This window comes from Lutra lutra, chromosome 4 (assembly GCF_902655055.1).
Source record: "Lutra lutra chromosome 4, mLutLut1.2, whole genome shotgun sequence".
In the NCBI taxonomy this organism is placed as follows: domain Eukaryota; kingdom Metazoa; phylum Chordata; class Mammalia; order Carnivora; family Mustelidae; genus Lutra; species Lutra lutra.
Genome location: NC_062281.1, coordinates 88484669 through 88556757, shown reverse-complemented (window position 1 = coordinate 88556757; position 72089 = coordinate 88484669). Strand labels below are relative to the sequence as shown.

Here is a 72089-nt window from a genome sequence, read left to right as displayed (position 1 = left end):
CCCTGTGGAAGGTGGCAGGAAGGAGCAGCCAGTTACCACCTGTCACAGGAACATGTGGGTGACAGGAGGTAGAAGTCCTGTCATGCCCAGGTCCTGTCTCACAGGCTGAGGGCAAAACCCAAGGCCAGGAAAAAGGGCCTCCAGGTCAGAACACCTCCATACCCTCCTCTCCTGAGGTACTGACAGACCCAGTGCTGCCTGTGCACCAGTAAGTGTCCCTTGGGACTAAGAGTAGAGCCTTCCACAGAGGGAGCTCAGACCACAGCAAAGGGAAGGTGGGGCAGAGCCTTGAGCAGGGTAGATAGAGAGGGACAGAAAGTCTAGAAATTCTGAAGAAGGGAGTTGAGCTATGAGACAGGAGAGATAGACAACAGGATGATTAGTGTGTCTGTGCTTTAAATAAAATCAGTTCTATATCTTTTTAAATTTCTCAGGTTTTTTGGTAAGTTAAAAGTTTCTTCCTTTCAGAAGGAAGAGTTTACTTTGTTGAAATCAACCGTGTCCCTTGCGCAAAGCTTCTACTGGAGTCACAGTGACTCTCAAACAGTAGAACAGAGGAAGCATAAATCTAGACATGCATGGATCTTACCCCCAGCACATGTCACTAGCAAGTCAGGAGGGGTGTCTGGGCACCTGCACCAGAAGCCCCAAAGTTGGATAGTGAAAAACAAATTGAAATTTATGGTGCTAAGGTGTGGAAAACAAAGGAGGCTGTGTGCTGTAAAGGGTACATAGCATATCCCAAACTTCCCACAGTCAGGTCTTGCTACTTCTACATTTCTAGAATGATGTTGGGTAGCCTGTTTTATATATATGTATATATGCCAAGGATCCTCATACAAGCTGGTTAACCCAAAATAAATGTATGTATATGTATTGTATGAATTATGGTATAGGTAATTTATATGATATTATACATAGTATATAATATATGATAATAATATATATCTGTTGAAAAGCCAGCTGCAAAGTTCCTCCAAAAGGGAACCCTTATTTCTTGCTCAGCAAAGAGCACTGTCACTCTGACCTGGCTCCAAGGTGGGGTATTTTCAGAATTTGGCGGTGTGCAGAGCATGGACTCAAGTCACAATTTGTGAACGCACGTTTTGCTTTCCCCACTTAAAGGCACTGATTTTGGATGACTTTGTTGATATAGTCGTCCTCTGTGCTTTATTTAGAGAAGGTCACCATGTCTGTTTTATGAAAAGTTACTAAGCTTCAAATGAGATAATGTGAGAGCATTGACAGACTATTTTAGAGATAATTACCCCATGGCTTATCTTGGACATGCTTTTTAAAATGTAGGTTAAAGAAATGGTAAAACAAGGGAGAACTGTGTCCTGGATCTGACTTGCTTTGTGACTTTCCCTCAGCTCCTGAACCTGTGTGCCAAGATGTCCTGCCAGCAGAATCAGCAACAGTGCCAGCCCCCTCCCAAGTGCCCCTCCAATCGCCCCACCCCCAAGTGCCTCCCAAAGTGTCCCACAAAGTGCCCTCCAGTTTCTTCTTGATACAGTGTCAGTTCTGGGGGCTGTTGCAGCTCCAGCTCCGGGGGTTGCAGCTGCTGTAGCTCTGTGGGTGGCAGCTACTGCACGAGCCACCACAGGCGACACAGGTTCCACCATCGTAGACACGAGAGCTCTGGCTGCTGCAGCCAGCCCTCAGAAGGTTCGGGATGCTGCAGCCAGCCCTTGGGGGCTGTGGCTGCTGTGGAGGGGGCAGCAGTCAGTCCTCTGGAGGCTGCTGCTAAGGACTCTGGGCCAAGGAGAGCACAGTTGTGGACAGCAAATGACCAAACTTTTTCTCCAGCTCCTGGTCCTCCTGGACCTGTCAATATAACTGAGTTGTCTCAGTGAAGGTTTTGACCTCTGGGCTGGGAGGTCCCTCTGCCTTGGGACTCAGAAGCCTGAATCCTCTCCCCTAATTCCACCTCCTGACATCTGACACCAACTGAGTTGCCTGCTCTGGGATCTCCAAACCAGAGTAATCCACTCCCCAATTACTCTCCTTGCCATCTGCTCCTCCAATGAAAAACTAAAATAAAAAATTTGCTCACCGTCCCATTCTAGACTCTTCCTTGCTTGCTTGCATCCCAGTATTTTTTTTTCCACCACTATTCATTCTCTTGTTGCCTAGAGATCTTGGAAATCAAATTCATGCTAGTCACATGGTTGGTGATAGGAGGAGGGGGAAGAAAACGGCTCTGCCTCATACTCTGACACCATTTCTCAGACAAATCCTATATAGCTCTGCTGGAACTTGAACTTAGACTTTCTTTGGGGTCCAGACAAGTTACCAGGGCAATGCATATTCCATCTCTCCATTGGTCTCGTTCTCCTTTTCCCTGTGACATTGCCCCAACTCACCCTCAAATTTCTTTCTCCTTCAGGCAAAAACTTTTAGAAAATTATACCTGAACTTTCTACCAATAGCTCATGAATCTTGGTTAATTCTTTTTTTTTTTAACTTTATTATGTTGTGTTAGTCACCATACAGTACATCATTAGTTTTTGATGTAGTATTCCATGATTCATTTGCATGTAATACCCAGTGCTCCATGCGATATGTAGCCTCCTTAGTACCCATCACTGAGCTAACCTATCTCCTAACTTTCTTCCCTTCTAAATCCCTCAGTTTGTTTCCTGTAGTCTATTGTCTCTCATGGTTTTTCTCTCCTCTAATTCCTCACTCTTCATTTTCCCCTTCCTTCTCCTAATGCCCTCCATGCTCTTCCTTATGTTCCACATATGAGTGAAACCATATGATAATTGTCTCTCTCCACTTGGTTTATTTCACTTAGCATAATCCCCTCCAGCTCCAAACATGTTGATGTAAATGGTGGGTATTCATCTTTTCTGATGACTAAATGATATTCCATTGCATATATGGACCACATCTTCTTTATTCATTCATCTGTTGAAGGGCGTCTTGGCTCCTTCCACAGTTTAGCTACTGTGGACATTCCTGCTATGAACATTAGGGTACATGTGCCCCTTCTTTTCACTACGGCTGTATCTTTGCAGTAAATACCTAGTAGTGCAATTGCTGGGTCATAGGGTAACTCTATTTTTAACATCTTGAGGAGATTCCATACTTTTTTCCTAAGTGGCTATACCAGCTTGCATTCCCACCAACAGTGTAAGAGGGTTCCCCTTTCTCCACATCCTCTCCAACATTTGTTGTTTCCTTTCTTGTTAATTTTGGCCATTCTAACTGATGTAAGATGGTATCTCATTGTGTTTTGAGTTGTATTTCCCTGATGGCTAGTGATGTTGAACATTTTTCAATATCATGTGAAATGTTTCAAACACGTGAGTTTATCTTTGTGTATGGTATAAGAGAATGGTCCACTTTCTTTCTTCTGCATGTGGCTGTCCAATTTTCTCAGCACCATTTATTGAAGAGACTCTCTTTTTTCCATTGGATATTCTTTCCTGCTTTGTTGAAGATTAGTTGGCCATAGAGTTAAAGGATCATTTCTGGGCTCTGTATTTTTTCCATTGACCTATGTGTCTATTTTTGTGCCAATATTATTCTGTCTTGATGATCACAGATTTGTAATATTGCTTGAAGTCTGGCATTGTGATACCCCTAGTTTTGGTTTTCTTTTTCAACAATCCCCTGATGATTCTGGGTCTTTTTGGTTCCATACAAATTTTAGGATTGTCTGTTACAGCTCTGTGAAAAATGTTGATGGTATTTTGAAAGGGATTGCACTGAAAGTATAAATTGCTCTGGGCAGCACAGACATTTTAATGTTTTTTCTTCTAGTCCATGAGCATGGAAAGTTTTCCTTTTCTTTGTGTCTTCCTCAACTTCTTTCATAAGTGTTCTGTAGTTTCTAGACTATAGATCCTTTAGCTCTTTGGTTAGGTTTATTCCTAGGTATCTTATGGTTTTTAGTGCTATCATAAATGGGATCAATTCTTCAAATTTTCTTTCTTCAGTCACATTGATAGTATATAGAAATGCAACTGATTACTGTGTATTGATTTTTTTATCCTTTCATGTTGCTGAATTGCTGTATGAGTTCTAGAAATTTGGAGGTGGAGTCTTTTGGGTTTTCCACATAATATATCATGTCATTTACAAAGAGAGAGAGTTTGACTTCCTCTTTGCAAATTGAATGCCTTTTATTTCTTTTTGTTGTCTGATTGCTGAGGCTAAGACTGTTGAACAGTAGTGGTGACGGTGGACATCCCTGTCACATTCCTGACCTTAAGGGAAAAGCTCTCCATCTTTTCCCCATTGAGAATGATATTCGCTATGGGCTTCTCATAGATGGCTTTACAAGAAATATTAAAGGGAATTCAATAAAAGAAGAAAGACCTCAAGACTAAAATAGACCAGAAATTTACAGAAACAATATATAGAAACAGGGACTTTACATGTACTAAAGTAATGAGTAATGATGCACTTAAATTTATTTATTTATTTATTTATTTATTTATTTATTTATTTATTTATGTTAGTTACCATATAGTACATCATTACTTTTGGATGTAGTATTCCAAGATTCATTTTTAAAGATAAACTTGAAATGGATAAAAGATCTCAATTGGAGGCAGAAATCTATCAAATCCTAGAGGAGAACATAGGAAATAACCTCTTCAACATCGACCACAGAAATTTCTTTCAAGGCATGTCTCCAAAGGCAAAGGAAAGAAAAAAAGTAAAAATGAATTTTTGGGGCTTGGTCAAGATAAAATGTTTCTGCACAACAAAGGAAACAGTCAACAAAACATATCTTTCAATAGTTACTCTCAATGTGAACAAGATGAATGCTCCCATAAAAGGGAACACAGTTTTAGATTGGATAAAAAAAAAAGCAGGACCCATCCATATGCTGTCTAGAAGAGACCAATTTTGAACGTAAAGCCACTTCCAGATTGAAAGTGAGGGGATGGAGAACAATTTATCATGCTAATAGACCTCAAAAGAAAGTTGGAGTAGCAATTCCTGTTCAGAGAAATTAGATTTTAAACCAAAGATTGTAGTAGGAGATGTAAAGGGACACTATATCATAATTAAAGTGTCTATCCAACAAGAAAAACTAACAACTGTAAATATCTATGACCCCAACATTGGAACAGCAAACTACAATGTGGTAGACAGTGTGGTCTCAGGACCCACGGGGTCACAGAAGGATTGGGGGTGTCTGAGTATCACAGAGCTCACAGGTATTAGAGCAGGGAAGCTGGCTACAGAGAAGGAGCTGAGGAGTGAGCTCTCAACTCAGGGTTATCTTAAACTGTGATTCGTAGCACAGTTAGGAAACTGCTCTTTGAGCAGGGACCCCACAAGTGACAGATCTGGGGAGACCCCCCTGGAAGAGCAGCAGGGACCTGCTGGGTTTGGAGACTCCAAATGGGGCTGTGTGCCAGAGACAGAGATGCTCATCACAGGCTGGGTGAGCTCAGAGCGCAGCCAGAAGGCAGGGAGATGGGAGTGATTGAGCGCTTTCTCCAAGACCGCACTGAAGAGTGGGGCCCTGAGCTCTCGGCTCCTCCGGGCCAGAGATTGGGAGGCTGCCATTTTCATTCCCATCCTCCATAAATCTAAGGAAATCATTCAGGGAACAAAAGCTCCTGAGAGCAAACCGGATCAGATTACTTAGCCTGGCCCCTGGCAAGGGCAGTACAATTCCACCTCGGGCAAAGACACTTGAGAATCACTGAAACAGTCTCCTCCCCCAGAAGATCAATAAGAAATCCAGCCAAGACCAAGCTCATTTATCAGGGAGAACAGTGGAATTCCAGAGGAGGGGAAAGAAAAGCATGGAATTCATGGCTTCCCCCCCCCCCCCATGATTCTTTAGTCTTGCAAAGTTAATTAATTTTTTTAACTTTATTTTTTTCTTATTCTAATTTTTTTTAACTTTTACTCTTTCCTCTTTTAACTTTTTTTTAAACTAGTTAACTTAACAATACTTTTCATTTAAAAAAATCTTTTTGAATCTTCATTATTATAGTCATATTTTATCCTTGATTGTATCTAACTTGATTTTTTGTATACACAAAGGGATTTTTCTTCTAAGAATTTTGGGATACAACTTCTAATAGATCAAAATATACCCTAAATCTAGCACAAGGCATTGTTCTACTCTCCATCCTGAGCAAATTCTCTCCACTTTCTTTTTCTTTCTTTTCCCAACCAATTTGTCAACTCCTTTTTTAGAAATTTTTTTTAAAAATTTTCATCTTTATAGTCATATTCCTACCCTTCATCATGTTTACCCTTATTTTTGTATAAATATGTGAAGGTTTTCTTTCCTTAAAATTTTGGGAGGTAGTTTCTTCTAAGAGACCAAAATACTCCCAAAATTAAGTGGGTGGCTCTGTTCAATGCACCAGTCAAATATATATTTTTTCTTTTTTTTTTTAATTTTTTAACTTCTTTTACCACCTTTCTCTCCCCCCCCCAATTTGGGGTGTCTTCTGATTTGGTTAAAGCACTTTTTTTCTGGGGTCTTTGCCACCCTATTAGTATTCCATTTCCTTGTTCATATATTCTTATCTGGATAAAATGACAAGGCAGAAAATCTCACCACAAAAAAAGAACAGGCAGTACCTAAGGCTAGGGACCTAATCAATATGGACATTGGTAATATGTCAGATCTAGAATTCAGAATGATTCTCAAGGTGCTAACTGGTTTCAAAAAAGGGATGGAAGATATTAGTGAAATCCTGTCTGGAAAAATAAAAGCACTTTCTGGAGAAATAAAAGAACTAAAATTTAACCAAGCTGATATAAAAAAAGCTATTAATGAAGTGCAATAAAAAATGGAGGCTCATACTGTTAGGATAAATGAGGCAGAATAGAGAATTAGTGATACAGACCAAATGACGGAGAATAAAGAAGCTGAGCAAAAGAGAGACAAACAACTACTGGACCACAAGGGGAGAATTTGAGAGATAAGTGATACCATAAGAAGAAACAACATTAGAATAATTGGGATTCCAGAAAAAGGAGAAAGAGAGAAGGGGGTAGAAGGTATATTGGAGTGAGTTATTGCAGAGAATTTCCCTAATATGGCAAAGGGAGCAAGCATCAAAATCCAGGAGGTGCAGAGAACCCCCCTCAAAATCAATAAGAATAGGTCACACCCCATCATCTAATAGTAAAATTACAAGTCTTAGTGACAAAGAGAAAATCCTAAAATCAGCCCAGGACAAGAATCTGTAACATTCAATGGTAAAAATATTAGATTGGCAGCAGACTTATCTACAGAGACCTGGCAGGCCAGAAAGAACTGACATGACATATTCAGAGCACTAAATGAGAAAAACATGTAGCCAAGAATAATATATCCAGCTAGGTTATCATTGAAAATAGAAGGAGAGGTAAAAAGCTTCCAGGACAAACAAAAACTAAAAGAGTTTGGAAACACCAAACCAGCTCTACAGGAAATATTGAAAGGGGTCCTCTAAGCAAAGAGAGAGCCTAAAAATAGTATATCAGAAAGGAACAGAGACAATATACAGTAATAGTCATCTTACAGGCCATACAATGGCACTAAATTCATATCTCTCAATAGTTACCCTGAATGTAAATGGGTTAAATGCCCCAATCAAAAGACACAGGGTATCAGAATGGATTAAAAAAAAAAAAAAAAAAACAAATCCCATCAATATGTTGTCTACAAGAAATTGATTTTAGACCCAAATACACCTCCAGATTTAAAGTGGGGGTGGGTGGGTAGTAATTTACCATGCTAATGGACATCAAAAAAAGCTGTGGTGGCAATCCTTGTATCAGATCAATTAGATTTTAAGCCAAAACTATACTAGAAGATGAGGAAGGACACTATATCATACTCAAAGGGTCTGTCCAAAAAGAAGATCTAACAATTTTAAATATGTATGCCCCAAATATGGGAGCAGCCAAATATATAAACCAATTAATAACAAAATCAAAGAAACAAATTGACCATATACAATAATAGCAGGGGACTTTAACACCGCCCTCACTGAGATGGACAGATCATCCAAGCAAAAGATCAAAAGGAAATAAAGGCCTTAAATGACACACGGGGCCAGATGGACATCAAAGGTATATTCAGAACATTCCATCCCAAAGCAACAGAATAAACACATTGTTCCCTAGGACACATGGAACATTCTCCAGAATAGATCCCATCCTGGGCCACAAATCAGGGCTCAACTGGTACCAAAAGATTGGGATCATTCCCTGCTTATTTTCAGACCACAATGCTCTGAAGTTACAACTCAATCACAAGAGGATATTTGAAAAGAACCCAAATACATAGAGGCAAAAGAGCATCCTTCTAAAGAATGAATGGGTCAACCAGGAAATTAAAGAAGAATTGAAAAAATTCATGGAAACAAATGATAATGAAAACACAACAGTTCAAAATCTGCGGGACACAGCAAAGGCAGTACTGAGAGGAAATATATAGTAATACAAGCCTTTCTCAAGAAGCAAAAAAAGGTCTCAATACACAACCTAACCCTACACCCAAAGGAGCTGGAGAAAGAACAAGAAAGAAACCCTAAACCCAGCAGGAGAATAGAAATAATAAAGATAGAGCAGAAATCAATGAAATGGAAACCCAAAAAACAATAGAACAAATCAACAAAACTAGGAGCTGGTTTTTGGAAGAATAAATAAGTTTCATCAACCCCTGGCCAGACTTATCAAAAAGAAAAGAGAAAGGACCCAAATAAATAAAATCATGAATGAAAGAGGAGAGATCACAACCAACACCAAAGAAATACAAATAATTATAAGAACATATTCTGAGCAACTATACACCAGCCAATTTGACAATCTGGAAGAAATGGATGCAATCCTAGAGACATATAAACTACCACAACTAAACCAGGAAGAAATAGAAAACCTGAACATACCCATAACCCATAAGGAGATTGAAACAGTCATCAAAAATCTCCCAACAAATAAGAGCCCAGGGCCAGAGAGCTTTCCCAGGGAATTCTACCAAACATTTAAAGAAGAATTAATTCCTATTCTCCTGAAACTGTTCCAAAAAAAATGGAAATGGAAAGAAAACTTCCAAAATCATTTTATGAGGCCAGCATCACCTTGATCCCAAAGTCAGACAAGGATCCCATCAAAAAAGAGAACTATAGACCAATATCCTTGATGAACACAGATGCGAAAATTCTCACCAAAATATGAGCCAATAGGATCCAACGGTACATTAAAAGGATTATTCTCCATCACCAAGTGGGATTTATTCCAGGGCTGCAAGATTGGTTCAACATCTGCAAATCAATCAATGTGATACAATACATTAATAAAAGAAAGAACAAGAACCATGTGATACTCTCAATAGATGCTGAAAAAGCATTTGACAAAGTACAGCATCCTTTCTTGATCAAAACTTTTCAAATTGTAGGGATAAAGGGCACATACCTCAATACCATCAAAGCCATCTATGAAAAACCCACCACAAATATCCTTCTCAATGGAGAAAAACAGAGCTTTTCTGCTAAGCTCAGGAACATGGCAGGGATGTCCATTATCACCACTGCTATTCAACATAGTACTAGAAGTCCTAGTCTCAGCAATCAGACAACAAAAAGAAATTAAAGGCATCTAAGTTGGCAAAGAAGTCAAACTATCACTCTTTGCAGATGACATGATACTATATGTGGAAAACCCAAAAGACTGCACTCCAAATCTGCTAGAACTTGTACAGGAATTCAGTGAAGTGTCAGGATATAAAAATCAATGCACAGAAATCAGTTGCATTTCTTTACACCAACAACAAGACAGAAGAATGAGAAATTAAGGAGTCAATCCCACTTACAATTGCATCCCAAACCATAAGATACCTAGGAATAAACCTAACCAAAGAGGCAAAGAATCTATACTCAGAAAACTATGAAGTACTCATGAAAGAAATTGAGAAAGACACAAAGAAATGGAAAATTTTTCCATGCTCCTGGATTGGAAGAACAAATATTGTGAAAATGTCTATGCTACCTAGAGCAATCTACATGTTTAATGCAATTCCTTTCAAAATACCATAATTTTGCAAAGAAATGGAACAAATAATCCTAAGATTTATATGGAAACAGAAAAGACCTCAAATAGCCAGAGGAATATTAAAAAAGAAAGCCAAAGTTGGTGGCATCACAATTCTGGACTTCAAGCTCTATTACAAAGCTTTCATTATCAAGACACTATGGTACTGGCACAAAAACAGACACATAGATCAATGGAACAGAATAGAGAGCCCAGAAACTCTATGGCCAACTAATTTTCAACAAAGCAGGAACGAATGTCCAATGGAAAAAACAGTCTATTCAACAAATGGTGGTGGGAAAATTGGACAACCACATGCAGAAATATGAAACTGGACCATTTCCTTACACCACACATGAGAACAAACTCAAAATGGATGAAAGACCTCAGTGTGAGAAAGAAAAACATCAAAATCCTTGAGGAGAACATAGGCAGCAACCTCTTTGACCTCAGCTGCAGCAATTTCTTGAAACATCGCCAAAGGCAAGGTAAACAAGGGCAAAAATGAACTATTGTGACTTCATCAAGATCAAAAGCTTCTGCACAGCAAAGGAAACAGTTAACAAAACCAAAAGACAACTGACAGAATGGGAGAAGATATTTGCAAACGACATATCAGATAAAGGGTTAGTGTCCAAAATCTATAAAGAACTTATCAAACTCAACACCTAAAGAACGAATAATCCAATCAAGAAATGGGCAGAGGACATGAACAGACATTTCTGCAAGGAAGACATCCAGATGGCCAACAGACACATGAAAAAGTGCTCTACATCACTCAGCATCAGGGAAATACAAATCAAAACCACAATGAGATATCACCTCACACCAGTCAGAATGGTTAAAATTAACAAGTCAGGGAATGACAGACGCTGGTGAGGATGCAGAGAAAGGGGAACCTTCCTGCACTGTTGGTGGGAGTGCAAGATGGTGCAACCACTCTTTAAAACAGCAGGGATGTTCTTCAAAAGGTTGAAAACAGAGCTACCCTATGACCCAGCAGTCGCACTACTAGGTATTTACCCTAAAGATACAAATGTAGTGATTCGAAGGGGCACGTGCACCCAAATGTTTATAGCAGCAATGTCCACAGAAGCCAAACTATGGAAAGATCCTAGATGTCCATCAACAGATGAATGGATAAAGAAGAAGTGGTATATATATACAATAGAATACTATGCAGCCATCAAAAGAAATGAAATCTTGACATTTGTGACGATGTGGATGGAACTAGAGGGTATTATGCTTAGTGAAATAAGTTAATCAGAGAAAGACAATTATCATATTTTCTCCCTGATATGAGGAAGTTGAGAGGTATCAAGGGGGTTTGGGGGTTAGGATAGGAAAAAATGAAACAAGATGGAATCAGGAGGGAGAGAAACCATAAGAGACTCTTAATCTCACAAAACAAGCTGAGAGTGGCTGGGTGGAGGGGGTAGGGAGAAGGTGGTTAGGTTTTGGACATTGGGGAAGGTATGCTTGATGGTGAGTAATGTGAAGTGTGTAAACCTGACAATTCACAGACCTGTACCCCTGGGGCTAATAATACATTGTATGTTAATTTAAAAAAATAAAAAATTAAAAAAAAACTTAGAAAAATCCCAAATGCACAAGCTAACCTTAAACCTAAATAAAGGATCTGGAGAAAGAACAGCAAATAAAGCCTAAATCAAGCAGGAGAAGAGAAATAATAAATATTAGAGCAGAAATCAATGAAATAGAAACAAGAAGAACAGTAGAACAGATCAACAATACTGGAAGCTGGTTCATTGAAAGAATTAATACAATCAATAAAACTCTGGCCAGACTTATGCAAAAGTAAAGAGAAAGGACCCAAATTAATAAAATCATGAATGAAAGGGAAGAAATCACGACCAATATCAAGGAACTAGAAACACTTATTAGAACTTATTACCACAGCTATATGCCAACAAATTAGGCAATCTGGAAGAAATAGATGCATTCCTGGCACTTATAAACTACCAAGACTGAAACAGGAAGAAACAGACAATCTGAACAGACCAATAATCAGCAAAAAATTGAAAGAGTATTCAAAAACCTCCCAAAAATCCAGAGCCCAGGGTGAGATATTTTTCCAAGGGAATTCTACCAAACATTTTAAAAAAGAAATTATATCCATTCTACTGAAATTGTTCCCAAAAAGTTGAAATGGAAGGCAAATTTCCAAACTCCTTCTATGATACCAGCATTACTCTGATCCCAAAACCAGACAAAGAGCCCCTCGAAAAGGAGAATTATAGACCAATATCCCTGATGAATATGGATGCCAAAACACTTAACAAGATACTAGCCAATAGGATTCAACAGTACGTTAAAAGGATTATTCACCATGACCAGGTGGGGTTCATTCCTGGGATGAAAGGATGGTTCAACATTTGCAAATCAATCAACATGATGGATCACATTAACAAAAGAAGAGACAAGAACCATATGATCCTCTTAATTGTTGGAGAAACAAGCATTTGACAAAATACAGCATCCTTTGCTGATTAAAACTCTTCAGGGTGCCTGGGTGGCTCAGTTGGTTGAGCGACTGCCTTAGGCTCAGGTCATGATTCCGGACTTCCAGGATCGAGTCCTGCATCAGGCTCCCAGCTCCTTGGGGAGTCTGCTTCTCCCTCTGACCTTCTCCTCTCTCATGCTCTCTCTCACTCATTCTCTCTCAAATAAATAAAATCTTTAAAAAAAAACTCTTCAAAATACAGGGATAGAGGCAACATACCTCAATATCATAAAAGCCATCTACTGCAGGGATTTTTGAAGACCTAATAACTGGTATGTGCATTGACCCACTGCATACACTGAAAAAGGATAGGAAATATATGAGACATATCCTCATGCTTGAAAGGTTTTCAATGTCACATAAAAATATGCACAATAATGAATTACATGTACAACAAGCAATAAAGCCTCTGGAAGCTTCTCTTGGTCAGACATTATCAGGGAATGCATTTCAGAGGACATAGGGTTCATATTGGTGCTTGGAAAATTTTCCAAAGGTAAAGAGTAGAGGGGAGGATATTCTTAGAAGAAAATCAAGTACAAAAAAAAAAAAAAAAAAGACAGCCAGAAATAAAGAAAGAAGGGAAGGAAGGATGGAAAGCAGGAAGGAAAGAAGGAAGGAAGGATGGAAGGGGAGGGAGGGAAGGAGGAAGGAGCAAAGGAAACATCTATTGCTTAGAGGAATAGGGTGAAAAATTGGGACTGGGAATGAGAAGGGGTGGATAATTCTCGGAGATGGGCTTCTGTCCCCAGACTAGTATGAGATGCTAATAATAGCAGGAGCAACAACATTCAAAATACTATCACTATGTTTGGTATATTTAAGCTGACTAGTTCCATTTTCAGCAATCAGAATTTACCTGTCTCTCTGTTTGGTCATCTTTCACATACTGTCTTATGTTATCTATTAATGTGTAATGTGTCTGCATTATCTCTAGAGTGAAAGCTCTGAAGCACAAGACAGGGGTCTTACTAATTCTTGTATCCTGGACACAGTAAGTTCTTAGCAAATATCAAATTAGAGAGTCATGCCTATAGACACCTGATCCAGGGAGAAATGGAGTGGCACTGGAAGGAGGCCCATGTCTGAGATCTGCCATGAAACTCACTGCACTTGGAAGTCTAGTAGGACGGTGGACCACTCAGGGACTTCAAGGTGGCTTACTTCAGGGAATGGGCAAAGCTAGATGCTGCTTTCATCCACTGAAAGTGTTAATTCAGGTGGGTCAGTCCCCAACAGCATGATGAACTTTGTTGTACTGAAAATGACTGGACTCTGAAACTTCAGGAGGCAAGCATTATGAGGAGTGGTCTGGGGGACCTGGAGAGGAAGCAGGGATGTTCGCCCAGAGAGGAACCTCCAAGAAGAGTCCTTAGCCCTTGGTTAGGGGTTGGGTAGTTGTTAGTTAACCCTAAAGAAACACATTTGAGATGCATAAAGTGTCAGAGTGCAGGCTTATGTGGTATGAGTCCAGCTGGGGAAAAGGAGCCACTGGTATAATAAGACAAGAGTTATTCTACTCTCCCAGTGCTTAGTGTCCATGACAACTTTCTGAAGAGCAGGTAGGGTTCCTTTTGATACCTGACAGGAAGGAGAAGGGAAAAGGAAGAGTAGATAGAGGAAGGTAAAGGAAGTAAGGGAAGAAGGGGTCAGATCTCTGAAGCACCTAACTCAGGTGGTCCCAGGGTTCTGTTCTAATAGACTGAGAAAGACTTCATACCATCTCCCACCTTCTCTATTGTCTATCCTTTTCTCTATTCTCATTGTACTACCCATACCATCTCTATTTCACTTACAAGGAATTTCCTCTCCCTTCAACCAAACTACATGTCAAAGACTGCTTCCCCCTGGTAGCCTTCCCAAATGAAGCAGGTAGACCCTGATAGTCATGTCCTGCTGGATTAGCTCCAGTAGCTTCTCCTCTGATCTTGTCCCACTCTCCACACTGGTTAGGTCCTTATCTGTCATTGTGCAGCCCAACCTTGTTCTCCTTTGTCCTATGTATGACTTAAAGTCTTTGAAGACAGCCCCTATAATCAGAATTTTCTTCTAGTTGCTCATCTTTTTCACTTATTCACCTGTTTCCTGAGTACCTATTGTGTGGTAGGCACTGAGAACACAGAGGCAAGAAAGACACTATTCCTACCACAGGAGTTTAAATAGAAACTTTTCACTTAGCGGGCATGTGTGCAGCAATTCTGAGAGAGATACCTCCAGAAGTGAGGGACCATATTTCAAAGAGACTGTTCTCACCCTAAGCATAGGCAAAATGTGCTGATATCAATTTTCATAAAAGATAAAGAAAATTTTTTCATGCTGCAGAAAGCTTTTCCTTGGGGTCTCCCAATAATTACATAAAAACTCCCCTTTGCATGAAGAGGTAGCAGGGTTTATGAATATCTTACTCTCCACACTTTCCTCAGCCTGATCTGTAAGGTGAGGTACGCCCACCCATTTCTCGGTACTATTTATGGAAGGGTGTTCCCAGAATCCTTAGGTGTGGATGGTGAACACAAGAGATTGAGATTTGAGCCACAGAACAAAAATGAGTGCGTTTTGTTTTTTCCCTATTTTTTGTTCTCCCAAAATACTCTATTTTAATGGCATATAGATTACTTCATTCTTAATGAGCATCTTCTTTATGTCAGGGACAGTATCAGGTCCTAGGAATTTAGAAGTGATGAAAGACAAGGTCCTGTCATCAAGGAATTGTGTAAAAAAGGTGATAGGACAAATATGTAGGTCACCTTGGTCATAAGCAGCTATAAAGACTGTGAGAAGTGTCTCTGACATTCAGAGTAGGGAGGACTCGGACGTGGCCTATTGGACCAGGCAAGTCATCATGGAGGTGGTGGCCTTGAGCTGAGTGGTAGAAGGCATGGGTGAAGAGAGGGGTTGGAAAGAAGGGTTTTCATCAGATTTGGGTGATATTGAACTTGGTCCTTCCCCACCTGTCCTAGAGAGATCTCCACAGTGATCAGATCCCTCTCAGTCCACAGAGACTTAGCCAGTGTACCCACTCCACTCAGGCCACACTGAAGGTCACAGTCTCTGTTCACTCATTTGCAAGGGTTTCCCTTTGGCCCACATCCTGCTGCATTCCACTGAGGAATTCAGACCTGGGAATTGTGAAACATCTGCATAAATAGTCCACGCACAGCTGCCCTCCAATAATATGTAGCTGGAAGGCTTCAGTGGAAGATGGATAAAAGGCCTCCAGACTCCTCCTCCTGGAATGATTTGTCCACACATCCTTCTCTAGGGTGAGGCTACCTCTGGGTGAGGAAACACTTGCATGTCCCTCACTCAGATGTGGCCAAGGCAGGCCTGATCTCTCCTCTTCTTCTGCCCAGGGAGTAGATAAGCCAGGTAAGAGAGCTTCGGGGCAGGGAGAAGGTAAGGGAAGTGGTCCCTACAAAAGACCTCAAATGATTTAACATGGAAAAAAGTAATAGAAGTCAGAGTGTTAAAGAAGCGGAGAAGATATACCCAAGCTTAGGAATCTCAGGACAAAGTAAGACTTAATGAAGAAAAAGAGTAGAGATTCGTTATTCCTTTACATCTGACCGTGGTGGACCCTGGTCTGGGAAAGTAGACAGTCTGCCCAATTCAGCTGCACTTTGTTTAAGAAGAGGATTAAGTTAATAGCTTGGTTGTTGGTGAGTGGGTCCCCTGGGAGTTCCCACCATGGCTTACTCCTCAAATGTACCCACTCAGATCCATTTCTGTCCCTTCTAGGATGGATTTAGCAGATTGTAAATGCCAGCTCTATTTTGACAGATCCAGCCCATGGAGAAAAGAAACAGATAAGTCAAGGACCTGACTTAATTGAATTCTCTTTTGCCTTCTAGCTTCCACTCGCTAGTCCACTGATGTCACAACAGAAGCAGGAATCCTGGGAGCCCCCTAGTGCTCCCAAATGCTCACCTCGACAGTGCCCAAACACCTCCCTGGCTCCCTGCTCTGCTCCCTGCTGTGACCTCTGTTCAGGAGGCTACAATTCTGGTTCCCAAAAGCCCGGGGAGCAGAGCCCTGGCAGCTCTCAGAAGGCTCACCACAAGAAGCCCCGCTGCCTCAGTGGTAGCACAGTCTACCACATCAAAGAGGAGGAGTGCTGAGGTGACCAGCCCTAAGGAGAGGGACATAGGTACAGTGGCTCTCTCTCATCCACCTTTCTGAATTCACGTTGCTGGGAAGCTCAGGCTTGCCCCCTCTATTTAGGGCTGGGAAACGCTTCCTGGTCCCCATAAGCTGCACTCCTACTATTGTCTTCTATGCACTCAGCTCAGCCAACAACGTGGAGTTGGAGCCCTGGCTGCTGTGAATCCCTGAGGTCACCTGAGGGGCAAAGGCTTCTACAGGTGGATGCTGCCCCTTCTTTCCTTCCAAGATGTTGACTGGTATTGCTTCAGAGACACATGGTTTGAGATTTCTGTCTCAGCATCCTTGTAGCCATCAACCTATGTCATTGCAGAATCCTTACATTGAAAACTTTTGTGTGACAAGCATGCTGAGCACCTACTCTATATTGTGCTCTGTGTTACCAGATATAATAGGAAATTTATCCCTGTTCTAGAAAAGCTTACAATCTCATGGGAGAAACAATGTACATTGTGTATTGAAATATGCAGACTAATAAATATAATTTTAAGGTGATTGACATACTTCTTTTTTTTTTCTCACTTTGTGTGAACTCAAAAGGGGAAAAGAGTATAAAAGGTCAAGGACAGAAGGGAAAGACTCATCTTGATGGTGTAGATCAGAAGTGGTTTCCTTGGAAGGAGAACTCTGAAGCAGAGAGAACATGTTGTTTGGGGAAGCAGCATTTCAACAGGGCAGACTTTAAAGATAAAGATAAAAGAATTTAAAGATAAGCAGACTTTGGTGTTGGGGATGGAACAAGGATGAGGATCTTTCCAGGTAGAAATGATACTTCTCATGTGCAAGTGGGACACTTGCCCATGACATGGGTTTCAACTTGGCTAGACTGCCGGGAGTGAGATGATCATATGAAATAGCTCATAAGCCAGGTATGAAACTGCAACTCCCAAAGCACTATTGTCCTGGGGCGGAGAAGACCTGAGATAAAGCAGAGGTACCTGGCAGGGCTTGAGGCTCAACACGGTTGCATATCAGTATAAGTTCTAGGTAATAATTTTTAGTTGATTCTCATTTTCTGAGGGAAACTAAAAAAATGTTTCTAACCCAGTCCAGCAGATTCTATTTCCCAGCCTCAGAGCAAAGAATCAGCCTGTCTATGATTCCCAAAACACAAGATGTCAATTTTCACATCTTAGCAATCCTTTTGATGGCTGGAACCTTGTTTTTGCCTCTGCTATGATCTATATCTCCATATAAGCATATATAGAGAGCATAATTTTATATAATTATAATTTTGAACGTGTAATTTTTCTCACTATACAAATGCTGCACACCTGTATAAAGATGTTTTATTGTAAATAAGCATAAGGAAGATGATAAAAACCAACCAAAAATCTTTTTTTAAATTAATTAATTTATTTATTAACATATACTGTATTATTAGCCCCAGGGGTACAGATCTGTGAATCACCAGGTTTACACGCTTCACAGCACACACCATAGCACATACCTTCCCCAAAGTCCATAACCCAACCATCCTCTCCCTAGCCCCCTCTCCCCAGCCACCCTCAGTTTGTTTTGTGACATTCAGAGTCTCTTATGGTTTGTCTCCCTCCTAATTCCATCTTGTTTCATTTATTCTTTTCCTACCCTCCAAACCCCCCATGTTGCTTCATGACTTCCTCATATCAGGGAGATCATATGATAGTTGTCTTTCTCTGATTGACTTATTTCGCTAAGCATGATACCCTCTAGTTCCATCCACGTCGTTGCAAATGGCAAGATTTCATTTCTTTTGATGGCTGCATAGTATTCCATTGTGTATATATACCACATCTTCTTTATCCATTCATCTGTTCATGGACATCTAGGTTCTTTCCATAGTTTGGCTATTGTGGACATTGCTGCTGTAAACATTTGAGTGCACATGCCCCTTCAGATCACTACATTTGTATCTTTAGAAGACCAACCAAAAATCTTATCACCCTAAAATAACTACTAATAATTTCAGGATCTATTTCCAAACTTCATAAAAAAACACAAAATAGGATCATTTCAGAATACTTTGTAACCTGATGTTTTACTTAACAGTACAATGTTAATACACTTACGTGCTAATAAATATTGATCAACACTATTATAGTCCATCCTGTGAATGCACAATGATTTGTGTAGTTTCCTGATTTGGGGCACTTACATTGCTTCCACCTTTTTGCTGTCTAAATAACAGTAAAATAAACATTCTCATTGGTGATTATTCTTAGTAATTTTCCTAAGATAAATTTTTAGAATTGGAATTCTAAAATTGTCAAAGACTATGAAGACTTTTTTCAAACTCTCCTGGAAGATTGCATCTTAGAGGCAATGAAAATGTCTCCATTTAAGAAAATCATTTTGGAGAAAGGGATTTCTTTTGTTCAAGAGCAAGAGTGAGTACTATGTCAAAAAATTACTCTAATCGGAGAAAGACAACTATCATATGATCTCCCTGATATGAGGGAGAGGAGATGCAACATGGGGGGTTGAGGGGGTAGGAGAAGAATAAATGTAACAAGATGGGATTGGGAGGGAGACAAACCATAAGTGACTCTTAATCTCACAAAACAAACTGAGGGTTGATGGGGGGAGGGGGATTGGGAGAGGGGGTGTGGGGTTATGGATATTGGGGAGGGTATGTGCTATGGTGAGTGCTGTGAAGTGTGTAAACCTGGCAATTCGCAGACCTGTACCCCTGGGGATAAAAATATATGTTTATAAAATTAAAAAAAAAAAAACTCACTGGGTAAAAAAAAAAAAAATTACTCTAGTTATGGGCACCTGGTGGTTCAGTCATTTAAGTGTCCAACTCTTGACCTCAGCTCAGGTCATGATCTTGGGGTCCTGGGACAGAGTCCTGCATGGGTTTCTGTGCTCATCAGGGAGTCTGCTTTAGATTCTTTTTCCTTCTCCCGTTGCTTCCCTCTACCACCACCACCACATGCACACTCTCCCTCTATCACTCAAATAAATAAATATTCTAAAAAATTACTCTAACTAAAGGAAAAAAAAAAACACTTTCTGAGAAACTGGGAAAATATCTACCTATTTTACTGTCATGAAATCTATACTTTAAAAAAAATTAAATGCTTTCTCCTATTGAGGGAAAAAGGATGATATTTGTTGAATAAAGCAAGGCCTTATGAATTTTGACATACCATTGCTTGAAATTCCATACTTAGCTGATAAGCTTTAAATATCCTTGATTTTAGATGTTCAGTTATGTTTGTGTGAGAGAATTCTGGGGGAAAAATCTAATTTTTCCCTAAGGAAAAAAAATCAATATTTGGTTGATTGTGCAAAGCTTAATATGTAAGAATGTCTTTTTTTCCTATTTTTTATTTCTGTTCTTTACTGAACATGTAGATTCACCAAATAACAATTTTAAAGAAACGTTTTGACAGAAACAAATTTTCTTTGACAAGAGTACTATTTAATAATTGACCTACTCAGTTTCCCTTAATCAGTATTTGGATTCCCTTCAATAATTGTTCACCTTATATATTATTGCATACTACACTATTTAGTCTGTATCAAATTTATTTTGAAATTTCTACATCAAAAAAACACAGTGGTTTGATCATTAGTTTTCTTCATAAAGTCTGCATTTGACATCCTCACACTTTCAAAATATGTACATCAAAAATGTCAATATTATGAGTGTCTTTTTTCGTGTGGTTTCAGTATGGTTTCATTTTAATATTGTACATTTACCTTTGTTTTATAATAAATGATTAAAAATGCAGACTTCACATTTTGTACAAAATGTCCTATATCCAAAATCTTACATTTATAGGGATAGTCGAAATAGGTAAGTGGCACCACCAGGGTTTTGTTTTGTTTTATTTTGCTTTTGTTTTGTTTTACTATATCTGACATCATACTTTTAACAAATGTCAAGTAGTTCTACATTTTTAACATTTTCTAATTAGAAAATTTCATTTTGACATTTGATATTTAATATGCTTTTTTGTCTAATTTTTTAAAATGGTACTTCAATATTATATGGACTAAATGAAGAACATAGAATTTTTTTTTTTAGAAAGCAAGTTGTGAAATGTTTTAAGGTCCCTTAGTGACTTTGAAAGAGCCATGTTCAATTCACCTGGGGAAACATGGGTGACTAATTTAATAGGGCTCTGTCCTCATTAGTTTCCACTGCAGCCTTCCAGAAGGGACATTCTCACCTGGGAACTGAACTGAGCCCAGTGACCTCACACCTTCCCTCAGAGTGTCCTGCTTTCCTGGATCTCTGGTTGGAAGAAACATGTTCTCCCTAGCTTGGCCAATGGTCACCACTAGGGATGCCAGCCTAGCCCACACCCTGGGTCCAATGCATTTTCAGCAGTTTCCTTTACAATGTTTGACAGACCCTCCTTTACTACATACTATATGCTCTATAATAAAGCACAAATAATAATAAAAAGTTATTGCCTTTACTTATTCTTGTCAAGCTGCCATTAATAAAATATGAAACGAAAATCATCCTAAGACAAAACAAATTTGTCGTGCTGATTTCATCTCTTATTTAGTGGCAAGTCAAGAAATGCTGCCTCAACTTGGCAAGTGAAGAAATAAGGTTTGAGTTACAGTATTTAAAGTTATAGAGGTAAACAATAGCAGCATGAAAAATAAAACATGTCTAAATAAGAGGAAGGGAGGGAAGGGATGACAAACATGAGCTATTCATCGTGCTTCATTAGGGAAGTGAATAGATACATCTAAAAGGACCCAAAGAAATAAGTGCATGCACAGATTATTTAGAATGAAACTTATTTTTTCATATTACAACCTATCAGATTACCTGATTTTTAATTTTCATGTAATGTATTACATTATTTTATAAAATCACATCCTGTTTTTACATACATCTATGTGAGTCCTAGGCCAAACCTTCCTTAACAGAACAAGTACACATTCAGACCTCTGTCAGATGAAACCCTTTTCAAATCTTTGAAAACCGTGAGATCCTATGCAAGTTTCTGTGCCTTTCTATGCCTCAGTTTTCTCATCTAAAAATTAGGCAAAATAATAATATGTGCCTCTTGAAACTGTAGAAGGAATTATATATGATATTATAGGTGACATATTTTGATGTATTTAGCTCAATAAACGTTAGTTGTAATTATACTTGGGATGCAATTAATTGTTTTTGAATATTTTATTTGAGAGAGAGCATGCTTGAGCATGCGCAAGTGCAGGTGGGGTCGGGGAGAGGGAGAAAGAGAACCCCAAGCAAACTCTGCTCTGAGCACGGAGCCCAAAGTGGGGCTCCATCCCACAACTCAGAGATGATGACCTGAGCTGAAATCAATAGTCAGACACTTAACCGACTGAGCCACGCAGGTAACCCATGTCATGCACTTAATTTTTAAAATTGGCTTTTTAAATTCAGGATAGTCAGAGATTTATAGGAAAGTTGCAAAGATGGTACAGAGAATTTCCCATGTTCCCTGCATCCAGTTTCCCCTGTGGTTCAGCTCTTATATTAGCATGGTACAATTATTATCATTGAAGAATCAACATTGATATGTTATTATTAACTAAAGTCCATAGCCATATTCTATTTGGGTTTCCTTAATTTTTACCAAATGTCTTTTTTGTGTTCTTGGATTCCAATCAGGGTACCATATTACATTCAGTTGTCTTGTCCATAGGATCCTTTTGACTGTGACAGTTTCTTAGACCTATCTTATTTTTGGTGACCTTGAGGGTTTTGAGGGGTGCCAGTTAGGTATTTTGTAGAATGTCTCTCAACTGAGATTTGTGTGGTGTTTTCCTCCTGCTTATAATGGGTTTACAGATCTGGGGGAGGAAGACAGATCACAGGGGTAAAGCCATTGTATCAGGGGTACGTGCTGTCAACACGCCATCACTGTCGAAATCGACTGACCATCTGGCTGTGGCAGTGTTTGCAGATTTTCCACCAAAAAGGTGCTCTTTTCCTTTCCCTTAACATATTGTTCCCTTTGGAAGGAAGCCACTAAATGCAGCCCATTCAAAGAGGTAGGGACTTATATTACACCTTCTTGAGGGGACACTACTATAAATTATTTGGGATTTTTCTGTAGAAAGATTTGTTTGTTCTCCTGTTTCTCTTTTCTTAATCTTTATCATTTATTAATATCAGTATTGACTCACAGATATTGGATATCTATTTATTTTATACTTTGGGTTGTAATCCAATGCTCTGCTTTCTGTTTTGTTGTTCATACCCTTCCGGCTTTGGGATCCCTCTCAATCAGTTCCTGCATCCCTTTGACACACCTCCAGTGGTTTCTTTTTTTTTTAATTTAAATTTTATTTTTTATAAACATATAATATATTTTTATCCCCAGAGGTACAGGTCTGTGAATCGCCAGGTTTACACACTTCACAGCACTCACCATAGCACATACCCTCCCCAATGTCCATAATCCCACCCCCCCAACCTCCCTCCCCCCATCAACCCTCAGTTTGTTTTGTGAGATTAAGAGTCACTTATGGTTTGTCTCCCTCCCAATCCCATCTTGTTTCATTTACTCTTCTCCTACCCCCTTAACCCCCCATGTTGCATCTCCTATCCCTCATATCAGGGAGATCATATGATAGTTGTCTTTCTCTGATTGACTTATTTCACTAAGCATGATACCCTCTAGTTCCATCCACGTCATCGCAAATGGCAAGATTTCATTTCTTTTGATGGCTGCATAGTATTCCATTGTGTATATATACCACATCTTCTTTATCCATTCATCTGTTGATGGACATCTAGGTTCTTTCCATAGTTTGGCTATTGTAGACATTGCTGCTATAAACATTCGGGTGCACGTGCCCCTTCGGATCGCTACGTTTGTATCTTTAGGGTAAATACCCAGCAGTGCAATTGCTGGGTCATAGGGTAGCTCTATTTTCAACATTTTGAGGAACCTCCATGCTGTTTTCCAGAGTGGTTGCACCAGCTTGCATTCCCACCAACAGTGTAGGAGGGTTCCCCTTTCTCCGCATCCTCGCCAGCATCTGTCATTTCCTGACTTGTTAATTTTAGCCATTCTGACTGGTGTGAGGTGATATCTCATTGTGGTTTTGATTTGTATTTCCCTGATGCCGAGTGATATGGAGCACTTTTTCATGTGTCTGTTGGCCATCTGGATGTCGTCTTTGCAGAAATGTCGGTTCATGTCCTCTGCCCATTTCTTGATTGGATTATTTGTTCTTTGGGTGTTGAGTTTGCTAAGTTCTTTATAGATTTTGGACACTAGCCCTTTATCTGATATGTCATTTGCAAATATCTTCTCCCATTCTGTCAGTTGTCTTTTGGTTTTGTTCACTGTTTCCTTTGCTGTGCAAAAGCTTTTGATCTTGATAAAATCCCAATAGTTCATTTTTGCCCTTGCTTCCCTTGCCTTTGGCGAAGTTCCTAGGAAGATGTTGCTGCGGCTGAGGTCGAAGAGTTTGCAGCCTGTGTTCTCCTCAAGGATTTTGATGGATTCCTTTCTCACATTGAGATCCTTCATCCATTTTGAGTCTATTTTCGTGTGTGGTGTAAGGAAATGATCCAATTTCATTTTTCTGCATGTGGCTGTCCAATTTTCCCAATACCATTTATTGAAGAGGCTGTCTTTTTTCCATTGGACATTCTTTCCTGCTTTGTCGAAGATGAGTTGACCATAGAGTTGAGGGTCCATTTCTGGGCTCTCTATTCTGTTCCATTGATCTATGTGTCTGTTTTTGTGCCAGTACCATGCTGTCTTGATGATGACAGCTTTGTAATAGAGCTTGAAGTCCGGAATTGTGATGCCACCAACTTTGGCTTTCTTTTTCAATATTCCTTTGGCTATTCGAGGTCTTTTCTGGTTCCATATAAATTTTAGGATTATTTGTTCCATTTCTTTGAAAAAAATGGATGGTACTTTGATAGGAATTGCATTAAATGTGTAGATTGCTTTAGGTAGCATAGACATTTTCACAATAATTATTCTTCCAATCCAGGAGCATGGAAAATTTTTCCATTTCTTTGTGTCTTCCTCAATTTCTTTCTTGAGTACTTTATAGTTTTCTGTGTATAGATTCTTAGTCTCTTTGGTTAGGTTTATTCCTAGGTATCTTATAGTTTTGGGTGCAATTATAAAAGGGATTGACTCCTTAATTTCTCTTTCTTCTGTCTTGTTGTTGGTGTAGAGAAATGCAACTGATTTCTGTGCATTGATTTTATATCCTGACACTGACACTTGACTGAATTCCTGTACAAGTTCTAGCAGTTTTGGAGTGGAGTCTTTTGGGTTTTCCACATATAGTATCATATCATCTGCAAAGAGTGTTAGTTTGACTTCTTCTTTGCCGATTCGGATGCCTTTAATTTCCTTTTGTTGTCTGATTGCTGAGGCTAGGACTTCTAGTACTATGTTGAAGAGCAGTGGTGATAACGGACATCCCTGTCGTATTCCTGACCTTAGCGGAAAAGCTTTCAGTTTTTCTCCATTGAGAATGATATTTGCGGTGGGTTTTTCATAGATGGCTTTGATAATATTGAGGTATGTGCCGTCTATCCCTACACTTTGAAGAGTTTTGATCAGGAAGGGATGCTGTACTTTGTCAAATGCTTTTTCAGCATCTATGGAGAGTATCATATGGTTCTTGTTCTTGCTTTTATTAATGTGTTGTATCACATTGATTGATTTGCAGATGTTGAACCAACCTTGCAGCCCTGGAATAAATCCCACTTGATCGTGGTGAATAATCCTTTTAATGTACTGTTGAATCCTATTGGCTAGGATTTTGGCGAGAATTTTTGCATCTGTGTTCATCAAGGATATTGGTCTGTAGTTCTCTTTTTTGATGGGATCCTTGTCTGGTTTTGGGATCAAGGTGATGCTGGCCTCATAAAATGAGTGTGGAAGTTTTCCTTCCATTTCTATATTTTGAAACAGTTTCAGGAGAATAGGAATTAGTTCTTCTTTAAATGTTTGTTAGAATTCCCCTAGGAAGCCATCTGGCCCCTGGCTTTGGTTTGTTTGGAGATTTTTGATGACTCTTTCAATCTCCTTACTGGTTATGGGTCTGTTGAGGCTTTCTATTTCTTCCTGGTTCAGTTGTGGTAGTTTATATGTCTCTAGGAATGCATCCATTTCTTCCAGATTGTCAAATTTGTTGGCGTAGAGTTGCTCATAGTATGTTCTTATACTTGTCTCTATTTCTTTGGTGTTCGTTGTGATCTCTCCTCTTTCATTCATGATTTTATTTCTTTGAGTCCTTTCTCTTTTCTTTTTGAGAAGTCTGGCCAGGGGTTTATCAATCTTATTAATTCTTTCAAAGAACCAGCTCCTAGTTTCGTTGATTTGTTCTATTGTTTTTTTGGTTTCTATTTCATTGATTTCTGCTCTGATCTTTATGATTTCTCTTCTCCTGCTGGGTTTAGGCTTTCTTTCTTGTTCTTTCTCCAGCTCTTTTAGGTGTAGGGTTAGGTTGTGTACCTGAGACCTTTCTTGTTTCTTGAGAAAGGCTTGTACCGCTATATATTTTCCTCTCAAGACTGCCTTTGTTTTGTCCCACAGATTTTGAACCGTTGTGTTTTCATTATCATTTGTTTCCATGAATTTTTTCAATTCTTCTTTAATTTCCTGGTTGACCCATTCATTCTTTAGAAGGATGCTGTTTAGCCTCCATGTATTTGGGTTCATTCCAAATTTCCTCTTATGATTGAGTTCTAGCTTCAGAGCATTGTGGTCTGAAAATATGCAGGGAATGATTCCAATTTTTTGATAACAGTTGAGACCTGATTTAGGACCGAGAATGTGATCTATTCTGCAGAATGTTCCATGTGCACTAGAGAAGAATGTGTATTCTGTTGCTTTGGGATGAAATGTTCTGAATATATCTGTGATGTCCATCTGGTCCAGTGTGTCATTTAAGGCCTTTATTTCCTTGTTGATCTTTTGCTTGGATGATCTGTCCATTTCAGTGAGGGGAGTGTTAAAGTCCCCTACTCTTATTGTATTATTGTCGATGTGTTTCCCCTACTCTTATTGTATTATTGTCGATATGTTTCTTTGATTTTGTTATTAATTGGTTTATATAGTTGGCTGCTCCCACGTTAGGGGCATAGATATTTAAAATTGTTAGATCTTCTTGTTGGACAGTTCCTTTGAGTATGATATAGTGTCCTTCCTCATCTCTTATTATAGTCTTTGGCTTAAAATCTAATTGATCTGATATAAGGACTGCCACTCCTGCTTTCTTCTGATGTCCATTAGCATGGTAAATTCTTTTCCACCCCCTCACTTTAAACCTGGAGGTGTCTTCGGGTTTAAGATGAGTTTCTTGTAGGCAACATATAGATGGGTTTTGTTTTTTTATCCATTCTGATACCCTGTGTCTTTTGATTGGGGCATTTAGCCCATTAACATTCAGGGTAAGTATTGAGAGATATGAATTTAGTGCCATTGTATTGCCTGTAAGGTGACTGTTATTGTATATTGTCTCTGTTTCTTTCTGATCTACTACTTTTAGGGTCTCTCTTTGCTTAGAGGACCCTTTTCAATATTTCCTGTAGAGCTGGTTTGGTATTTGCAAATTCTTTCAGTTTTTGTTTGTCCTAGAAGCTTTTAATCTCTCCTTCTATTTTCAATGATAGCCTAGCTGGATATAGTATTCTTGGCTGCATGTTTTTCTCATTTAATACTCTGAATATATCATGCCAGCTCTTTCTGGCCTGCGAGGTCTCTGTGGATAAGTCTGCTGCCAATCGAATATTTTTACCATTGTACGTTACAGACTTCTTTTCCCGGGCTGCTTTCAGGATCTTCTCTTTGTCACTAAGACTTGTAAATTTTACTATTAGGTGACGGGGTGTGGACCTATTCTTATTGATTTTGAGGGGGGTACTCTGAACCTCCTGGATTTTGATGCTTGTTCCCTTTGCCATATTGGGGAAATTCTCTCCAATAATTCTCTCCAATATACCTTCTGCTCCCCTCTGTTTCCTCTTCTTCTGGAATCCCAATTATTCTAATGTTGTTTCGTCTTATGGTGTCACTTATCTCTCGAATTCTCCCCTCATGGTCCAGTAGCTGTTTGTCCCTCTTTTGCTCAGCTTCTTTATTCTCTGTCATTTGGTCTTCTATATTGCTAATTCTTTCTTCTGCCTCATTTATCCTAGCAGTGAGAGCCTCCATTTTTTATTGCACCTCATTAATAGCTTTTTTGATTTCAACTTGGTTAGATTTTAGTTCTTTTATTTCTCCAGAAAGGGCTTTTATATCTCCCGAGAGGGTTTCTCTAATATCTTCCATGCCTTTTTCGAGCCCGGCTAGAACCTTGAGAATCGTCATTCTGAACTCTAGATCTTTCATATTACCAATGTCTGTATTGATTAGGTCCCTAGCCTTTGGTACTGCCTCTTGTTCTTTTTTTTGTGGTGAATTTTTCCGCCTTGTCATTTTGTCCAGATAAGAGTATATGAAGGAGCAAGTAAAATACTAAAAGGGTGGCAACAACCCCAGGAAAATATGCTTTAGCCAAATCAGAAGAGATCTCGAATCGTGATGGGGGAGAAAGGGGATAAAAAGAGGTTCAGAAAGAAAAAAAAAGAAAAAGAAAAAAAAGAAACAATTAAAAAAAGAAAACCAATAAAGAAAAAATATAAAAAGGAAAAAATATATATATATTAGATAAACTAGTTAGAAAACGTTAAAAAAGAATGGGTAAAAGTTTTAAAAAATTAGCAGAAGAAGAAAAAAAATTGAAAAACAAAAGAAGAAAAAAAAATTAACTGCAAGGCTAAAGAATCATGAGGAGAAAGCCATGAGTTCCGTGCTTTGCTTTCTCCTTCTCTGGAATTCCGCCGCTCTCCTTGGTATTGAAACTACACTCCTTGGTAGGTGAACTTGGTCCTGGCTGGGTTTCTCGTTGATCTTCTGGGGGAGGGGCCTGTTGTAGTGATTCTCAAGCGTCTTTGCCCCAGGCGGAGTTGCACCTCCCTTACCATGGGCCGGGCTGAGTAATCCGCTCGGGTTTGCTTTCGGGAGCTTTTGTTCCCCGAGCGCTTTCCCTAGAGTTCCGGAGGGCGGGAATGAAGATGGCGGGCTCCCGGTGTCCGGCCCGGAGGAGCCAAGAGCCCGGCGTCCCACTCCTCAGTGCGCCCTCAGGGAACAGCACCCAATTACTCCCATCACCCTGGCCTCCGGCCGCGCTCCGAGCTGACGGAGCCTGCGACTGGTTCAAGGTAACCCCGAGCTGAGAGTCACTCCTCGGCTCTGTCTCTGTAGCCAGCTTCCCTGTTCTAATACCGGTAAGCTCTGCGACACTCAGACACCCCCGATCCTTCTGTGACCCTGTGGGACCTGAGGCCACGCTGACCCTGCATGGGCTTCACCCCGGTTAAGCCTCTGGAGCGATGTCCCTCAGCGGAACAGACTTTTAAAAGTCCCAATTTTGTGCTCCGTTGCTCCGCCGCTCGCCGGGAGCCGGCCCCTCCCCCCGCGGTCTATCTTCCCGTTGCTTTGGATTCACTTCTCCGCCAGTCCTACCTTTCAGAGAGTGGTTGATTTTCTGTTTCTAGAATTGCTGTTCTTCTTCTCTTCGATATCCCATTGGATTTGTAGGTGTTTGAAATCTTTAGATGAGCTATCTAGCTGATCTCCCGCTACCTGAAGTAGTCTCAGCCTGCTACTTCTCCGCCATCTTGACTCCCCCCCAGTGGTTTCTTTTTTAAGCACTTCTTTGCTTTAGGGCACTATTTATTACATGATTCAGGCTTATTTTGCATAATCTTTGCTCCAGACCTAGATTCAGCTATTTGTTTTGTAAGCCCTGGTTTCTTTCTTTTTTTTTTTTAATTAAAAAAAATTTTTTTTTCAGCATAATAGTTTTCCTTGGTTTTGCACCACACCCAGTGCTCCATGCAATCCGTGCCCTCTCCAATACCCACCACCTGGATCCCCCAACCTCCCACCCCCCGCCACTTCAAACCCCTAAGATTGTTTTTCAGAGTCCATAGTCTCTCATGGTTCACCTCCCCTTCCAATTTCCCCCAACTCCCTTCTCTCTAAATCCCCTTGTCCTCCATGCTATTTGTTATGCTCCACAAATAAGTGAAACCATATAATTGACTCTCTGCTTGACTTATTTCACTCAGCATAATCTCTTCCAGTCCCGTCCATGTTGCTACAAAAGTTGGGTATTCATCCTTTCTGATGGAGGCATAATATTCCATAGTGTATATGGACCACATCTTCCTTATCCATTTGTCCATTGAAGGGCATCTTGATTCTTTCCACAGTTTGGTGACTGTGGCCATTGCTGCTATAAACATTGGGGTACAGATGGCCCTTCTTTTCACTACATCTGTATCTGTGGGGTAAATACCCAGTAGTGCAATGGCAGGGTCATAGGGAAGCTCAACTTTTAATTTCTTGAGGAATCTCCACACTGTTTTCAAAGTGGCTGCACCAACTTGCATTCCCACCAACAGTGTAAGAGGGTTCCCCTTTCTCCACATCCCCTCCAACACATGTTGTTTCCTGTCTTGCTAATTTTGGCTATTCTAACTGGTGTAAGGTGGTATCTCAATGTGATTTTAATTTGAATCTCCCTGATGGCTACTGATGATGAACATTTTTTCATGTGTCTGATAGCCATTTGTATGTCTTCATTGGAAAAGTGTCTGTTCATATCTTCTGCCCATTTGTTGATATGATTGTCTGTTTTGTGTATGTTGAGTTTGAGGAGTTCTTTATAGATCCTGGTTTCTTTTATTGGGGAACTGTATTGTAAACCAAGATCTGGGAGCTGATTTTTCATTGCTCCTGGGATGTCATTGCTTCCAGGTCTTCTCAATAGACAGAGCTTGGAAATATATATGTGTATATTAACCAGTGTCTGCACACATACTTACAACTATTTCCGTAGTTATCCATCTGTGTCTATAATAAGCTGAACATGAGTTCATATTGATGTCTGCAACTCTAATTCAATCATGGTTTATTCTAGGCTTTGTGAAAGGAGATTCAAAATGAAGTAAGCAAGCTTAGCTAGGAGGCCATAGAGAAAGGAATTTATGTACATCCTCATGGGACAAACTAACTTTTTACCAGCTGTAAGCCCTCAGCTTGAACTTAACTCCCTCCTCACTATGACACCTAAATTATTCACATTCTTCACTGCAAAGGAGCCCATGTGATTTGACAAGTTTCAATCCCTTACTTGCATATTAACCCAACCAACTCCAGTTAACCTGGTTTCAATCCCTGTTTTACAGAGAGGACATAAATGACAACTGTACTCATGATCTTTTGCTTTTATAAGTCTGCCCATTCTTGATCTTTCTCAGAACATGAATTAGGTTTCTACCTGAATCTGTCTCCAGAATTGCAATTCTAGTTGCCCAAATAAATGCTTGTTTGCTTAAATTATCAATGAATTCTTTCTTAGCCAACACCTATCTATAAACTCTCAATGAGAAATCTGGCTCCTGCCATCCGCCACACAATGACATATTTGTTTAATCCAAGTATCCAGATATGGTGTCTTCTATTTTGAAAACAAAATTTTGAGATGCCTAGGAGTCAGTGCATGATAAATGAGCAATGTTTTCTTGCCTCTAAAGGCTATAAAGACTGCTGATTAAAGAGGAGAGAATGTTGAAGGCTGGGTAAGGATGGGTCAGAGGAAAGACAGGACCTCCTCAGCATCAAGGGACTGAATTGAAATGGATGATCTTTCATGAGGACCTCCACCCTCTAGAGATCATCGCCCAAACAGGCTCTGCTCACCTTCCTCTTCCCACAAACAAGCTTCCATTACATGTTTTGGGCATAAAGCGTGAAGTCATGAACACCGACCAGTGTGGGGCTATAGATGGGAGAAACCTCTCTCCATACCTGGGCACAGGTTAGAACAGGTTTGGATTCTCCCTATGAACCAGAGTGGGTGAAGGCATAGAATCTTTTCCATGAAACTGCATGTGGAAAATCAGAAAGCAATGGGGGACAGGCTATGAGTCAATAAAAGGGCATAAATATTCAGTATGTGACCCACATAGTTACTCTACCTCACACTAATGATTAGTTCTGAACTTCTTAGCAGAGAGAATATATAGAAAGACAAATGCTCTAACATACATAGTTTTCAAGGGAAGTCTTGCACTTCTAACATTGATGCCTGAAGGAAATTGTTTGCAGTGGTCAGCTATATACTTAAAGTCATTGCTAGAACACAGCCACAGAAGCAAATGGCAAACCACTAATGTTTTGTCTCCCACTGAAAAAAGTGCATAGCATTAAAATGAGACGCTGCTTATGAAATGACAGAAAGGGTCAGCCAAGGAAAAGGCAGATGCCTAAAAGCAGAAGATCTTCCAGTTCTAGTAAGAACTTGGCTCACCAGGGATAGAATTCACCTGTCTGTAAAATGTGACCAACAAAATAACCTTCATTCTTCATGTTGGTATGAGATAAGATAAAGGAGCCTAGATAAATGTGTTGTTTACTGCTTTGTTCACCCCCTGCTCAGGCGTTATCTAACACCTGACCAGTATAGGATCCCCTCAACACCCACGCTCACACACACAGTCTAACTTCTACACTTCTCTACTTAGCATCTGCCATCCCCCGCCTTGAAGCTTTGGCAGGCCCTCTCTACATGTGCCTTTAATTGTCTTCATTATTCTGATTGAAAGTTCTGGAATTTCTACCCTTATCTCTGACAGGTTCTTTCTGTTTTGTTTTGATTGCCACAGGACAAGAAGTGATTGACACACCCTAAACCCCATGCAAACTCAGTCCCTGCCTGGATCAAGCATTAACTATACTGGTTTCTCTGGTACATAGTTTGCTCTCATAGGTTTGGGGTGAGTGAATTGTAGGGAAATTTCCCCATTATAGCTTAATATAATAGCCTTGATATGAAAATCATTTCCCAAATATTTGACTGGAATCTACCTTAAATTCTTGCCTGATCCATCTCAGTATCCATTGTCACAGCTACAACCCCAACCCATGCAAAGCCCATGGGATTTCTGTAGAAGGTGGTGGTAGTCCTTAGGGTGAGACAGGAAGAAGGTTGTGAAATCAGCTTTCCTGAGTCACTGACACATTTTCTTGGCATTCACAAATCTTTGAAGAAATAAAAATATAGATCCTCATCACTGAGGGGCATTGAACTAGCCAAATGATTAATAATAATGATAAAGTATTATAAATATTATAATAACAACAAAAGACAATGAACTAGCCAAATAACAACAACAATTAATTATTATGTAAATAGTATAACAAAGGATGATGAACTAACCAAATAATAATTATTATCATAAATATTATAACAACAATAACACAAAGAGCAATGTCAGCAATCTGTATTTACACAGAGCTTACTGTGGAGGAACACTCTTCTATCACTGTACACATGTTACTCATTTAATCCTCACAACAGCTTTATTAAATAGATACAATTTTTATCACCATTATAGATAAGCAGTCAAGGCACAGAGAAAACAAGTGACAAGCCTAATGTTGTACAACCACTAAGTAAGGGAACTTGGAATTAAAAGCCAGGTGATCTGAGTGCAGACACTTAGCTCTGATACTGTGCCCCCAAGAAGGCAGCGTTGGAATGAATAGGTTCTCTTGCTATCTATGTCCCTCACCTCCCCAACCAACCTCAAGCATAAACACTGAGTTGGAAATCAATTGACCTTATATTAGTCCTAATTCTGCCACTATTTTCACTTTATGAATTGAGTAAAATGAGTTATCTGAATCTTCAACTCTCATTTGTGGAAGGAAGGCATATAACCAAGGTAAATGGCATATTTCATTATTAATCAATCCACTCATTCAACAAGTAATTAAGTGCCAACTATATGTCAAGAACTGCTTTTTTGAGGCCTTCTCATTATTTCTTTACTCTCTGATGCATGCTTTTATTAAAGAAAAATTTCTAGAGGCGCCTGGGTAGCTCAGTGGGTTAAAGCCCCTGCCTTCGGCTTGGGTCATGATCCCGGGGTCCTGGGATCGAGCCCCACATCGGGCTCTCTGCTCAGCGGGGTGCCTGCTTCCCCCTCTCTCTCTGCCTGCCTCTCTGCCTACTTGTAATCTCTGTCTGTCAAATAAAAAATCTTAAAAGAAAAGAAAAGAAAAGAAAAATTTCTAATAAAGATATCAGTCTAGAAAGAAATGGGCTGCTTTGTGAGCTAGTGAGTTCTCCAACTAAACGTGTTTCAGTTTAGCACAGAAAGCTCATCATTAGACATATGGGAGGGGGTATGGAACCACCAGGTAGAAAACTACACCAGATGTTTGCTAAGACCCCTCCAAGGCTGAATGATTTTCTGAGTTGTCTGTAATCCTTACACCTTTTAACTATCTATGAAGAACCCTGGAAGAGCTTGGAGGAATGTCAAAGTCTGTGGAAATAGTACTAGAATCTTCTGTGTACTGGATATAATTCTGTGGTACTACAAGAACACTCTAGGACTATAGTTCCCCAACTAGTAGGATCCCCTGTCAACTTAAACATGCAAATTCTTAGGATTCAGTCCCTGGAGATTATGACGTAATACGTCTTTTTTTTTTTTTTTTTTACATTTTATTTATTTATTTATTTTTAAAAATTTTTTTTAAATTTTTTCAGCATAACAGTATTCATTATTTTTGCACCACACCCAGTGCTCCATGCAATCCGTGCCCTCTACAATACCCACCACCTGCTGCCCCCAACCTCCCACCCCCCACCCCTTCAAAATTCTCAGATCGTTTTTCAGAGTCCATAGTCTCTCGTGGTTCACCTCCCCTTCCAATTTCCCTCAACTCCCTTCTCCTCTCCATCTCCCCTTGTCCTCCATGTTATTTGTTATGCTCCACAAATAAGTGAAACCATATGATAATTGACTCTCTCTGTTTGTACGTCTTTTTTTAAAGATTTTATTTATTTATTTGACAGACAGAGATCACAAGTTGGCAGAGGAAGGCAGAGAGAGAGAGAGGGAGGGAGGCAGGCTCCCTGCTGAGAAGAGAGCCCAATGGGGGGTTCGATCCCAGGACCCTGGGATCATGACCTGAGCTGAAGGCAGAGGGTTAACCCACTGAGCCACCCAGGCGCTCTGACATAATAAGTCTTAATTGGGGACAGGCATCTGATTTTTAAAGTGTTTTTCAGATGGTACAACCAGGCTTAGAGTCCTTGATCTATAACAGCACTCAGAGCAAGACTGAAAGAATAGTTTCCTTGTTTCATGTAATCCTTGCTGGATTAGCTCTATTGCTCTAGAACTGAGTGACTATGTGATCTGCACCTGCACTTAAACTCTCTAGTGCTCAACTTTTCCGTATGTGTTCATATCCACCCAACAGGGTTGTTGACAGGAGAAAACAAAACATCTGAAATGTAGTACAAATTTTTGGGGGAGGGGAGGTGGGTGACCACTCTCTTCAAAAGTATAAAAGGCTGAGAAGTATAGGTTCACAGAATGACAGAGCAGAAGGTCCTGATGTCATAGGTGAAAGTGCAGGCCCAAAAAGTCTGAGGAACTTACCTAAGTCTTCTTAATGCCTGCCTCCTATGTTCATATTTTATAGCACTGGTCTTCCTGGGTAAGAATAACACTACTGATCCAACTGGAAGCAAGCTGTACAGTTTCATAGTCCCTGTCTTTCTCTGAAGATTCTGAAGATGTGTTAATTGCAGGACAAAGTATATAGTCTATTGAGTTATCTTCCCTTGGCACAGTGGAGAAAATGATAGTGAAGTCATTAGCATGGCATTGTGTTGAGTCAGAGATATTATCAGTACAAGCAGTCTTTTAGAATGGGAGGATGATGGAGCCAAAGGCCTGTCCTGCTCACTCTGCTGGGAGGAACCCACCTCTAACATCAGAAGAGAGGAATGAAGTTACATAGGAATAAGAAAGCTCTGACATTACAGGCTGTGGGGTCTTCTTTCTTAGAAGATTTAGAAATATCTTCTTGGGATCAGTGTCTAGAGGGAGAGGATAGGCAAAGTGTCCTCTCTCCATCCCTTCCTATCTTAGAACTGAAAGGTATTGTTTGATAGTGACATTTGTAGACACAAGACACAACATAATTTTTTAGCTATTGCCCCACTCACTGAGGTCAGTTGAGGGTCCAGGGTGGAGCCTGGGATTGAAAGAAGGAATCCTTAGGTTTGTTATGTGGTAGAAGGATCCTCACAGTTATGAAGGACAATAGCTCAGGAAGTCACCCAGGTTTAATGTGATCTGGGAGCCCTGAACATGAGCTCTCATCATTAAGTCAGAGATCAAGAAAAAAAAACAACAAAGGATAACACTCATTTCACAACTGGAGACCCTGAGGCCCAGAAGAAGCAAATGACCCATGGCTGGTTAGTGTCAGGACTGGGCCTGTGCTACAAGAATGACCTGCTACTTCAATCCAAGGGATTTTTCTGCAGTTGGATACATTACAGACAATAAGGGCGGTACTGCCAGAACAGATGATATTGTTGTGTATCCCCCCCAGTCTCACAGGAACAGGACACAGAAGCTGGGAAATTCTTGGGACAACAGTGAATAATTATAACACTTATATTATAACTACAGCTTACAGAACACTTACTCAGTGCTGGGCATGGTGTTGATTTCTTTCCTCATTTGTTTTAATCATCACATTATACATGGTGGGCCTATGTCTCTAGCCTACACTATACAGACAAGGGAGGGTGACTGGCTTTTGAGGCCACCTCATGTAAGTGATGGGAATGTGTTATGTTGAGTTGGTCTTTTCTTCTTTCTTTTATCCACTAATTGGGATGGATTAAGACCCATAGGGTCAGGTCACTGAATGCAGATCATGACTGTTCCTCCCACCGCAAGAGAAGTACAAGCTGTGTCAGTCCTTCAACAGGTCAGGTATAAGTCCCATTGCCTCAAAGCGGATGAAAGACCTCAATGTGAGACAGGAATCCATCAAAATCCTAGAGGAGAACACAGGCAGTAACCTCTGTGACCTCAGCTGCAACAACTTCTTGCTAGACATATCTCCAAAGGCAAGGGAAAAAAGGCAAAAATGAACTATTGGGACTTTATTAAGATAAAAAGCTTTTGCACAGAAAGGAAATAGTTGACAAAACAAAAAGACAACGACAGAACAGGAGAAGAATTTGCAAATATCTTATCAGATAAAGGGCTAATATCCAAAGTCTAAAAAGAACTTACCAAACTCAACATCCAAAGAACAAAAATAATCCAATCAACAAATGGGCAGGTGATATAAATAGACATCTCTCCAAAGAAGACATGCAAATGACCAACAGACACATGAAAAAGTACTCAGCATCACTCAGCACCAGGGAAATACAAATCAAAACCTCAATAAGATACCACCTCACACTGATTAGAATGGCTAAATTTAACAAACCAGGAAATGACAGTTGTTGGTGAGGACGCGGAGAAGGGGGAATGCTCTTACACTATGGTGGGTGTAGCTGGTGCAGCCACTTTGGAAAACAGTATGGAGTTTCCTCAAGAAGTTGAAAACAGAGATACCATATGACCCAACAACTGCACTAATAGATGTTTACCCTGCCATTTGTATTATCCCATATAAATGTAGTGATCTGAAGGGGCACTTGCACCACAATGTTCATAGAAGCAGTGTCCACAATATTTAAACTGTGGAAAGAGCCCAGATCTTCATCAACAGATGAATGGACAAAGATAATGTGATAATATATATCATGGCATACCAGTCAGTCATCAAAAAGTGAGGTCTTGCCATTTTCAATGATGTGGATGGAACTAGAGGGTATTATGTTAAGTGAAATAAGTCAATCAGAGAAAGACAATTTCATATGATCTCACCCATGTGTGGAATTTAAAAAACAAAACAGAGGAGATTTTGGGAAAGGAGGGAAAAATAAAACAAGACAAAATCAGGGACGCCTGGGTGGCTCAGTGGGTTAAGCCTCTGCCTTCAGCTCTGGTCATGGTCTCAGGGATCTGGGATCAAGTTCCACATCGGGCTCTCTGCTCAGTGGGGAACCTGCTTCCCCTCTCTCTCTGCCTGCCTCTCTGCCTACTTGTGATCTCTCTCTCTCTCTCTGTCAAATAAGTAAATAAAAATCTTTAAATAAAAAAAAAGAAATTGTTAAAAAAAGAAAAAGAAAAAATCAGAGAGGGAGACAAACCATAAGAGACTCTTAACCATGAGAAACAAACTGAGGGTTGCTGGAGGGGACAAGAGAGGGGGGATGGGGTAACTGGATGATGGACATTTAAGGAGGGTACGTGATGTAATGAGCACTGCTATGTAAGACTGATGAATCACTGAACTCTACTTCTGAAACTAATAATATACCATAAGTTAATTAATTGAATTTAAATAAAAAAGAAAAGAAAAAAATTCCATTGCCCTTGGGAGGACCATGAATCCTCTCCCAGTGCAGTTTACCAGGGTCAAACCCACATGTCTGCTTGCACATTGGGATTTTGACCCACTCAGGAGGATTGTTCAAAGGTCTGACTACTTGGACAGAAGGAAGATCCTTGTTTTCCTTTCTTTCATCAGTTGGGAATTAGTGTGATAAAAATCTCATGCATGCCAATGCTGCTCTCACCCTTCTATTAAGTGGCACACCTAGACAGACAGGAATCTATAGCATGCTTGAATGCCAAGTAGGCAGGAAGGTGTGGAAGTGTTTGGGCAGGTAAGTACAGAATCCAGGAATGCATGGGCTGTATGCAGACTGGATTCAGCATAGTAAAGGCCCTCCAATCACCTTCCAACTTGTCTCTTTGTCTACAAGTACATTAGTAAGAACTCACTCAAGTCTAGATCTGATCCACACATCAAACTTGTATCCTGGCCATTCACAATGGACTTCAGCACCTTGAGTAACCAAATCACCACACCTAAGGCCACCTGAGCTGAATGATCTTTCTAAAATATAAATCTCATCAGGTTATTCCTTTGCTTAAGTGGTCAAGGATACCCCAACTGTCCCTGGTCAAACCTTTTAAAGCATCATGATTCTGTTTTCAAGTTAAATGGAATGTATATGTTCGATACATAAAGCAGTCAAATTATAATAGGAGTGAAATGGAAGGCCCAGAGTATTGTCTGCTTAGCCTCCCCATCACAGGCAGCCTAAATAGTCAAGAACTAAGGATTTATGGTATTTTAAAGTATGACTCAAAATTTTTAGGGCCTCCCATGTGATGATGGGGGATGATGTTGGGAAAAAGAAGGAAATTAAAGTGTATTTCCAACCTACCATCTGTCAAACATTACTGCATTGTCACAGTAAAATAACTCTATGAATTTCTTATTGTTAATCCCACTTTTTAACTTAATTTAGTTTAATTTAATTTAATTTTATTATTTTAGTTTATTTCTTCATTTTATTTTATTTTTGTTAATCCCATTTTAAAGATTAAAAAAGGCTCAAAAACATTAAATAACCTACCCATGGTTCAGATGTCAGTACCCCGACTCCAAGACCCATCTTCCAGCCTCCATGCCGTGTTAAGACATGGAGCTGATATGATAGACAATGGGAGGAGCTGGGGAAGGCAGCTGGAAGGACAGCTACACAGATTAGCTCATACTGCCCAGAGGGATGACTCTTAGAAGAATGATGTTTGAATATCCCTGACAACAGGGTTCCAAGGAATATAATTTGGAAGCCATTAATCTATAGGCTAAAGTACATAACCCAACAAATAAAGTTCTTAATATTCTGGACTCTTCCTTCCTTTCTGCCCAGCTAGTGTCCCAACACTATGCTCTTACCAAATATTATGCCCACTTTTTTTCCAGAAAAGATCATGCCCCTATACATTCCCATGCCTCCACCTGTGCTCTTCTTCCCTCTGTCTAGTTATCCTTCACCTTCTGGCTGATGGCCACTCTGTTCCTGAGCCTCAGTCTTTTTTAATCTGTAAAATGGGATTAACAATAAGAAACTCATAGAGCTGATGTATTGTGATAGTGCAAATAACATGTTTGATGGATGGGAGTTTGAGAATAAATTTTAATTCCCTGTATTTTCCTTGTATTATCCCACTTGCATCTTTTTTTAAAAAGGTTATATTTATTTATCAGAGAAAAAGAAATAGTGAGAGAGATATCACAAGCAAGGGGAGCAGCAGAGGGAGAGGGAGAAGCAGGGACCCCACTGAGCAAGGAGCCTGGTGCAGGGCTTGATCCCAGGACCCCAGGATCATGACCTGAGCCGAAAGCAGATGGTTAATGGACTGAGCCACCTAGGCGTCCCCCACTTGCATCTTAAGACAAAGAAGTATCTTAATCTGCTCTAAATTCACAAATCCACATAACCATCATTTGGCAAATAAATGTCCTTGAAGTGATATTTGCAAAGTTACTATAAGAAAGGAATTTCTGTTGGGATAAATAATTTTTTTCTTTGAACCAGTAGTTCATTGAGGTACTGGATCAATACAATAGAACAATGTTTTACAACTTTTAAAAATCATTTGTAATATTTTATTTGAGGCCATGCAGGGAAGGAGCATAACTTTGCCTATCTCTTCTGATCTGGGCTTTAGGAGCTCACACTCACAGCTAGGAGAGGCACAATTAGGTGAATCACATACATACATGATGTTCTGCTTTGGTGCAACAAGGCAAGAAGTTAAGTAAGTAATTTCCTTTGACAACTGGAATTGACTAAATAGCTTATATGGAGTTGCTACCTCATAATGTGACTTACCTTCAAATATTCCACATCCTCATATACTCACCAGCTGCCTCTGCTTTGTTGAATTCATCCCCACCCCAACCTCCAGATAAAATATGTTTAGGGAAAAGCAAAAACCAGGAAAGGCAGCACTTGGGCTGAGTGTTAGCTCCTTGGAGGTCTGATGCTCATAAATGCAAATATAGATTTGATTATATACTGAAATCATCTGGTCAGTCTCCTCTGAAACCCAGAGGTAGTAGCAGAGCCAGAACTGGAGCTCTGTCTGACTCCCCTGCAAAGTTCTTGAGGCTGGTTAATACGAGCAACACCACCCTGAGAGTACCACCCAAACTTGTGCTTACTGCTGGCCTGGCCTCCCAAACTTCTCTCTCTCAAGGTGTGAAAGGAGGGAGACCTTTGTCCCAACCACAAATAACTCATTAATTCAATAAATATTTTTTGAGCACTTCAAGATGTCAGGCACTGTGCAGGTGCTAAGAACATGGAGATTTCATTCTATCCAGGATGAGCGATACTGAAAAATAAATACAAGTGTGGTATTATAGGAATATGGGACACCATGACAACATTTCGCAGGAAAAACTAATATAACCAAAACTGAACATATAAAGTACATACAAAGTAGCAGGAACAGGTGTTAGAAAAGAAAAGAGGTTGTTCCTCTTCTAAAAGGAGATCGTAAGGATGGTTGCAGATATAAGTAGGCTTAAAGACCTGGTAATGAGAAGTAGAATTGTCTCATATTTGATGGCTACTCTCTGCCCCTTGGAATAGAAGTAGTATTATTTACTTACTTAGTTACTATTTTTAGTATCATCTATTTAGAGACATCTATTTAGAGACAGACCTGGAAAGTTCCAGGGAAGAGAAAAGGCATGGTGTGTGTGGGGGGGAGGGTAATAAACACAGAGAAGTATATGGAATCACTGAGCCATGTTTGGGCTCAGTCTGGATGGAAGGTTATGATCTTATGATGGTGCCAACTTGACAAAGTGTCTTTTTTAATTTTGTTTTTGCATTTGTAACAGCTAGGCATAGCAGGGAAGAATCAGCCAGGGTTGGGGTTTTGTCAGTCAAGGGTATTAATAAGCCAAAGGAGCAAGAAAATTTGTTTTATTGGTAAAAAAAAAAAAAGTGGTTGAAATGATAAACTTGCAAAATGAGAGGGAAGTGTCATGAAGAAGTTATCTGGCAGTCAGAGAGTTGGTAGATTCCAGTGGACATGACCAGGCAGGTTGAAAAGAAGGAACTAAAGTCAAAAAGGGGTGCCTAGCTACCAGTTCAGACACTGCACTACTTGGAGCATCTCCTTTGTCCTCTCTGGCACTCAGTTCCTCATCAATGTGTAGAATACAGGTACTGGGCTAAGATTCTTTACAGCAGGGCCTTTTATCCATGATGCTATCTTGTTAGTCAATGTCTTATACATTCTAGGATCTGAATCAGTAGTGACCCAGGGGTGCTGAGATTATTGATTCCAAATGGTTATAGAACCTACAGAAACTCCCACCTGTGTCCTAGGTTGATCCGACACTTGTGACTTTAGATTTTTGTCTAAAGCTTGCATTGGATTCCTACAGAAACCCTAAGTTCAGTCCCAAGCATAGCCATTGTAAATTCCCTAGTAAATCATGATCTTATTTTTATGGAAATACTTCAAGTTTTACAGAGGGAAGGAATGCTCTGGGAAGATACTCATGAAGATCCAGTAGCAATCTGGTGTGATAAAGTGGCAGAATGACAGAGAAACACAGGAATGTGGGAAGTTGCTGTCATAACCACCTGGTTGGGAAGAGCTTTCACATTATTGTGGCTCATCCCCTTGAGTTGGGTGCAGGATGTGTATAAAAGGCCTTCTCACTTCATTTGACCTATCCATTGCTTGCCTGACATTGGGAAAACAAGGTAAGTGTCCTTACTGATTTGATGGCAGTTTGGGGATAGCTGGGATTACCACACCTCAGCTGAATGGGACAAGCCACTCCAGGATGGAGAGAATGGGAACTAACTGGTAATTTCAGGAAGGTCAGGCTAAAGGAAATCATCAGTTGGGTCAGAAGTAGCCATCTCAGAAGGGATGAATGTTAACTGAGGTTGGGGTTGGAGTAGAGGAAACTAGTTTGTAGGACAAGAGACACCCAAACAGGGTCAAAAAATACAACTGAAGGCAGAGCCCATGATGTAAGAAAGAAAAAAAGAAAAAAAAGATGAAAAAGACAGGTGATATAACCATGGACTCAGGCTAACCATGTAGTTTCTAGAATGTCTAAATTAGAGTACATCATAAAAATAATTTGAAACTTTCCAAACTATGCAACTTGCTGCCTTGGAAGTCTTGGAAGTCTTGGGAGGATCAGGATGGGTAGGAGAAGGCATTACCAAATTTGCACTGACCCCCTGCCTGATTTCTCCTATGCCAGGAAATTGGGTGTCTCCACTGTAAAGCTATGGGTCCTGGAGGCATAGAATCAGTTACAGAACTTCAGATTCTGGAGAAAAATGGTGATACAATAAAGTTTATAGTCACTGAACTTTCAAAATATCTGCTTTGTTTTTTTAGAGTAACTGAACTTTCTTCAAGATGTCCTGCCAGCAAAACCAGCAGAGGTGCAAGCTCCCTGTCAAGTGCCTCCCCAAGTGTTCACCCAAGTGGCCACTTCAAGCCCCACAGGCCCCACAGACCCCACAGGCTTCCCAGGGCCTGCAGGCCTCTGCTCCTTGCCCAGCTCCCCGCCCAGCTGCCTGCCCCCCACCTGCTCCCTCTTGCTGTGTCCCCAATTGCTGTATCACTGGCTTCGGAAGCAGCTGCTCTCTGGGATATCATGGGTTTCCAGGAGTCTGTCTAGGCCAGCCCCAGCCTTCCAGCTGGGAGAGGGAGTCCCCTGGGTGCTCCAGTTGTTGCCATGGATTTGGGGGCTGCAGCTGACCTTCAGGTTTTGAGGAGCCAAAGATCCATGGCCAAAGACAAGCCTGGAGTTGACAACTTTTCTCACTCTCATCTTGTTCTCCCTTCTCCTCCTGAACTAAGTTGCCTAGATATGTACTTAAAGGGCTACTCTTTTTGTTGAGAACCTCAGACTTTGTGGCCTTGGCTTTGGTCCTACATCAAGGAGACCTGAATGCTACAGAAAACTCTGCTTTCCAAAATCTTGTCAACATGAAAAAATAAAGCCTGTCTTTCCTGCACTCTGAGTTTTTTGATGGTTGTTGATGCCCCCATCCTCAGCTCAGGGGAGCTCCCATTAACCTGGATTCTTCAAGCAGACCCCACAATGAGCTAGCCAGATGGGAAGTTCCCGCTAAGGGATATCTCAGACCTGAGCCATTGGAGAGGATAGATACAGAGGGGAGTCATGGGGTGCTCCCAAAACATCAGCCACCCTGTTCCACTACTGCTGCCACTACCACCTGTGAGGTTTCTTCTTACCAATTAAGGACACTATGCTCCGCAGCCCCAGAATTTAGCCTCCAGACCCCTCTGACTTAAGGGAATCCCATGCTTAAGAAAAATGGCACATGGGTACTCATAATTTTTAGATCTTAGTTCAAAACCTACAACAAATACTCTCCTTGAGCATATCCACATGACTGAGTCCTTCACTACTTCTCTTCACACAGGAACCAGAATCTACCCACAAATCTCTTGGTCAACTTTTGCTATCTACCATTTGTGGTTTCTTTTCTTCTTGTATTCCATGCAGCAAATGACATGGGCTAGGGGGCTACTGCTTCTGGCCATCCTCTTGCAGCAAAATAAATTATTAGAAGTCATGGCTGGCCGGGGCATCCATGTCACTTTGGGTTGTCACTAAAACCCAGCTTTGGGTTTTAGCATGAAGGTGGACCTGATCACCTTCTTTTACATCTCGATCAACCTTCAGCCAGGGAAGAAAATTTCATGATCAGTGGTATTCAACCTCTGACAAAGGCAACAGCAGGCATCCAGAGAGGTATTACAGAGATTCTTGACATGTCTTTGAGAGGGAAACTCTACATGTATGTGTGTGTAAGGAATTATTTATTTATTTTAAATGCTGTAATAACATTCAGCACACTTACTTAGAAGTGTTAAATAACCAGTGATAAATGGTAATACCTTGAAGGTCATCAGGCTCTCCTGGCAATCTGGGTCATCAGCATAACTAGCAGATGTCGGAGTAGAGTAAAAATGTTGTAAAAAATTAGTGTGATTTAATGTCTTAGTCATATTTATTGATTTAAGGGGGAATATTTTTTTCCAAAATTCTAGCTTTATTCTTTGGAATAACATCCATATCTGAAACTCACTCCTTACCTCTGAAGAAAGGGTGAATGATTTGACAGGTGAGATGGTGAAAGATTTACCATTGTGTGTGCACTTTTCTGCTGTGCTCACTCTTGGTGGCTGAGGAAGTGTCTCTGTGGACCAGTTCCGTACCAATCCAGGCCCCAAGGCTTAGACTTTGAAATCAATATTATTTATAGCTTCTATTTTGACCACAACACAAGTTACATTCTTCACAGCTTTACCAACCCTCTGTCTTAACACCAATGTCTCTCTCAGTTGATTCAGGGTTTGGAGAAGAAAGGAATGTGATTAATTAACCCTCTAAAAAATTAAAGAGTGTAGACCTGTGTTGGATCTACCCCCATCTTTTTTTTTAAGATTTTATTTATTTATTTGACAGACAGAGATCACAAGTAGTCAGAGAGGCAGGCAGAGAGTGGGGGGAAGCAGGCTCCCTGCTTGAGCAGAGAGCTCGATGTGGGGATTGATCCCAGGACTCTGGGATCATGACCCAAGCTAAAGGCAGAGACTTTAACCCACTGAGCCACCCAGGTGCCCTACCCCCATCTTTTATATACCGTATTTAGTTACACACAATTTACTCACACAAAATTGTACCACAACTCATTGCCTTAAATGTGATACCAAGTAAGTCCAGGTGCATCAGTGTCTCATGGTAAATTATTTTAATAGCTAGTAAACAAGTCATATGTCATATATAATAATATAATGCTAACACTAATCTATATCCTATGTAAGTTTTCTTATCTGACTTTATATTTATAAATTCTTATTTTACATAAAGATTAAATAATATTACAAATGAATTACTGATTAAACAGAGAAAAATTTAAAAGAATAGTTACTGCTGTACCCAACAGAATGTCCAGACTTCAGATAGGACAAGTTATACAGTACTGGTACTAGGCGATTTTCAACTAGCAATATCCATATTAATTATAGTATGTAAAATTAATGTCACGGGCCTAAAATTTGACCTTAATTTACCCTAAAGTAGTAAGTTATAATTATGTTTCTTATCATCAGGATGTACCTTTCACAGTGAGTAGGAATAAGTTAAATGTCTGACATGTTCTATGCACTGAAATTTCACAAGATGTCAGTTTCTTCCTGACAATTATAATTTTGCTATAAAGTATAACATATATTTACTTCAAATAGTTAATGCTATTTTTAAAAGTACAAACAAATTTAAATCTGACAATGAAAATACATTTATGTTATGTTGAAAGTGGGTTTCCACAATTTACATAAGAGAAAAACATATACCACTACAGAACAACTTGTTAAAAATCACATGAAATTGACACTGTAAGAAGGCTATTTTATGACTGACTGATTCAGAAACACAGTTGGATCACTTGCTCATAAAGAAGTTAGGAAAGATTCCAGTATGATATAAGCCATACTTTATGAATTATCCTAAAAGGTAAGATCATGAGATATTTACAACAAAACTCAACAGGAGTATAGCTGTTGAGAAACTTTCCATTTTGCTTATTTTGCTTCAGTACATTTAGGCAAGTAGATATAAAGACGATTGACAAATATTCAACAGAAGAAAATATCTTTACATATTAAGATCAGATTTTTAATACATTGTTAAATATATAGGGAAAATGTAATGTTCATACTGATATTGCAAAAGCAAAGGCAAGAAAAATTGTATGTGTTTTGTATAGATACTATTGCTAATATGTGTTGAAGTAATAGTGTGTTGCATGAAAAGTAAATGGATTTAAAAAAATGTTGACATACTGTAAAACAAGATCTGACGACAATCATTCATAAAAATTATTTTTTTTCATTGTTTTAATTTATTTTCAACATAACAGTATTCATTGTTTTTGTACCACACCCAGTGCTCCATGCAATCCATGCCCTCTCTAATACCCACCACCTGGTTCCCCCAATCTCCCACCCCCCCGCACCTCTTCAAACCCTTCAGATTGTTTTTCAGAGTCCATAGTCTCTCATTGTTCAACTCTCCTTCCAATTTCCCCCAACTCCCTTCTCCTAACTCCCCATGTCCTCCATGCTATTTGTTATATTCCACAAATAAGTGAAACCATATGATACTTGACTCTCTCTGCTTGACTTATTTCACTCAGCCTAATCTCTTCCAGTCCCATCCATGTTGCTACAAAAGTTGGGTATTCATCCTTTCTGATGGAGGCATAATACTCCATAGTGTATATGGACCACATCTTCCTTATCCATTCGTCCGTTGAAGGGCATCTTGGTTCTTTCCACAGTTTGGCAACCGTGGCCATTGCTGCTATAAACATTGGGGTACAGATGGCCCTTCTTTTCACTACATCTGTAACTTTGGGGTAAATGCCCAGTAGTGCAATTGCAGGATCATAGGGAAGCTCTATTTTTAATTTCTTGAGGAATCTCCACACTGTTCTCCAAAGAGGCTGCACCAACTTGCATTCCCACCAACAGTGGAAGAGGGTTCCCCTTTCTCCACATCCCCTCCAACACATGTTGTTTCCTGTCTTGCTAATTTTGGCCATTCTAACTGGTGTAAGGTGATATCTCAATGTGGTTTTAATTTGAATCTCCCTGATGGCTAGTGATGAACATTTTTTCATGTGTCTGATAGCCATTTGTATGTCTTCATTGGAGAAGTGTCTGTTCATATCTTCTGCCCATTTTTTGATATGATTGTCTGTTTTGTGTGTGTTGAGTTTGAGGAGTTCCTTATAGATCCTGGATATCAATCTTTTGTCTGTACTGTCATTTGCAAATATCTTCTCCCATTCCGTGGGTTGCCTCTTTGTTTTCTTGACTGTTTCCTTTGCTGTGCAGAAGCTTTTGATTTTGATGAAGTCCCAAAAGTTTATTTTAACTTGCCAAATTTCCAATAGTATTTCTATGAAATGAGAAGAAATGGCATTTATTTTTTTATATCACAGATCATTGCCAATACAGAGGCAATATCTTGGCATAAATATTTCAAATGCAATAAGAAATGATCATTTTGTTTGTTTATAAATATTATGGTTGGCAAAGTTCTTAGGAATATATTATAGTTGTATCAGTTGCCAAATTTTCCAGATTAGCTCAAGAAGCTGAAAAAGCTCAACACTTACAGTATTGCAATGTCACTACATTTAAAACAGAAAAGCAGGTACAAACAATGAAATTAAAGTTTTTTTTTTTTTCAAATTTCAATTCCAGTGTAGTTAACAGACAGTGTTAAATTAGTTTCAAGTATAGAATATAGTGATTCAATGCTTCCATATATTACACAGAGTTCATCAATATAAGTATACTCTTAATGAAATGAAAGCTTTTGACTGGACATAGATAAAGGTAAATTCAACTTTTTAGAAATTGAATTTTAGTAATGCATTAAATGAATATTTATTAACCACCTACTGTGTGGTAGACATTAGTCTAGTTGTTGAGGATATCGGTGTAAACAGAAAGAAAATAGTCTCTGCTATCATGGAGCCCAGAGTCTGGATACAGAAGCAGACAATAGCAGTACACTGGTTAATTATATAATATATTAGATGTCACCAAGTGGTACAGAGGAGAAATAAAGGGAAGTTTGGGGCATGTAGAATGCTAGGAGAGGCCTGCCAGTTTATACAGGATGGTCAGGGAATGCCTTTGTAATAAAGTCTTCCTTTCCAGGAAGTGAAGAAGTGAGTCACATGAATATCTAGAGTAATAACATTTTAAGCAGTAGGAGCCATGAGTAGACACTGGATGCTAGATGCTAGATGGGGGGTGGGTGGGTGCCTGGATATAAGTAGGATTATAGAAATAACTTATATTCAGTTTATGATGAGCTCACTGGATTTTGGCTTTTATAATAAGTGCAATGGGCATGCATTAGAAGGTTTGGAGTGGAGGTGTACCATTACCTGATTTTTGCTTTAAAAGCATAATTTTGTCTGTTCTGTTAAGAATAAACTATAGAGACTAAGGGCAGATCAGGGTGCTCATGTAGGAGGCCTCACTAATCAAGGCAAGAGCTAATAGTGGCATGGACAGAGTATTTGTGCTAGAACTAATGGAAAGTTTTCAGATTCTGGATATATTTTGAGGACCAAACCAGTAGGATTCACTGCTAAATAGATATGGGCATATATGAAAGAGAAGAGTTGGAGATTGTTTCATCTGTTCAGTTGGAAGGATAGAGTTATTTTGTTTTGTTTTGTTTTAGGATGGAGTTACTTTTTAAGAGGTGAGGAAGACTTTAGGAGAAATGGATTCTGTGGGTTTATTTGTTTTGAGGGGAGAGGCACACTTAGATACATTAGCCTGGAAAGAGTAATTTGGGGATCATCATCTTATAGTTGAGACAGGGTGGTAACACCTGGAGAGTGAAGAGGAGATCTTTAATGACTGAGCTCTGGGAAGCTCCAATACTTAGAAATCAGGGACAGGACAAGTGACCTTCAAGGGAAATTGAGGTGGAGTGGTCAGTGAGAAGGGTGGGAATTAGGAGAGAGTAGAGTTCACAGAGTCAGGCAGAGGAAGCACTTCAGAAAGAGTTAGTGCCCACTCCAGCCAGATACTGTTTCTGGTGCCAGCCCCACCCATCATAGCTAGCAGCAGGGAGACCAGCAGGACTTGGACAAGAGCATTTGGGGGAAGTGGTAGGGATGCAAGCTGGGTGGCTAGGTTGAAAGAAGAATTGGAAACAAGAATTCTGAGGAGTTTTATGATACACAAAACAGGAAACTGAGTGTTGACTTGAAGCGGAAGTGAGATCAAGGAAAAGACAGAGAAAGACAGAGATAGATATTTTATATACATATGTATTTATGTGATATTTTTACATGCTGATAGAAATGATCCAGTATAGGAGAGGAGATGGTTGCCTGTAGGATACTCTTGGGTAGATGAGAGGGGTAGGATTCAGGGCATCTGTGGAGGGACAGGCCCCAGACTGGAGCAGTGGGCAGTTGTTCCATGGTAGCAGGAGGGAAAACAAAAGTACCATGCAGGTACAAATGCAGGTAGATTAGCAGAAAAGAGCATGTGGGTATTCTCTTCTGATTGCTTCTGTTTTCTCAATGAAACAGAAAGAATGTTCTTCTGTTGAAAAGGAGGACAGGAAAGGAGTGCCAGGAGTTTGAGGAGAGCTGGGATGTGGGCTGAGTTGTACAGGGCAGTGATGAGTGGACAGACTTGAGACCTGCAATGAGGTTGTCAGGTACGCTCATGATCAATTTCATGAAACTGAAGTGAAATCAGTTCAGTTTGGCTATGTGTTTTCATGCAATCACTCTGTGGTTTGTGGTAGCTGAGAGTCAGTTGGAGCCAGTGTTGTGGTTTTGCTAGTAGAATTTAATGATGGAGAGAAGAGCAAGAGAGATGTGGGTTAAGCCAGTGGATGATGATGTCAATGACTCATGGGCAAGGAGAGAAATGAAGATGGGAAGCAATGATGCTCAGTCAATGTGGTAGAGTACCAATGCATTGTTGCTCCTGGCAGGGTCAAAACCTCTCATAGTTGAGATCCTAGAGGATCTGGGATTGCTGGAAACACAGCAGGTGAGGTTGAGAGGGTGGGTTTCTTGAATGTGATATGTATATTATGGAGAGGTTGCTGTTGTTAATAAGGATGAGGGCTACATTGATAGGACATAGGAATGGATATAAGTAGGGTGAAGGACAAACCAATTAGAGGTGTAGAGCGCAAGGGATTATGAAGCAAATCATTAAGGGGATCATAATTGTGAATATTAAAATCACTGAGGATCACAACAGAAATAGTGGGGGATAGGGTAACTGTGGGCCAAGTCCTAAGTGACAAGAGGGAATCTGCAATAGGGGACAGCAAGGAGTGGTGTCAGGGACATTTGACCCACTCCTAAGTCCAGTGAGAGTAATGTGTGTGGATGGGAAGAAGACAGAATTCCCATGTAGGACTGTGGAGCTTATAGAGTCCAATTAGGGAGTGTGTAACCTGTGAAGAAGGGAGGAATAGTCCCACTGAGACACATGGACAGGGAGAGTGTGATGGGGTCAGTTCCAAGAATCCTCCAGGCAGAATGGAGTAGGTCATCAGTGCTGGGGAGTAACTGGCTGGGTGAGCAAAACCTGGCTGCCCCCGCTGCCACCATTCCTGCTGGTTGCCACTGGGAATTTCCTTCAAAACTAAGAACAAAGGATCAAGTATTCTTAACATGTTAAGAATAGCATTGCAGAGTATTCTATCATACTATAGGGCATCACTTCACACCCTTTCATACAGTAGATTCTCTCCTCAACAATTTTTATGTACATCATCTGACATACTACACTTAGTATTCTTTTGACTTACACTTTGCAGTGAAAGACCTATTCAGTCATTGATATTGCTACTGACAGTCTCCAAAACCTCTGTGACTCTTTTTTTCAAATGTTGGGATTAATCTAATAGAAAAATAGGCTGAGGGGCGCCTAGGTGGTTCAGTCAGTTAAGGCTTGGACTCTTTGTTTCGGCTCAGATCATGGTCTCAGAGTTGCGAGATGGAACTCTGAGATGAGCTCTGAGCTGAGTGTTGTCTGCTTAAGAGTGTCTCTCTTGCTCATCCTCTGTCCCTCTTCACTGCCCCCCCCACCAAGTCATGCACTCTCTCTAAAATAAATAAAATCTCGAAAAAAAAAGAAAAAGAAAAATAGACTAAAGTTGAAAATGGAGCTGTTGAAAACAAAGCAAAGAAACAAACAAACCCCAACAACTGTTGGTGCTAGCTGTTGGGTGGGCTTCCCTGGCACCCCCTGGCGCTGAGCAGTACAGAGGCTGCACAATTCTGAGCAGATGTCCTGGTTACCATTTGTAAAGCAGTAATTATGATCTTACCAATCTTGTCCCACCAGAAAAAAACCCAGAAATGGAGTGGATGCTAAAACCAATAAAGAGGCTGTAACTGTCTTCTGCACGCCATTAATTTTTTGCATGTTTGTCAAAATAGCCCAATTTCTTTTAATTGATTAACTGATGCAAATTTGAATGTAAAAAGAAACTTAAATGAATAAATAAACTATCTTTTTTAGCTGAAACTCTTTTTTAAAAGTTTTATTTATTTATTTATTTATATAATGGCTCCAATGTTTGATTTTATTTGAAAATTGTTATGATTGTTAAAATATTTGAAATATTTGAAAGCTTCCAAAGAATACTAGAGATTCCATGCTATGTCAAAAGGTAGTCTATTTTTTAAATTTGAAAGTAATACTTTTCTTTGCAAATATTGTAAATTGTACAAATATCATTGTAATATTAATGACATTTATATTATTTTTGTTCTTAGTATGCAATCTGCATTTAAGAAAATGGCATGCCTAATCAGAGAAAGCCAAGAAGTCACGGACAGATTATCTGACCTGGGAGGACATGACCTTTAACCTGGACACTAAGGCACATGTAGAATTTCTGGTTAATCTCTGCCTTGATGTATATTGTCTAAAGGATGGGAAGACTCATTAATGTTATTTATCATATTTTACAGTATCAGTATATATTTGAGATACTATTCAAGGTTATTAAATTTAGGGCATTTTACTACACAAGTATTTCCGCTTTGATGTGTTACTAAGAAAATAAATTTGTGGGACTTTTTTTTTTTCTCTAATGCAAGAGGGCATTATGTGTTTTTCTTGAACAAAATTAAATGCATTCTTTCATTATTAAGTTAAAATATTACTCAGATAATTTGGAGAAGTGTGGCTCTAGAGCAACATTCATCAAAACTCTATCAGTAAACAACATGAGTGTTGATTTATTAATAAATTCTATACACATATTACCATACTAATTTTAAGTACAATGTAAAGCAGAACAAAAAATAAAAATCTACAAGATGGGATAGATAATATTAGAAATATTTCCTCTTTGAATCATGTGGGACTCCCTTCAGTGTTGTGTAGTCTTCTGTAGAATTGCTGTAAGTGGAAACCGCAGCAATGACAGAGCTGAACCTCCAGCAGGCCCCCCAGCAGGGCCAACAGGTGGTGTGGTACCTGAAGGATCAAGTATTGGTATGTACTGGACCACAAGAGGGCAGTGCCAGAAAAGCCATAGTCTCTGGGGGCAGATCCATTTACAAGCCAGCAGTGTGATATTGACCATGCCTCTGAGCCTCATCTTAGACATTTGAAAATGGAAACAATACCATCACCAATGACAACACATACTATGTTGGTTTAGTTTAAAGATTAAGTGAGATATTGTATCTGGAAATTTTTCTAAGTTGTACTGTATAAAATGTTATTTTCAAAAAATTAGAGAACATTGACTACTGATATCTTTTGCATTTTGTTTGATGTATGTATGTTGACATTTCTTTTTGTCTTTTGTTCTATCTGGTATTTTTTATGGCTTGTTTTCCTTATTTGACCTTTTTCTTTTCTTTCAGTGTTTCCGTGTCCTTAAGTGGCCATATCTAGCAATGCTTGCTAGCCCTCTGCCAGCATTCTGCTAAAAGCTTAAAATATTCTATAAAACCCTATAAAAGAGCACAGTCTGCATTTTACAGTATAGAAATCTGAGCTTAAACAATTTGTTCCAGGTCATGGAGCTGGTAAATTACAGAAGTAAGCTTTAAGTCCAGACTATTTGACTGTTAGCAGTGGGTGCAATCAGGAGAAAGAAGCCAACCAGTAGATTAGACACGGGAGGTTCAATATAAGAATTATTAGCAATAGTAAGAGAAGAGGTACCTACAAGAAAAAGGCTGAGGGAGAATACCCACAGAAGGACAAATCTAGAAGGACATGATGTGATCAGAAAGGAGTGGTTCAGCCATCAACCAGCAGAGTTCTCTGGTTTAACCAAATCAGAGCTGGTCTAAAGTTTCTGGGCACACAAGCCAACCTCCCAGGCACAGGGGAAGATGCGGATGTCTCCTAATGTCTCATCAGGAACCCAAGGTGGCCTGTGTATAAGATGGGAGCATGGGCCACCATGGGACAGAAGGCCTTCAGAGCAACCAGCAATAGAGGGGCTTGGTGAAGGAGTACCAGCTGTGTGGACAACACCTTTCCCACACTCACACAGGTACCACAGGCACTGTGGGTGTTCAGTCATCATGAGAACTTTTTTCAGAATTGAGGGGCCCGTGAAAAGATTGCCCTCATGTGAAGGCTGTTTAAGTGGCAGAGGGATCCCAGTCTGGGCCTATGGCTGGGACAGGCATCATCAGATGTCCTCACACTAACCTGTACATTCCTGGGTCTCCCCTAAGGGGAAAACTACAGGGAACTTTTCCCTTCTGCATTGTTTCTCCAGCGGCTTCTATGGAGAAGTTTTGCCATCTGCTTACTTCTAAGGAGATGTGTTCAAGGGAACTGCATTGTTTATCACAGAGCTTTTATTAAAGGGTGCCCTTGGAGCTGAGAGGTAATAAATGGATAACTGGCATACTGGTGTGCATGCTTTCTCTCTCTCACAGACACAGACACCCACACTCACACACTTATACTCACTTGCACATTCACACACTCATACATATAGACGTCGCCACAGCAATGTATGGCCACAAATCACTTAGGCATACTTATTCTTTTTTTTTAAATTTTGTATTTCGTTTCAGCGTAACAGTATTCATTGTTTTTGCACCACACCCAGTGCTCCATGCAATCTGTGCCCTCTCTAATACCCACCACCTGGTTCCCGAAACCTCCCACCCCCTGCACCGCTTCAAACCCTCAGATTGTTTTTCAGAGTCCATAGTCTCTTTTTTTTTTAATTTTTTTATTTTTTTCAGCATAACAGTATTCATTATTTTTGCACCACACCCAGTGCTCCATGCAATCCGTGCCCTCTACAATACCCACCACCTGGTGCCCCCAACCTCCCACCCCCCACCCCTTCAAAATTCTCAGATCGTTTTTCAGAGTCCATAGTCTCTCATGGTTCACCTCCCCTTCGAATTTCCCTCAACTCCCTTCTCCTCTTCATCTCCCCTTGTCCTCCATGCTATTTGTTATGCTCCACAAATAAGTGAAACCATATGATAATTGACTCTCTCTGCTTGACTTACTTCACTCAGCATCATCTCTTCCAGTCCCGCCCATGTTGCTACAAAAGTTGGGTATTCATCCTTTCTGATGGAGGCATAATATTCCATAGTGTATATGAACCACATCTTCCTTATCCATTCATCTGTTGAAGGGCATCTTGGTTCTTTCCACAGTTTGGCGACTGTGGCCATTGCTGCTATAAACATTGGGGTACAGATGGCCCTTCTTTTCACTACATCTGTATCTTTGGGGTAAATACCCAGTAGTGCAATGGCAGGGTCATGGGAAGCTCTATTTTTAATTTCTTGAGGAATCTCCACACTGTTTTCAAAGTGGCTGCACCAACTTGCATTCCCACCAACAGTGTAAGAGGGTTCCCCTTTCTCCAGATCCTCTCCAACACATGTTGTTTCCTGTCTTGCTAATTTTGGCCATTCTAAGCGGTGTAAGGTGGTATCTCAATGCGGTTTTAATTTGAATCTCCCTGATGACTAGTGATGATGAACATTTTTTCACGTGTCTGATAGCCAACAACAAATTGAGAAGTCAAAAAAACACACTAGAAAAAATTTTAGATATCACAGCCCAGTTTCGGAATGAACACTATGTACTACTGTAAGAATATGAATACCACAAATCAATAATAGAATGATCAATAATCCAATTAAATATCAGGTAAATTGCATGACCAGGCAGTTTCCAGAAAAAGAAATACTGTGGATCCTAAACCTAATCGAATTGACTTATTTAAGAAACTCAAAATACTCTGAGATGCCATCTTTAACCTATCAGATTGGAAGACAACTGCAAATTTAATAATACATTGTGTTGCTGAGTTAGTGGGGAAATATGCATTTTTATACACTGATAGGAGCTATAAATTGGTAAAACTTCCATAGAAGAAAATTTGACAATATCTCTCAGCTTTATCCTTTGAGCCAGCAATTGCACTTAGAGAACTATATGCCCTCTCCCATCCTCTCTTGGAAATGACGTGCACTTAACACCTTCACTACAGCATGCTTTGCAAGAGCCCAGACTGGGAACTCTCATGTATTTCTAGATTATTCTTCGGGGTGAGCAACAAATGAAGAAATTCTTTATATAATGAAATGGAATGATCTTCAACATACGTTGCAAAGAAAATAAGCAAAACAATGTGGAGTTTCTCTTGTTTTGTAAAAAGAGGCAAAGATACATATGTTTGTGTGTGCCTTTATTGCACATACAATATCCCTGAAAGTATATTTGAGAAACTGATCACTTAGCTGAAGGAATTGGAATAACAGTATATCCTTTCGACATTTTGGGTTTAGAACCAAGTACTACATGAGAATATTGAATACTATCAGAGAAGACTTGGGGAAGCAAGCCCTCAGTGACTGGAACCTGGAAGTGAGCACCATGAAGATTTGCTCCATTAGTCTTTGCACTGTGAATTCCTGCCAATTGGCCTCCATTTTCTTCACCGCCAAATTTAGCCCACTGTACTAGTTGGGAAGATACTTTGAGAACAGACATAAAAAAACAATTCCTTAACTTCACAAGTTAAGATTGGTGTTAGGGTAGGCAAATCATGATCCACAGAGTAACTATCATCACTTATACATTATACATTCAATTAATATTGTTTGGGTGTTTCAAAGTTTCCTAGTGACATGAACTATAATAGGAGTGTCAGTAGAAAAAAACAACTTTTTTGGAGATGACTAATTTTAGTAAGAAAAGAAAGACAATAGACAAAAAACACAATAAATGCATTGTATTGTATGCATAGTACATCATATGTATAGGGTATCACATGCACGGTGTGGAGCAGGTACATGAAAAGTGCCCCTGAGGAAAAGAAAATAGACCATGTAAGGGTGATTGGAGGGAAAGGATGGCAGACAGTAATTCTAAATGGGAAGACTGGGGTATGATGTATCATTTAGAAAGTGACATACAAGCGAAGACCTGGAGGAGGTGAGGTCGCTGGTCAAGAAGACACCCTGGAGAAGTGTCCCAGCCAGGACTTAGGGCCCCAGGAGGTGCGTGTGTGTGTGTGTGTGTGTGTGTGTGTGTGTGTGTGTATGATTGTGCTGAGCTAGATGGTGGGAATATCAAAATAAATAAAACAGTGTCCTTGTCCCGCAAGGGCTCCTGATTTTCCTGTTTAAAAACCCCTTGACGGCTCCCATTGCCCTCAGGACAAAGTCCAAACTCTTTCTTGTGGTGTACAAGGCCCTCGTAAATACAGCTTCTACCTGCTTCCGTAGCTTACTGGACCTCTTGCTCTTTCTCCCAACTCTGTCCCCTCACACTGGGCTTCCCCCACACCTAGTCTGTGTTGTTCAAAGAAATACCCTTTCACACACACACACCTCCATGTCCCACTTCCTATCTCCAATGGCAGCTAAATCTCACAAAACATACTCTTTCCAGAAACCATTCATGATCCCAAACCTGACCCCATGTGTTCTATTCCCATGACACCCGGGGCTTCCCCTTAAATCATTCTCATGATAGAGGATTGATGCTGTTTATTGCCTCTATACTAAATTGAAAGAGATTTGGGCATGTGAACTATATTCTATTGAGCTTATACACTTCATGTTTAGGACAGAACCTGTCCTAAATAGTCGACAGTATATACAAACATGAGCTTCCATTTTAGGTGATTGAATAATTGTATGTTAACTATTAATTTCCTTTTGTGCTTTAGGAGAAAAATGAAACAAGAGGAGTCGAGGTCCTGCCAGCAGGGAGTGCTGTTGGGTCAGTCATAGTACCAGAATCTTGGGGAGAGAAGAATGGCAGTGTCACAGAGGCTTAGAACCTCAGAATCTGGGTGCTGGGAGGGAAGAGAAACCATTTGGCTTCTTACAGTCGTGGACTCACTCGACTGCTGAAAGGAGGTCATATCTGCTGGAACCTGTCGAGGGAAGACCATTTTTCTGTGAAGCCAACCATGACCAATATAAATTGAGAAGAAACTGAAGAGAAGTAGCCAGACCAGGTAACCCAGAGAAAGTTTGTCTTTTGGATCCTCTCTTCTTGTCATTTCTCATTTGTTGAAGCCCATATATCATACACTGAGCTAAATGCCGAGAATGGTGGTAGGAAGGAGGTGAGGATGTCTATGTTCAGGAAGCCAACAGACTAGAGAAGTCAGACAATTAGGGAAATCACAATTTTGTAAGAATGTAATGAGAAGCACAGGGACTTCCAGGAGGTTACACTGGGGGCACTCATCCAATGGGCTAGGGAAGTTTTCCTCCAGGGAGTGATTTTGAAGTTGAGATTTAGAGGTAGTGAAGGGGTGGGGGTCTTCAGACCACAGAAAGAGAACATGCGAAGGTCCGGAGAGAGGTGAGCAGAACTTAGCAGGGATCTGCTCTGGGACAGTCTGATGAGCAGGAAAGGGACAGTGGCTGGAGATGAGGCTGGGGTGGTGGGTCAAAGAGAAGGCAATCTTGATATTCTCCAAGCAGCAAGGCAATGAAAGTAGTAGCCCTAGTTCAGGAGGAGGCAGGACCTGAGGCAATTGTCATTCTCTTCCCAGTGCCTAGTCAGAAAACTGATTCCCACACCTCCTCCCCATCTTTGACATGGCAACCTTCCCCCTTTCAGGACCTGTTCCCAGGGGCTGTCCCTAGGGGATGTTCTCAGAGGGGATGTCTGTGGGGACCCCTAGGTCAACCCCTGGACTAGAGCTCTGGGTGCCCTCTGGTGACCTGGATGAGAATTGCTTCTGTATCATAGCCCAGACTGGATTTGGAAGGATGGAGCCTAAGGAGCTGGACTTCCAGACAGACAGGAGGCTCCAAACTATCAATTCAGGAACACTGCCCTTCAGGAGGAGAAAGGTAAACCACAAAAAACAGAAAAGAAAAAGAGAAAGTGTGAAAAGCAGTGATACACAGACAGGCATAGAGAAGTCATAAAGGAGGCAAAAACAGTCACAGACAGAGAAAAGCGACAGAAAATAAGAAACGTACTCCCTCCTCCCTTTCCACCTCTCAGAGCCTGGACTTAGGTTTGGCCCCAAATGACACAGAGACACAGAGGATACCAGGCTCCCTACACACACTGCACACCCCACCACGGCCACAGGTGCCCAAGCACACACAGGTTTTCCACCAAACAGCTTCTAAGGCTGCAAAGGAGGCAGAGTACAAAACTCCTATGGCCCTTTATGCCCCTCTTTTTCCCCATTTTTATGCTGATGTCTCCATCCTGTGTTCATTTTCAGTGTGTCTCCCTTGCTCTGCCTCTCTCCTTCCTTTTCCATCCCAGGCAGGTCAAGACATCAACAGCGCAGATCTCTGCTACCTCAGCTTTATTTGGCATTTCTTGACCTGGAAGGAGAGACTGAATGATTTGTCCCCACTCCCACCCCTTAGGAGTTCGGATCCAACGCCGTTGTCTTAAAACTTAGTAGAAAACCCTTCCTGAAAGACAGAATTAATTCCTAAGTGACTAGAAGGCATAGAGTCACAAACGAATTGAGGCCAACACCCAACTCCAGCCGTCACTTTCCCTAAGCAGGTGAGAACCTGATGCTGACCCAGTTTGCACTTCAGCCAAACTGTGAAGGACTTGAGAGTGTGGATGGAGTAGACCTAGTGGCAGGGGCCCTTGCTAGGTGATCATCCTCAAGTTTCTTTCATGCCTGCTGCCATAGTTCAGGAGATTCACAACACGCTGGACTCTGAAGAGATGTCTGTCCCTCCTCAGACAGCAGCAAGGAGCATAGTGGCAGGCTCCTCAGGCATATGCCAAGGACTCTTTCCCAGAGAAACCTTGAGATGAGGCTCTGCTGGTTCCAAAAGTTGAAGTGCAGAGAGCTTGGGCTGGGGCAGCACACAGCTTGTCACTTTGAAAGTTACTATTTTCAGTAGGTGGAGGTGTCAGCCACGCCTGGCTCAGGGGATATGACTTATACACATGAGCTGACTGAGATAGATCTGCAGATGGAAAGAGCTAAGGCTGAGAGCCTGACACCTAGCATCTGAGGCAGCCAAAGCCCTGGGTTTGTAGTGAAGTAGGTCTTCTGACAGGTGTCCTTCAGGAATCACCTGATTTGAGAATCCTGCACATCTTTGGTGAGCAAAAGCAGACTTCTGTGGCAAGGAGGGAATGATACAGCTTTCTGTCCCACCCTGGTAATCCTCAGGGGGTCTTTGGTGTAAGGGGGATTTTTAGGGGGACAGAGTCACTCCATCCTCAGAACACAAATGAAAGATATGACTTTCTAAGCATCAGGTGGAACATTTGGAGTGGGGCTGGGAGGGACTAGCAGGATAGTAGGGCAGGAATGGAATGGAGAATATGGAAGTGTCCATGGGCAGGAAATGCCGAGGCCAGGGCAGAAACAAGTACCTTGTGAGCTGGTCACTCGTGCTCTGGCATTAGAGCATAATGAACAAGTCAATAGAAATCTCTGCTTGCTTCAACCACATGGCCATTATCAGAAACCTCACGTCCTTTCTTCCTTATGCCTGTGTTTCTGCAAGGTCAGACACACACGCACACACAGGTGCTTGGAGAAGCACATGCACCAGATACGCAAGAGTGTGTGTCTAGCAGAAAGCTCACAGCTCACCACTGGCTGTGGTCATTCATGAGGCAATGTTTGTGAAGTGCCTGACACTAGACCCAAACTCAGGCTACTAAGCATCACACTTATTCCTCATTAGCTAAGAGAACCTAGGCAATTTTCTTACATGCCTGGTCTTTCCATTTCCATCTGGAAAATGGTCACCTGATGAGGAACCGGTGCACTGACCCATGGAAAATTATGGAACTGAAGGACTAGCTTTTGCCCTCCGAAGCATCCAACCCTGTCCTCTCAGCCCGGTGTCGGTTTTCATTCTGATGATGGATGCTCTTGGGGGTCAGAGAAGGAATGAAAACAGGCAGTCAGCTTTCCTTTTGAAAATATTTTTTTTTTCTAGGACCTTCAAAACTTCAGAAGATGTGTGACCAGCCAAAATCCCCATGCTGCCGGCCAAAATCTCCATGCTGCCCTCAGAAACCTCCAAGCTGTCCACCAAAATCTCCATGCTGCCCTCAGAAACCTCCATGCTGTCCACCAAAATCTCCACGCTGCCCTCAGAAGCCCCCATGCTGCCCACAGAAGCCCCCATGTTGTCCACACAAGCTCCCTTGTTTCCCGCAGAAGCCCCCATGTTGCATTCAGGCCAAGTGCTGCTGTCTGGAGCCCAAGCCTGAATGCACTTGCCTTAGCAAGGAGCCTGAACCCACATCACCTGAAACTCAGAACAAGAACTCCCAAACCCAACAGCAGCCCGTAAGTCCAAAACAGGGGCCCAACCTAGGTGTCTTGGGGCAGAAGAAGCCAAACAAGTAGAGGGCCCATGCCCATCACTTGGTGGGGTCAGTCTAGACCTACATTTAGAGAAGCTCTCTCTCAGTGACAACCACATAGTGCAAGTAGAAGCCCTTATCTCCCTTCAGAGGCCCCCAGCATAGGGAGGCCCCTAATTAGAAATGGAAGGCTGAAGAGACTAGAATCATATTTCCTAGTGATCCTCACATTAGAAAGCACAAGAATAAAAGAGCATTAAAAAGAACGTTGCCTCCCTTTCTCTTTAATCTGTGACACCATCTCACCCGTCCGGCCTTAGTCCAAGAAAATGTTCTGGACATGTCATGAAAATGAAAGCCCAGAAACAGGCCTCTGTGGAACCTGAGTTAGGGTGACTGACTCGTCCTTGTTTTAAAATGAAAATCTTGCATTCCGGGGATGCTTACAGTCCCAAGTACAGTGGGGCAGTCTGCCATAGTCTGTGCAAGAGTACCAGTGCCCCTGGGTCCCAGAGCATGGCCTGGGAGGGATTCCCCTCCCCCATCCCAGAGATTTTAGGGAGAGGTAAGGCTGGCAGGCAAACTCTGCGGTGGCACCAGCTGTGCAGCCACGGGGCATCAGTACTGGCTCTTAGGACCTAGAGTACATTGGTCGCTGTCTTAGGCTCCATTTACTTATCTGTAAAATGAGAGTAATGCTACTGCCTCATAGAGATTTTATGAGAATTGAAAGGGATAATTCCTTTAAAGTGCTTAACATAGGGTTGGACACATGGTGAAGACATAATGCATGGTTCTCCTCAAACCTCTGTCATCAGGCCTTGACTTCCCCTCAAAGAACACACATGTTCCAGTAATTTGTCTCCAAAACACACCTCCATTAATCTAGGTGAGCAGGCAGAAATAGAGAAACCAGCCCAAGTCACCATACTTGTAAACTTCAATGTTAATCGACTTTTTGGTGTGTAATTGACATATCCATCACCTCTAAACTTTTTCTAGTGCTCCTTTGTGTTTCCTGCCTCACGACTGTCCCTGCCCATCAATCCCGAGAAAGCAACTGATCTGCATTTGGTCCCTATAAATCAGTTTGGTCTTCCAAGAATTTTCTATAAATGGAATCATCTAGTACATACTCTTCTTTTTTTTAAAGATTTTATTTATTTATTTGACAGAGAGAGATCACAAGTAGGCAGAGAGGCAGGCGTGGGGGGGGGAAGCAGACTCCCTGCTGAGCAGAGAGCCTGATGTGGGGCTCCATCCCAGGACCCTGAGATCATGACCTGAGCTGAAGGCAGAGGCTTTAACCCACTGAGCCACCCAGGCACTCCGTAGTATATACTCTTTTATGTTTGGCTTCTCTCAGCAAAACGACTTTGAGATTCAAACAAGTTGTTGCGTGTATCAATTATTCATTCTTTTTTATTGCTGAGTTGTAAATGCCCTCATTGTGTGGATACACCACAATTTTTTAATCCATTAATCTATTGACGGGCATTTGAATTGTTTCCAGGTTTGGCTCTTACAAATAAAGCTGCTGTGAACATTCATGACAAGTCTTTGGATGGACATATATTTCATGTCTCTTGGATAAAGCTGTAGGAGCAAAATGTCTATGTTATTAGTAGGTGTATGTTTTACTTTTTAAGAAACCACCCAAGATCCTGGGATTGAAGCCCTCCTTGTGCTCCCCACTCAGCAGGGAGTCTGCTTCTCCTTCTCCCTCTGCCCCTCCCCTCCACTCCTGCTTTCTCTCTCTTTCTACCAAATAAATAAATACAATCTTAAAAATAAAGGAAACCACCCAACTGTTTTCCAAAATGGTTGTCCCATTTTACATTCCCACCAGAACTATGTGAGAATGCCAGCTGCAGCACATCTTTGCCAGTATTTTATATGCTCAGTTTTTCTAGTTTTAGACATTCTAATATATACATGTGCTATTTCATTGTGACTTTAATTTACATTTCTTTAATGGCTAATGACATTGCGCATCTATTTGCTCATTTGCCTCCATGTATCTTCCTTAGTGAATTATTTGCTGAAATACTGCCTCTATCATTGAGTTCTGGTTTCTTATTACTGAATTATGAGTAGTTTTTGAAATTTATATATTCTTGATACAAGTCCATTATCAGATAAGTTATTTGCACATATTTTCCCCAGTTTGGGGCTTATCTTTTTATTCTCAAACAGTTTCAAAGAGTTTTTACTTTTGATAAAATCAAATGGAACCATTTTTTTCTCTACGAATCTTGTTTTTTAGTGTCATATCTAAGAAATTGCTGCCTAATCTTAGGACACAAAGATTTTTTTTTTTCCCTTCCCTTACAGAAGATGTTAACTTTTGTATACTGTGAAAAGTATGGACAAAGGTTCTCTGTGGGGGTAGGGGAAGGAAGTATGGAGGACAGCATATGGTTATACCATTGCTCCAGACTACCCTTTCTCTGCTCAGCTGTCTGTGCATATTTGTCAAAAGTCAACTGACCATTTTTGCTTGCATTTATCTCTGAATTCTTATCTTGTTCCATTGATCTATTTGTCTATGCTACCACTATTGTCTTATATAGTGTATAGTAAGTTTCAAGGCCAGATAATGTAAGTCTTCTAATTTCGTTCTTTTTCAAAATTGTTTTAGCTATTCTAGGTCTTTTGCACTTCCCTATGAATTTTAGAAAAAACTTGCCAATTTCTACTAACTGAAAAGAAAAGAAAAGAAAAGAGAAAAGAAAGGCCTGTTGAAATTTTGACTGGGTTTGAATTAAATCTATAGATTAAATTAAAAAGGAATGCAAATCTTAACAATATTGAGGTTTCAGTTCATAAATTTTAAATTACCTCTCCATTTATTAGGTCATCTTTAATTTTTTTAAGTTTTGTAGCTTTCTGTGAGCAACTTTTGCACATATTTTGTCATATTTTCCAACATATTTTATGTTTTGATCATATTGTAAATGGTATTTTTTATCTTCAGTTTCTGATTATTCACTGTTAGTACATAAAAACACAATTTTTTATATTAATCTTGCATTCTTATTATTTTTAATGGTTTCAAGTAAATTCCATTTGGATACATTTTATCTCTTTTTTTCCTGTCACTTGAGGATGTTCATTTTCTTCCTACTCTGCTAAGTGATTTTGGCAAAAATGAGTGCTGGATTTTGAAAAAAAAAATCTGCATTTGTTGAGATGATCATATAGTTTTTTTCTTTAGTCCATTAATATGGTGAGTTAAATTGATTGATTTTTGAGTGTTAAAACAATCTTGCATTTCTGAGATAAACCCTAATTGATTGAGTTGTTTAATCCTTCTTACATGTTCTTTTACTTGATTTGCTAAAATTTTAAGTTTTGCCTCTATATATTTTTTATTAACATATAGTGTATTAGCCCCGGGGGTACAGGTCTCTGAATTGCCAGGTTTACACGCTTCACAGCACTCACCATAGCACATACCTTCCCCAATGTCCATAACCTCACCACCCTCTCCCTACACCCCTCCCCTTGGCAACCCTCAGTTTGTTTTGTCAGATTAAGAGTCTCTTATGATTTGTCTCCCTCCTGATTCCATCTTGTTTCATTTTTTCCTATCCTAGCACCCAAACCCCCTCATTGCCTCTCAACTTCCTCATATCAGGGAGATCATGTGATAATTGTCTTTCTCTGATTGACTTATTTCACTCAGCATCATACCATCTAGTTCCAACCACATGGTCACAAATGACAAGATTTCATTTCTTTTGATGGCTGCATAGTATTCCATTTTATATATATACCACTTCCTCTTTATCCATTCATCTGTTGATGGACATCTAGGTTCTTTCCATAGTTTGGCTACTGTGGACATTGCTGCTATAAACATTCAGGTGCATGTGACCCTTCAGATCACTTCATTTGTATCTTCAGTGTAAATACCCAGTAGTGTGATTGCTGAGTCATTGGGAAGCTCTATTTTCAACTTTTTGAGGAACCTCCATGCTGTTTTCCAGAGTGGTTGCACCAGCTTGCATTCCCACCAACAGTGTAGGATTCCCCTTTCTCTGCATCCTCACCAGCATCTGTCATTTCCTGACTTGTTAATTTTAGCCATTCTGACTGGTGTGAGGTGATATCTCATTGTGGTTTTGATTTGTATTTCCCTGATGCTGAGTGATATGGAGCACTTTTTCATGTGTCTGTTGACCATCTGGATGTCTTCTTTGCAGAAATGTCTGTTCATGTCCTCTGCCCATTTCTTGATTGGATTATTTGTTCTTTGGGTATTGAGTTTGATAAGTTCTTTATAGATTTTGGATACTAGCCCTTTATCTGATATGATGTTTGCAAATATCTTCTCCCATTCTGTTAGTTGTTTTTTGGTTTTGTTGACTGTTTCCTTTGCTGTGCAAAAGCTTTTGATCTTGATGTAGTCCCAATAGTTCATTTTTGCCCTTGCTTCCCTTGCCTTTGGCGATGTTCCTAGGAAGAATTTGCTGCGGCTGAGGTCAAAGAGGTTGCTGCCTGTGTTCTCCTCAAGGATTTTGATGGATTCCGTCTCACATTGAGGTCCTTCAACCATTTTGAGTCTATTTTCATGTGTGGTGTAAGGAAGTGGTCCAGTTTCATTTTTCTGCATGTGACTGTCCAATTTTCCCAAGACCATTTGTTGAAGAGACTGTCTTTTTTCCATTGGACAATCTTTCCTGCTTTGTCAAAGATTAGTTGGCAACAGAGTTGAGGGTCTATTTCTAGCTCTCTATTCTGTTCCATTGATCTATGTGTCTATTTTTGTGCCAGTACTATACTGTCTTGATGATGACAGCTTTGTAATAGAGCTTGAAGTCTGGAATTGTGATTCTGCCAACTTTAGTTTTCTTTTTCAATATTCCTCTGGCTATCCAAAGTCTTTTCTGGTTCCATATAAATTGTAGGATTATTTCTTCCATTTCCTTGAAAAAAGTGGCTGGGATTTTGATAGGGATTGCATTGAATGTGTAGATTGCTTATTTTATTATTTATTTATTATTTTCACAAGATTTTTTCATCCAATCCAGGAGCATGGAACATTTTTCCATTTATTTGTGTCTTTCTCAATTTCTTTCATGAGTACTTTATAGTTTTCTGAGTATAGATTCTTTGGCTCATTGATTAGGTTTATTCCTACGTATCTAATGGTTTGGGGTGCAATTGTAAATGGGATTGACTCCTTAATTTCTCTTTCTTCTGTCTTGTTGTTGGTGTAAAGAAAGGGAACTGATTTCTGTGCATTGATTTTATATCCTGACACTTCACTAATTCCTGTACAAGTTCTAGCAGATTTGGAGTGGAGTCTTTTGGGTTTTCCACATATAGTATCATATCATATGCAAAGAGTGATAGTTTGACTTCTTCTTTGCCCACTTGGATGCCTTTAATTTCTTTTTGTTGTCTGGTTGCTGAGGCTAGGACTTCTAGTACTATTTTGAATAGCAGTGGTGATAATGGACATACCTGCCGTGTTCCTGACCTTAGTGGAAAAGCTCTGTTTTTCTCCATTGAGAATGATGTTCGTGGTGGATTTTTCATAGATGGCTTTGATGGTATTGAGGTATATGCCTTCTATCCCTACACTTTGAAGAGTTTTGAGCAAGAAAGGATGCTGTACTTTGTCAAATATTTTTTCAGCATCTATCCAGAGTATCATATGGTTCTTGTTCTTTCTTTTATTAATGTATGGTATCACATTGGTTGATTTACAGATGTTGAACCAATCTTGCAGCCCTGGAATAAATCCACTTGGTCATAGAGAATAATCCTTTTAATGTACTGTTGGATCCTATTGGCTCGTATTTTGGTGAGAATTTTCGCATCTGTGTTCATCCAGGATATGGGTCTGTAATTCTCTTTTTTGATGGGATGTGATTTGATTGTTTGGCTTTGGGATCAAGGTAATGCTAGCCTCATAAAATGAGCTTGGAAGTTTTCCTTCCATTTCTATTTTCTGGAACAGTTTCATGAGAATAGGAATTAATTCTTCTTTAAATGTTTGGTAGAATTCCCTGGGAAAGATGTCTGGCCCTGGGCTCTTGTTTGTTGGGAGATTTTTGATGACTGCTTCAATCTCCTTACTGGTTATGGGTTTGTTCAGGTTTTCTATTTCTTCCTGGTTCAGTTGTCATAGTTTATATGTCTTTAGGAATGTATCCATTTCTTCCAGATTGTCAAATTTCTTGGCATATAATTGCTCATAATATGTTCTTACAATTGTTTGTATTTCTTTGGTGTTGGTTGTGATCTCTCCTCTTTCATTCATGATTTTATTTATTTGGGTCCTTTCTCTTTTCTTTTTGGGAAGTCTGGCCAGGGGTTTATCAATCTTATTAATTCTCTCAAAGAACCAGCTCCTAGTTTTCTTTATTTGTTCTATTATTTATCTATTTATTTATTTTGGTTTCTATTTCATTGATTTCTGCTCTGATCTTTATGATTTCTCTTCTCCTCCTGGGTTTAGTCTTTCTTTGTTGTTCTTTCTCCAGCTCCTTTAGGTGTAGGGTTAGGTTGTGTATTTGAGACCTTTCTTGTTTCTTGAGAAAGGCTTGTATCGCTATATATTTTCCTCTCAGGACTGCCTTTGCTGTGTCCCACAGATTTTGAACCATTGTGCTTTCATTATCAATTGTTTCCATAATTTTTTTTTTCTATTCTTCTTTAATTTCCTGGTTGACCCATTCATACTTTAGAAGGATGCTCCTTAGTCTCCATGTATTTGGGTTCTTTCCATTATTTCCTCTTGTGATCGAGTTCTACCTTCAGAGCATTGTGGTCTGAAAACATGCAGGGAAAGATCCCAGTCTTTTGATACTGATTGAGACCTGATTTATGACCCAGGATAGGATCCATTCTGGAGAATGTTTCATGTGCACAAGAGAAGAGTCTCTATTCTGTTGCATTCGGATGGAATGTTGTGAATATATGTCCATCTGTTCCAGTGTGTCATTTAAGGCCTTTATTTCCTTTTGATCTTTTGCTTGGATGATCTGTCCATTTCAGTGAGGGGGGTGTGTTAAAGTCCCCTACTATTATTGTATTATGGTCAATTTCTTTCTTTGATTTTGTTATTAATCGGTTTATATATTTGGTTGCTCCCATATTTGGGGCATACATATTTAAAATTGTTAGATCTTCTTGTCCGACAGACACTTTGAGTATGATACAGTGTCTTTCCTCATCTCTTATTATAGTCTTTGGCTTAAAATCTAATTTATCTGATACAAGGATTGCCACCCCAGCTTTTTTTTTTTTTTTTTTTTATGTCCATTAGCATGGTAAATTATTTCCCAACCCCCCTCACTTTAAATCTGGAGGTGTATTTGGGTCTAAAATCAGTTTCTTGTAGACAACATATTGATGGGATTTGCTTTTTTTATCCATTCTGATACCCTGTGTCTTTTGATTGGGGCATTTAACCCATTTACATTCAGGGTAACTATTGAGACATATGAATTTAGTGCCATTGTATGGCCTGTAAGATGACTATTACTGTATATTGTCTCTGTTCCTTTCTGATATACTACTTTTAGGCTCTCTCTTTGCTTAGAGGACCCCTTTCAATACTTCTTATAGAGCTGGTTTGGTGTTTACAAACTCTTTTAGTTTTTGTTTGTCCTGGAAGCATTTTTATCTCTCCTTCTATTTTCAATGATAGCCTAGCTGGATATAGTATTCTTGGCTGCATATTTTTCTCGTTTAGTGCTCTGAATATATCATGCCAGTACTTTCTGGCCTGCCAGGTCTCTGCAGGTAAGTCCACTGCCAATCTAATATTTTTACCATTGTATGTTACAGACATCTTGTCCCGGGCTGCTTTCAGGATTTTCTCTTTGTCGCTAAGACTTGTAAATTTTACTATTAGGTGATGGGGTGTGGACCTATTCTTATTGATTTTGAGGGGGGTTCTCTGCACCTCCTGGATTTTGATGCTTGCTCCCTTCGCCACATTAGGGAAATTCTCTACAATAATTCTATCGAATATACCTTCTGCTCCCCTCTCTCTTTCTTCTTCTTCTGGAATCCCACCTATTCTAATGTTGTTTTGTCTTATGGTGTCACTTATCTCTCAAATTCTCCCCTCATGGTCCAGTAGTTTATTTGTCTCTCCTTTGCTCAGCTTCTTTATTCTCTGTCATTTGGTCTTCTATATCACTAATTCTCTCTTCTGCCTCATTTGTCCTAGCAGTAAGAGCCTCCATTTCTGATTGCACCTCATTAATAGCTTTTTTTAAATTTCAACTTGGTTAGATTTTAGTTCTTTTATTTCTCCAGAAAGGGCTTTTATTTCTCCCGAGAGGGTTTCTCTAATATCTTTCATGCCTTTTTCGAGCCCAGCTAGTGCCTTGAGAATCATCATTCTGAACTCTAGATCTGACATATTGCTAATGTCCATATTGATTAGGTCCCTAGCCTTCAGTACTGCCTCTTGTTATTTTACTTATTTTATTTTTTGGTTGGTTTTTCTGCCTTGTCATTTTATCCAAATAAGAATATATGAAGGAGTGAATAAAATACTAAAAGGGTGGCAAAGACCACAGGAAAATGTGCTTTAACCAAATCAGAAGAGACCCCAAATTGTGGGCAGAAGAAAGGTGGTAAAAAGTAGCTCTGAAAAAAAATAAAGAAAAAAATAAAGAAAATATGTAAAAAAGAAAATATATATATATTAGATCGAAAAATAGAACAGGGTCACCCACTTAATTTTGGGATTATTTTGGTCTTTAGAAGAAACTACCTTCCCGAATTTTAAAGAATGAAAACGTATATAAGGGCAAACACGATGAAGGGATGGAATATGACTATAAAGATGAACAATTTTTTAAAAAAATTCTTAAAAAGGAGTTGATAAGTTGGTTGGAAGAATAAAGAAACAGAAAGTGGAGAGAATTTGGTCAGGCTGGAGACTAGAATAAAGCCCTGTGCTAGATTTAGGGTATATTTTGATCTATTAGAAGAATTTGTACCCCAAATTTTTTAGAAGAAAAAAACCCTGTGTGTATACAAAAAATAAAGTTAGATACAATGAAGGATAAAATATGACTATAATAATGAAGGTTCAAAAGAGTTTTTTTTTTTTTAATGAAAGGTATTGTTAAGATAAACTAGTTTAAAAATGTTAAAAGCGGAAAGAGTAAACGTTAAAAAAATTTGGCATAAGAAATAATTAAATTTTAAAAAATTAACTTTGCAAGACTAAAGAATCATGGGGAGAAAGCCATGAATTCCATGCTTTGCTTTCTCCTCCTCTGGAATTCCACTGTTCTCCTTGGTAAGTGAACTTGGTCTTGGCTGGATTTCTTGCTGATCTTCTTGGGGAGGGGCCTATTGTAGTGATTCTCAAGCGTCTTTGCCCAAGGTGGAATTGCACCACCTTTACCAGGGGCCAGGCTAAGAATCCACTCGGGTTCGTTTTTGGGAGCTTTTGTTTCCTGAATGCTCTCCATAGAGTTCTGGAGGAATGGAAGCCTCCCAATCTCTGACCTGGAGGAGCCAAGAGCTCAGGCCCCACTTCTCAGTGTGCCTTGGAGAAAAACAATCACTCCTGTCTCCCTGGCCTCTGGCTGCGCTCCGAGCTCACCCAGCCTGTGACCAAGCATCTCTGTCTCTGGCACACAGCCCCACCCAGAGTCTCCAAACCCTGCAGATCTCTATTGCTCTTCCAGGGGGGTGTCCCCAGATCTTGTGGGGTTCCTTCTCAAAGGGCAGTGACCTCACTCTTTACAATTTAAGGTAAACCTGAGTTGAGAGCTCACTCCTAGGCTCCATCTCTGTAGCCAGCTTCCCTGCTCTAATTAATGCCTGCAAGCTCTGTGACACTCAGACACCCCCAATCCTTCTGTGACCCTGTGGGACCTGAGACCATGCTGTCCCCTTGTGGGCTTCACCCAGGCTTATCCTCTGGAGTGATGTCCCTCAATAGAGGAGGCTTTTAAAAGTTCTGATTTTGTGCTTCATTGCTCCTCCACTTGCAGGGAGCCAGACCCTCTCCATGGGGTCTATCTTCCCATCACTTTAGATTCACTTCTCTGCCGGTCCTACCTTTCAGAAAGTGGTTGATTTTCTGTTTCTAGAATTGCTGCTCTTCTTCTCTTCGATCTCCTGTTGGATTTGTAGGTGTTTGGAATGGTTTGATAAACTACCTAGCTGATCTCCTGCTATCTGATGTCATCTCAGCCTGCTACTTCTCTGCCATCTTGACTCTTCCCTCGAGATGCCTAAGTTTTGCCTCTATATTAATGAAGGTTATTGGTCTATAGTCTTTTTTTTTTTCTTATAAAATAAGTAGTCCCTTTCCTTCAGTTTCTAGAGCACTTTGTGAGAGAATTGGTTTAATTCCTTCCTTAGATTTTTTTAAAGGATTTTATTTATTTATTTGACAGAGAGAGAGAGAGACAGAGAACACAAGCAGGGAGAGCAGCAGAGGGAAAGGAAGAAGCAGGCTCCCCACTGAGCAGGAAGCCAAGTGGAGAACTTCTACCCCAGGACCATGGGATCATGACCTGAGCCAAAGGCAGACACTTAACTGACTGAGCCCCCAGGTGCCCCTCCTTCATTATTTGGCAGAATTCACCATCTGTGCCTGGAGATTTCTTTGTGGGAAGGTTTTTAATTAAAAATATAATTTCTTTATCTGATTTAGAGTGTTTCAGATTATCTATTTCCTTTTGAATGAACTTTGCTAGTTTTTGTCTCTTAGGAAATATATTTTATCTGTTGACATAAAGTTTTTATGGCATTTTATTTATTGTGATAAAGTTCTTGATAGTCTACCTTTATTGTTTTTAATACCTATAGAATTTGTAATAAGATGACCTCTTTTGTTCTTAGTATTGGTCATTTATGTCTTCTCTCTTTTTTTTACTTGCTCAGTCTGTCTAGTATATTTTTTTAACTTTTATTTATCTTTTAAATTTCTTTTCAGTGTTCCAGAATTCATTGTTTATGCACCACACCCAGTGCTCCATGCAACATGTGCCCTCCATAATACCCACCACTAGGCTTACCCAACCTCCCACTCCTGCCCCTCCAAAACCCTCAGATTGTTTTTCAGAGTCCACAGTCTCTCATGGTTCGTCTTCTCCTCCGATTTTCCCCAACTCCCTTCTCCTCTCCATCTCCCCATGCACTCTGTATTATTCCTTATGCTCAACTCTG

At 40.1% G+C, this 72089-nt stretch overlaps 2 protein-coding genes across 2 annotated transcripts; both read left to right on the top strand.

Moving 5' to 3' along the window:
* Positions 1-15765: 15765 nt before the first annotated feature.
* On the top strand, positions 15766-32413 carry LCE6A (late cornified envelope 6A). The gene is given in 3 exon segments (XM_053447838.1): positions 15766-15904; positions 16387-16654; positions 32388-32413. Coding segments are annotated over 2 exon segments (273 nt in total). The 5' UTR covers positions 15766-15904; positions 16387-16407.
* A 10510-nt stretch (positions 32414-42923) lies between these two features.
* LCE7A (late cornified envelope 7A) lies at positions 42924-43475 on the top strand. The gene has a single exon (XM_047724305.1). It carries the CDS (start codon positions 42930-42932, stop codon positions 43272-43274), a length of 345 nt encoding a protein of 114 aa, XP_047580261.1. The 5' UTR covers positions 42924-42929; the 3' UTR covers positions 43275-43475.
* Positions 43476-72089: the final 28614 nt, after the last annotated feature.

Coding starts and splice junctions, on each gene's coding strand:
- LCE7A (XM_047724305.1), top strand. CDS start 42,930: ATGTCCTGCCAGCAAAACCAGCAGAGGTGCAAGCTCCCTGTCAAGTGC.